Source organism: Podarcis cretensis, assembly GCF_951804945.1.
Source record: "Podarcis cretensis genome assembly, chromosome: 3".
NCBI classification, from domain to species: Eukaryota; Metazoa; Chordata; class Lepidosauria; order Squamata; family Lacertidae; genus Podarcis; species Podarcis cretensis.
In genome coordinates, this window is record NC_137172.1 from 84,694,386 (window position 1) to 84,766,474 (window position 72,089).

The 72,089-nt window shown below is 41.3% G+C and overlaps 1 long non-coding RNA gene across 2 annotated transcripts; it reads right to left on the reverse strand.

Annotated features, from left to right (window-relative positions):
• Positions 1-12,512: 12,512 nt before the first annotated feature.
• On the reverse strand, positions 12,513-52,850 carry LOC307212961. 2 transcript variants are annotated; one of them, XR_013837295.1, is made up of 4 exons: positions 52,729-52,850; positions 51,884-51,951; positions 15,330-15,464; positions 12,513-12,640 (listed from the first exon to the last, which is right to left on the reverse strand). It is a non-coding gene; the product is annotated as an uncharacterized lncRNA (long non-coding RNA). The 2 variants fall into 2 exon arrangements; XR_013837296.1 differs by lacking the exon at positions 12,513-12,640 and adding an exon at positions 14,669-14,746.
• Positions 52,851-72,089: the final 19,239 nt, after the last annotated feature.

Below are 72,089 nucleotides of genomic sequence, written 5' to 3' on the forward strand. Positions count from 1 at the left end.
ACAGGTTTCCCAGTTTCAGAATTGGGAGTGGAATAAACACAGTTATTTCCCAATTTTTTGGAAATTGCAGCATAGCAAACTAATGATGGGGAAGTTGTGATTGAACAGCCATTTCTATAATGGCTCCATCATTCACTTTCTGGTTGCAAACTTGTGCAAAGATAATGCATCCCACTGAAACATCTGAATATTAACGTTTTCAACATTCTTTCTCTTTAGAAATTGCAATGAACTGTAATACTCCAATAGTTTTGGTAACTTTCCAAACCTCCCTTACAACACACATGCACAAATACAGAGTTTTTCACTGTGGCCTGGGCTGCCTCTGAAAATGCTTTGGAGAAATTTCCCTTCTCTTGCTTTAATTTAAAAAGTTAAGGATTCCGTCCACATTTTTCCTAAAGGCAGCTTCTCAGAGACGAGGAGAAAGTGTTTAGAAACGGTCTTTTAATGCCCCTGACCCACTGCAGTTTACTACGCACATCTCTTTTGTCATCATCAAAGGATCTAGTTACCTAGCACTCTGTAAGTGTTCCATGAATGCTAACTGTAAGATAAAGAAACTGTAACAGGAAAATAAAATGAGTGTTCAATTTACAATTCTTTGTAGAATCTGGATGTTGGCCATTTTGGAAACACTTGAAAAGGAGCTTATACTGCATTTACAAACTTCATGTTTTGTTAATTATTGAAGAATGTAATCAGAAATTTCATGGTATAGTTTAATGGAAACAGTGGAAAATATGGAATCGCTGGTCTCTGTAAATCAGAAGCCGGAAGTGTCTATGCCCCACATATTGAGTCTGTATTCTAACAGAGTTAAGCATGCTTATGTAAGTAGACTTGTAAATCTAGGGACAACATTTTAATGTTGTTAATAATAATAATAATAGTATTAATAATAATAATAAAAATATTTGTGTATATATTTCAAGTGTTTAAAGCACTTCACATACATTATCTAGTAATAATCCTTATCACAACCCTTTAAAGAAAATCAATATTTTGCCCATATTGCAGATGAAAAGAATGAGGCTGAGAAAGAATGGTTTGCCTGAGATGACCCAAAAAATTCATGGTACAGTTAGGCTTAGGCATTGATCAGATCAGGTTGACCAAAATAAGGCACCTAGGTACTTCAGTTTCATCATTTGCTCAATGGGATTCCCACCCAAAACACTCTTGGAAAAGAATATCTTTGTTTTGTTATAATTGGGCTTTAATAGTTTAATAGTTAAGAAATTAAGGGCACACATCAGCCCTACCTTAGGTATTAAAAGCAGCCCTCCATCACTTGTGCAAAGAAAAACTGGAATCTGCCAGTATAGGGGGATGCCAATCAACAGGGGGCGATGTCATTTAGATAAGGGCTTTAAATATCAGTGCAAGAGTGCACCCTTACATTGCATTATTGACATAGGTTAGCCTTCCACAACCAGACATCCTCCATTTGTTTTGGATCACAACTCCCATAAGCTGAGGCTGATGCAAATGTTCTCCAAAACATCTGGAGGGCTCCCGGTTGGGAAATGCAGGCATAGAATTAGATAATATGCTTTGCAGGCCATTGCACAGCTTGCCTGTACTGTTTAAATAATAAATTGTAATGACAAAAGGATCCCATTTCATTTGTCAATTGAAGATTGAGACCATTCCCACCTACTCCCAAAGCTTCTTCGTAGAGATCGAATCAAATGCACCAACTGGCTTATCATTTTTTGGGAATCTGATTCAGCGTCTTTATGGTAACTTTGTCAGCGTGGCTTGATTTCAAACCATGTGGGCAAAGGAAAACTGCTCATGTGTTGTCATTGTGGTGTCAGTTGACCCACAGCTGGATGGCTCCACCCACCTGTCAAAGTTGGACCACTGGGCTTGGGGAAGTAAGGATCCAGCCCACCAGCTGGAGCCAGTTCGCCTCCTACTATACAGCATTGCTACTGTGTACAATATCTGCCCCGTTCCATTTTAAGGCTATTACAAACTTCAGATCAGGGTTGTTGCTGTTGTTTTTCGTCTTACCCAGAAATGTCCTTATCTTCCCCTCCCAACACTGGCTTTTGCTTTGTAATTTAAGGTCCAGCCTGACCAAAAAAAAACCCACTGTGATGCAGTGAGAGCTTGCTGACTTCTCTGGGACCTTTTCATTGTTCCACTCCTATTAAATCTGCTGTGCTACTGTTACTTTTGGATTGTTATTTTTAATCTCCTCCTGGGGTCACCCAGAAATCTGCAAGCATTGAATAAAGAGGCCCTGAAGACTTAAGAGCCCAGTCCATATCACGGACAGCTTTCAGAGACACATTTGGGAAGTCAGATGTGGAAAGTTGTCTTTGCAGCTGTTTTGCTTTGTTTTAATGTGCCTTGTCTTTCCACACCCGGCCAGTTCTGTTTTCTGTCAGATGTAAATGCATTAGTAACAAGAGACCTAAACTGATGAATAAGGACATACTGCTAAAGAATACGCAGTCAGGTTTTATATATTACTTCGTTAATTTCAGTATGACTCAGGAAATTAAATGTGCACTTACAAAGTGAAGAAATGAAGCCATGAAGTTCTTTGGATCTTTTTGTGAGTTTGGCACCCTGGAGAAGTATGGACACGCCACTCTGCTACCTTCTAAACACGAGAGGAGAGGAGACAGGGGCTTTGATCGTTTCATGACTATTGGTTCCCAACTTCATGGCTAGGAATGTAATCTTGAGAGCTTTTTTGGAACGTAGACAAAGAGTGTGTGTGTGTGTGTGTGTGTGTGTTTTCGTGCACATGTGCATGTTTCAAGAAAAGAAGCCAGAAACAAACAAGTAAAAAAATTAATCTGGTCCAGAGACAAGGAGTTGTTTGGCTAGCTTCATTCTCCATGGCAGGAGATATTGATAGGCAGCAGGAAAAGAATGAATGACTTGGCTTCTGCCAAGATTAGATCAATGTTATCCTCAGTGCCAAAAATTACCAGGGTGTGCTTAGAGGAGCTATAAATCAAGAAACGTGCTTTTCAAAGAAGAAGTCAGCAAGAACTTTAAAACAGGGAGGGGGGGGTAAACATACTGGACAATACTAGCTTGAACTGGTGGATTTTCATGTCAAGTAAATTCCTGCATGTTGTTTCAAATGCTGCAAGGAGGACCCTTTGGCTCCTGCAGGGCTCCCTAGCTTGTGAGAGGCAAATAAGAAGCCTAGAAGTAGATTCTGCTCCAGTCCAAGCGTGAAACCTTGCAGGCATTCAGGTGGGATGCACCGATATAGGAAAGCTCCCAAGATGAAGATATGGCTCTCATATGAATTTGTAACCCGTTGGCAAGCTGTCCTTAAGATTGGGCAGAAATTCTAGCCCTTGGTTGACTCGAATTCCATTTTTGCACCTTTGACGATGACTTGGAAACTACAACTAATCCAGAATGCATCTGCTAGACTGGTGACTGGAAGCATCCCCCAGGACCATATTACACCTGTCCTAAAAGATCCACATCGGTTCCCAGTACATTTCTGAGCACAATTCAAACTGTTGATGTTACTTTTAAAGCCCTTAATGGCCTTGGCCCGGTATACCTGAAGGAGCATCTCCATCCCCATCATTCAGCTTGGACATTGCCCTCCCATCAGATGTGAAAATGATAAACAACCACACAGTTTTCCAAAGACATCTGAAGACAACCCTGTATGAGGAAGTTTTTAATGTTTGTTGTTTTGCTGTGTTTTGCAGCCAGATGGGCGGGGTATAAGTAAGTAATATGCTGTTGTTGATTATGATTATTTTACTTTTTTCCTTATTGATAACTAGGTTTCTTTCCCCAGTCTCAAGCAATCCTACCTTTATCTTGTTTTCCTGCAAGCTGACTTTATTTCAGTGGCCTTTCTTATCACTCTCCTTCCTTATCATAAGTAAGATTGGAGAGAATATATGTCCAGGGCACAGGTGTTGACACAGGGCATGCTTGCCTGACATTCCTTCGTATCTGCAATAGCACTGGTGAATGGGATTTTGGAGCAGCCACATTATATGCCATCTGCATTGTGTTGAGCTACGTTGAATGGTTGGCCCAATCCCATAGTCATGAAGTACACCATAGGATTCAAAATGCATATAGATATTTCTCCATATGAGGAATTCAAGGGTAAGTCAGAAGACTTTGGGAAGGACTACTTATGTTTATTGGGGAACGCTATCATGCATTCCTAATTCAACAACACAAGATCAATCCTTGTTGAACGTCCTAAGAAAGGCACACCTTGACCGAACTTCCTGTCTAAGAGAATAAGAACCCAAGTGGACCTGTTTGATGGTGTGTAAGCTATGCAACATTTCTGGGGACGTGGATGGCGCTGTGGGTTAAACCACTGAGCCTAGGACTTGCCGATCAGAAGGTCGGGGGTTCGAATCCCCATGATGGGGCGAGCTCCCGTTGCTCGGTCCCTGCTCCTGTCAAGTTAGCAGTTCGAAAGCACGTCAAAGTGCAAGTAGATAAATAGGTACTGCTCCAGCGGGAAGGTAAACGGTGTTTCCGTGCGCTGCTCTGGTTCGCCAGAAGCAGCTTAGTCATGCTGGCCACATGACCCGGAAGCTGTATGTCAGCTCCCTCGGCCAATAAAGCGAGATGAGTGCCGCAACTCCAGAGTCAGCCACGACTGGACCTAATGGTCAGGGGTCCCTTTACCTTTACCCAAGCTTTGCAACAATATGATCTGTATAGCCCCATTCATCAGGAGGACATTTTACACCCGTAGCAGCCTTTTGCACCCACAGTGGTAGCAGGAAGGAGATCACCCTGCCACCTTAGTGGTCACCTTAGGCAAAGTCAAAATGCTGGTCCACTACTTAATATTTTAATAGAACATAAAGACTGAGGGATTATGTTAGCTACCTGCAGCATGGAGTGTGTGCCGCATGTGATAACTGTTTGATGCTAAGGCTGGCCAAAGGGAGTGTCATGTGTAGAAAAAAATTTCAGTATGCAGTATGCAGCATTCCCCTTCCTAGACCATGGTCACTGAGCACAACCCTGAAGTCAGTGACTCAGTCCCAGTGCCTCTTTTGCAATGCCTGAATTGCTTATTGCCTAAGGAAGAGCAGAATGGTGTGCATGTTGCTGACAGCAGCATGATGATACGCAGATTTGGACATTGTTTGCATCCCCAAAGGACACATTAATTGAATGTGACAATTAAAAAAATGAAAACAGGCATACCTCCATATGTCTATTTTTTTTTTACTGCTCCAAGCTTTGCTATACAAGGGGAAAATAATAAAGCAAAGACACATTTGAATTAACCCATGATTTACATTTATATATGTCACATCTTGGAGGGGGCACACAAAAAGATGGAAATGAATGGAACTAAATTCTGTTTAAAAATTCAGAGTATAAGATTGGGGGGGGGATTTAATAGCTATAGAATGCATATTATTTGGGGCCGTATTAAATGAAGTCCTTGCATGAGCAGAATGACTTTCTTCCCTTCTGCATTTCCTGTGTCATCCCTAGATTGGCTCTGGGGGGTTTAAGGGAACCCACAAAACAAATATAAGGGAGCACACAGGGGGAGAAGAGGGGGAAAGCCCCATTGCACAAGCTGAAGTTGCACAAGGATTTACTTAGTGCTATGCTGAATGTAGCCATTCTTATTGGATATCCATATTTCTTCAGTAATATAACTTAAGGCAGTGTTCAGAGAGTTCCTGGAATGTTTCCTATTCAAGCACCAGGTAGACCTAAACCCAGTTGGCTGTACTGGGCACCACCTGTGATAACACACACACACACACGACTATTTATGATGACATTTAAATGACATCCAAAGCATTTAAATGCTCCGTGATAGATAGCCAACTATGGGGGGGAAGGGAGGGAGTAATTTGGTCTGCTTCACAATATGTAAACTGAAATATGGCGATCCTTCAAAATTCACACTTTTCTGAATTTTGCATTGCTGTTTTCCAACCAAATGATACAGACCAAAATGTGTGTGTTAAGCTAGAAGGTGCATGGGAAAAAAGACATATATTAGTGAAAATAACATACAAAATGCTTTATATCCAAGAAAATAGTTTTGCAAAAATGTGTATTTTAGGGAAAACTGCATACAAAAATGTGTATATGAGGATAAATGCATGTTATAATACAGGTGAGTTTTGTGAGGTTTTTTATTTTTAAAAAATAAACTTATGCTGAAATGTGGAAAAAATATACTTAAGATTGGGAAAATGAGGAAAGATTAGGTTTGCTTTCTTTACTTTGGTGGTTAGTGCCACTGCAATCTGAAAAGAGGCCTATAATTTTTCCCTCCTCTTTCTCCCACCAACCGCTTTATCAAGACAGGGAGACAGATGTTAGTAGCGCTGGGCATCATCTCCTTTTACCTCCTCATTTCCTTTAAATGCTATATAATGCACAGCACAATCCTTTCAGTATGAAAAGCGGTTCAGTCTTTACATGCTGGAAGCTTTACCTCTCTCCCCAAATGGCAAGTTTCCGTGCTGAAACTGGAACCCTGTGAAAATCCAGCTGAGGTGCCATGAGTGAGTTTCATTTCAGAGTTGCTCAGCTGCTGAAAGCAATGAAACAGCAAGCCCTCCACATGGCTTGCAGACAGGAACAAACAAACAAAATCCCATAGAAGGGAAGCAGTAAGGAAACCTCAAGCTTGAATTCGGCACCAGGGTTGAGAGGAAGGAGAGCATCTATCAGCAACCTAAATAAATAAATGATACTTTATCGTTTCAAAAACAAATTGTTCCCTTGGTTTCTATGGGAAGGCGTAGCCCATCTTTGATCACAGGTTTCCTGGTGATAACGAAAAAAGGTACTCCTAACAGAACAAACACATGGCCTGTGGATGAATGTAAAAGAGTATTGTCACTTAAAGGGAAAGCAAACACTTGATAATTTTGCATTGTTAATGCAACCAATGAAAACACAGGGTGGTATTCAACTAAATTTTACTCAAAGGAATGAATGAATGCTGAAATGAATGAATGCTGAAATGAATGAACATGACTATGTTAGGCCCATTCATTTCAATGGGTCTACTCTGAGTAAAACTTAGTTGAATACTCCCCATTGTACTTAGGGAAGTGAATCGCTTTCTTTGGTGAGAAAGTGTTCAGACTCACAAATACCCAAGGTGTGAAAATGCAGCATACTGGGCTTTCAACTGACAAGGCATTTATATAATTCTTTTTTTAAAAAAAAATCTATGTTGGCCTGATCTTCTTTGCTTTACAGAGGGAGTTCAAACACTAATTTGCTGGTGTCGAATTCCGAATTCAGAACTATCAGATTTAATGGGATCAGTATAAGAAACTCTTACAGTTAAGAAGGGGGCAGTACATGGAAAGATTAATGGCTGTTAACTGGACAGGAGATTATGTACATACTCCTCATATTGGTTCTGCAGGATCCATGCGTAGGATAATGTCCAACGCTGTGCCAGTGCAATTTCTCTGGCACAATTGTTTTCTTTTCTCCCTGTTCATGCACACCAGAATTATGCTTTGGACCCGCCCCCCAGAGCTAATCTTGAGAAGGTGCGGGGTGCTGGAGTGGACAGGTGAGGAAGAGGGTGTTCCGTTGCATGCTCACAAGTCCCTTGCACCAGTGTATATGCAGCATTGTATATACAAGGTCTCCTCTAGTCAGTGCAACAGGAGGCAACAAGAAGAAGAAAGCAAGGAGCGGGATTCAGCATAGTGCTAAGTGAAGTATGCATGTGGGGAATGAGGTCAACTCATGCAATGGCACTTCCCTGCTCCCCATGTGCACCCCTAAACTTATTCTAAGAGTTTCCCCAACCCACCAGAGAAGATTTGGGGGGCACAGGGGGCAAAAAGAGGGGGCCCATTGGTGAGCAGACCTTGTTCCACCCATAGAATCATAGAATTGTAGAGTTGGAAGGGACCATGAGGGTCATCTAGTCCAACCTCCTGCACTGCAGGAATCCTTTGCCTAATGTGGGGCTCAAACCCACAACCCTGAGATTCAAAGTCTTATGCTCTACCGACTGAGCTATCCCACAACTTAGCTGAATCCTACAGAGGAATCCATTCTAGATTGTAATGGATGTTCTGTTATCTCTAAAATATAGTTCACATTTAGCAATTGTCATATTTTTTTTTTTGAGGGGGATACACGTATTTTTTGTTTGTAGCTGTTCGCAAGGGGAGAATCCATGATGGGCTTTTTCCCCAGTGAGGAAACTGGCCATGAAAAAAAATCTGAAATTTAGGGTTGAGAATCTAAAATATTTGAGTTACGAACACTGATGCAATATGGCCTAGCGACTCAAGCTCATATTAACAATGAGCAAGCCATTTAATCATCCCTTTATTGTGGCAATGTTCCCTGGAGTAGAAACATATATTTTAGAAGGGTTAGTGCTGGCAGTAATCTGTTTCCAAGGGGAGCTGATAGGAGCATCATCTATCTTCTCACAAAATTTCTAATTAACAAACCACAAACATCTGGCAAAATATTCCTTAAGAAGGTTACAGTGCCATGGACCAGATGTGCCATTAAGCCTGCTACACAGAGATGTGCATATGAGTCTGATTTAAATATTGTTATGGATTATTAATTGTTTTATAGCCATGTTCTTCCATCCGGAGTGCATTTTTAGAGTTGGAGTCAGTTTTTTTTATTATTACTTAAAAGCAGGAGGATCTGCATACATGGGATGATGGCAAACTATTAACCAAGCTTTAAACTCTTTGGCTGGGTAGATTCATGCCGTTGACACATCCTTGTGAGGAGGGAATTCCACATCTATGGGACTGCCACAGAGGATGCCCTCTTTGGGGCCACCACTGTTTTTGCCTTGCATGTGAATCTGTGCCATCCTTTGATCCTTTCAGGTGGGGCCGACCACTTAGAAATGTGATAGTCTAGTCTCAGTGTGATGGCAAAGAATGTCATCATCAAACCTTTATTGGCATCACTTACAAACATTCAGAATAAATAAAGGTAAAGGGACCCCTGACCATTAGGTCCAGTCGTGGCCGACTCTGGGGTTGTGGCGGTCATCTCGCTTTATTGGCCGAGGGAGCCGGCGTACAGCTTCCGGGTCATGTGGCCAGCATGACTAAGCCGCTTCTGGTGAATCAGAGCAATGCACAGAAACGCCGTTTACCATCCCTCCGGAGTGGTATCTATTTATCTACTTGCACTTTGACGTGCTAGGTTGGCAGGAGCAGGGACCGAGCAATGGGAGCTCACCCCGCCGCGGGGATTCGAACAGCCAACCTTCTGATTGGCCTTCAGAGGCACAGGACCACCATTCCTGAAGACCACCTTCAGCTGTCATAACCAGCAGCCAGGGATAGCTTTCTCCTGCGTAAACTGCCCTACTGATGAACAGCACCGTGTAGACCAGAGGAGGGAGCACTGGGGGACTTGACAGAGGAGGGAGCAGGGGACTTGACAGGCCACACAGTAGCATGTTGTCAAGTAGCAAGCGGGGAAGGAAGTTGGGAGGTTCTGATGAAGTAAAAGGTGGAAGCCTAATGTGTCTGACAAAAATAAGCAAAGGTTCAGCTTCTTCTCCCTTTTCACATAAAATGTAATTATATATAGAAACTGTGATCCAAGCGCCATTTTATAGCCTATAGTACAAGGAATCTAGTACGCCAACACATTTTTGTGGGTAATTATACACGAAGGAATCTATAGAACAGATGGCAATATTCTTTTACTATATTGTTTTTGTAGTGTGATATAAGACGTCTTGAGAACTTCTTTCAATAAAAGGCTAAGATTTAAAACGGTGAGCAATGGCTAAATATGCTTTTTCTTTTGGTGGGGAGGGTGGGGAAAATAAAATTAAATATGCTTTTTCTTTTGGTGGGGAGGGTGGGGAAAATAAAATTAAAATGTTGTAATATATGATGACGGTCTCTCCCATCTTTTGAAAGCTGCTTTGGGAGGCTCTTGGGGAGATAAAGCAGGAGAAAACTTTTCTAAATAAGCAAAGGAAAAATTCACACTAAAATACTGAATAATTTTCATGAAGATTCATTTAAAAAGAGAAAACTGCAAATTGCTGCACAAACTTCGGTAGCTGAATTTAAGATTGAAAAAATGAGAAACTGGAAGAACCAAAACTGGCAGATTCACCCATCCCTAGTTTGGAGTAAGGCATACAGCCTGAGACCCTTCTTGCGCAAGTCGCTGCCATTCATGGGGGTGTGCTGGTGGTTCATATCTTCTAGCTACAGGTTCAGTGTCTCATATGTCTTGAGTGGGCCTTGTCCTGGGTGCTCCAGAGCTGCTCACTGCCCCTGATGCTTGGATTTCCTTCTCCTGTGTCCTAAAGACATGTATGCTGGACTCATACCTGCCAAACTTGTGTGCCACAGCACATACACTGGTGCCATCCCATACACAGTCCAACACTTCCAATTTCTTTTCCAACGTGGGTTTGCCATTTTTGCAATTTTAAAATTCACTTCCAGTTTTTGTGTGATGTGCATATGCATGGTCACGCACATATTGAACGAGTCCAGAAGCAAATATGAATAAAACCTACACAATGAGGTAAAGGTACAAAAAACCGGCTACAGTTAGTAGCTCTGCAGTCCCTAAAATAGGTCAGCCTTTATCAGGAACTGCTGCTGTTGATGCACTTCACAGCCTCAGAAGGAGGCAAAGACAAATTGTTCTGAAAACTATTAACTAAATGCTGTTAAACCAGCCTGTTAAACCAGCCTTTCAGATGTTTTGGACTACAACTCCCATCATCCCCAGTCACTCATGCAAATTGTAGTCCAAAATATCTGGAAGGCCTCTGACTGGAGAAGGCTGGTTTAACTCTAAATGCATGCATTCCCAAATGTATGGTCAGGAAGAAAGCCTTGATATAATCATGGTACTTAAAATGTCCATCTTGTTTGAACTCTATTTTCCCACTTTCAGTATATTGTGGCCATAGCTTTTGATGGCGGGTGGGGGCAGACATTTTTGCGTTCGCTGGAATTACAGCTGCAAAGCACAACCTCGGCTCTGTCTCCTGTTTAAGCCTGTTCATTTCGTCTTGTTTTATTGTTCTCTTCTTAATCTAAAATAAGTACCATTCTGGCAGCATGCATATGGATTCTCTTTGCACTGGAAAAGAACGTAAGTGGGCCCCACCCAGCGCTGCCTGTTACCTCAGGCATCTGGTGGGTGGGGTTCACACTATGGAAAACAGCTTCAGTTTTCATTTTCACAGATGTCGCCCAAGGGGCTTGTGCAAAACTGGAGTCAAAGATAGCTTGAGTTACATAAGCAATTAATCTCTTTAAAATAATTTTTACATTAAACAATGCCATATCATGATTTATTGGGGAGTGACATCGTCTCCAAAATGCAACTTGCAGGCCTTTGTTTCTTTCTGCTTAAATGGAAAATTCCAGAATTGTGTAGCAACAAACAGCATTGATTTGATATTTGCATGCTATTGCAGTTGGGGGTTAACCCTGCGCCTTGGATTCCTCTATTTCTGTGGAGCCAAAGAAGCTTTGGATACAACTCCCATCAGCCCAAGCAGGGTTGGTTGGGTCAGATGGTGATGATGATGATATACTTATATATATATATATCACCTTTTTCCTTGACAGGGAGTCAAGGCGGCTTTCAGATAAAATAAGAACAGCTAAAAGCATTGGAGGTGTAATTTTAAAAAAAACACTATTTGAAATTAATAGAATTAAATGTGGGGTGGGGGGGCGTGTTTGTGATCTATTAAAAACACAGAGACAATCACAGCAAAAATAGAACAGCACCAGCCCCGTCATTACAGAAAAAGCAGTCAGTTCCCAAAAGCCTGTTAGAACAAGAAAATATTCACCAGACAGCAGAAGGACAACAAGGAGGGAGTTCCAAAAAATGGGAGCAGCCACAAAGAAGGCCCTCTGCCACGTCCCTACAAAGTGTGTTTGTGAGGGTGGTGGGACCAAGAGAAGAGCCTCCCCTGAAGATTTCAGAACCTACGCAAGTTCTTATGCAGGAATACGGTCTTGGAGATAGCTTGGATATAAAGTTGATGGGAAGTTCAGCCCAGAACATCTAGCGGGCACCAGCTTGGTCAAGGCTGAGTTAGGAGGACTTTTCCTGCGACACTCTGTGAATAAGATTTGGTATGGCATGGTTGTGTTTCAAGAATCCATTCAAGGCAGCAGAGGGAGCAGTGCTCTCCATCCCACTCCCCATTTCAAGCCACATGTGATTATTTCTCAAGAACATCTGTCCGCAGCCAGCTTGTTGGATCTACTTACCGAGCACTTTCTTATGAAGAATTAAATGGGTTTATATTTCAAATGTGTGTGCCAACAGCACAAATCTATTTGTTTCCAGAACTGCAAAAAAAAAAAAAAGGTGCTATGTTTGCTCTGTGTTGATAACATTGCTATAGTTATGGGGTATGAAAGAAGATCTCTACAACCAATGCTCATGAAATGCGCTACAGTTTTTCTACTTAATTGTCAATATATCCTTTGAACCAGCTATAAAACTGTCCACATACCTTACTTTGAAACTGAAATACTTCTCAAGCTCAGCTCATAGCAGCAACAAAGCAGTTCCAAAAAGCAGCTTCCATAGTGCAATCCATAGTTTTGAAATAGTTCTCCTTGTTCCTTTGTTTTCATTTACTGTTTCTTGTTTCTTTCCGCTGTGAATATATAGTCAGTGCCTCTTCTTTTGGGTTGAAGCAGAAGCCCAAATTTTACATTATGATAAAGGTAAAGGTAAAGGGACCCCTGCCCGTACGGGCCAGTCTTGACAGACTCTGGGGTTGTGCGCCCATCTCACTTAAGAGGCCAGGGGCCAGCGCTGTCCGGAGACACTTCCGGGTCACGTGGCCAGCGTGACATCGCTGCTCTGGCGAGCCAGAGCCGCACACGGAAACGCCGTTTACCTTCCCACTGGTAAGCGGTCCCTATTTATCTACTTGCACCCGGAGGTGCTTTCGAACTGCTAGGTTGGCAGGCGCTGGGACCGAGCAGCGGGAGCGCACCCCGCCGCAGGGATTCGAACCGCCGACCTTTCGATCGGCAAGTCCTAGGCGCTGAGGCTTTAACCCACAGCGCCACCTGCGTCCCCGCTTACATTATGATAGCCATCTTCAAATGTCTAAAGGGCTGTCACATGGAGGATAGAGCAAGCTTGTTTTCTCCTGCTCTATAGACTAGGAGCAGAGCCAATGTATTCCCATGACAAGAAAGGAGATTCCAACTAAACATCAGGAATAACTTTATGACGGTAATAATAATAATAGTACAGTGGTATCTCGCGTTAAGAACTTAATTCGTTCCGGAGGTCCGTTCTTAACCTGAAACTGTTCTTAACCTGAAGCACCACTTTAGCTAATGGGGCCTTCCACTGCCACCGTGCCACCAGAGCATGATTTCTGTTCTCATCCTGAAGCAAAGTTCTTAACCCAAGGTACTATTTCTGGGTTAGCGGAGTCTGTAATCTGAAGAGCGTGTAACCTGAAGCGTATGTATGCCTTCAGATGTCTTTTAAAAATAGGATAGCTGCTTATTTCCTTGACATTTGATGGGAGGGCGTTCCACAGGGCGGGTGCCACTACTGAGAAGGACCTCTGTCTGGTTCCCTGTAACCTCACTTCTCACAATGAGGGAATCACCAGAAGGCCCTTGGCGCTGGATCTCAGTCTCATCCTAATGATCCCTTGCAGCCCTCCAGTTTTATTATTCTATGAACAGAATAGCTCCTCATTTTGTAGCAAAGAGTCACTATGTGATGGTTCCCATGAAGTCTGTTGACTAGGCCATCTTACCAAGGACTTCTGGTAATTGCAGTCTACTGCCACTGAGGCTCTGTGTAACAGCAGAACCACCACACCATATATAGCCCAGCCACTCATGATGGAAGATGGGGGGCAGGAAGTTGGGTCTGATCCCTGAGCCAACTCTTAACAGGTTGGCTCCGCCCTAACCCAACCCCAGGAATGCCCCATTTCAGGAGTGCCCACTGGCCTCCACTGATGGGGCTTTTGTTCAGGATGTAGCGATGGCCTGCACTCATGCTGACTTCATTCTGCCAGCAGTGGCCAGCAGGAGGCCAGCTGACGCAACAGAAATGAGCAGAGGGATGCCACCACTCAATCCAAACCATCCAAAGCCCAAAGGTAAATTCAGGTATTTCTACATCCATGAGTATAATGCAACCATATACATGTCTACTGAGAACTCAAAGAGTTCAATGGGGCTTACTTCCAAGTAAGTCGGTACAGGGAAGCATTTGCAGCCAGCATTTTAAGAAGGTTTCATAAAGGCACAGCAAAACTTGCTCAACTGTCTTGAGTTTCCAACACAGATAGCATTGCCCACAGGCAAGCTGAAAGCAAAGATCTCGGATGTATGAGTGCCAATAGGACAGTTCTGCACAGGCAAGTAAGACAACTGCAGAACACTAGATTCTTAGATTACAAAATAAGTCTTTAGTTCAATAGCAGTATGTTTTATGGTTTTAGTTTTCACTGTTGCTTATCCTTTTTATTACTCTGCCCTTTGGTCTGATTTATGTTACAGCTATAATATGCACTGTGAACAGAGCTCTGCTTTTGGTTTGGTGACTTTAATCCATGGGGGTGAAAGTGAAGCAATCCATCCTACATAAGATTAAAAGCTTTCATTTATTTCATCATTTATATCCTCAAGGCAGAAAATGGAGAGGGATCTTGTTCGCAGAATAGTTTCTCCTGATACTCCAAACCACAGAACTCTAATAGGTTTAGATGGTACATGGCTTCCTAAAATAACATTTAAAAATAGACTAGCTTAAAGCAGACATCCAGGGAAGGTTAATATTAATTGTTCTATAATTACAAGCAAAATAAGGCTTAATAATACAGTCCCCCCCCCATTCTATCTATCCATGTCATTTGGGTATACATATTATATCTACTTATTCTCAATAATGAATCTTTGCCAAAATTATTGAAATATGTATTCATATATTTAGGATGTGCAACATGTACACACAGAGACACTAATCTGGACACTATTCTTCTTCAGATGTTTCTCAGTGTAGTGGTAGAGTATAATTTTTAATTTCAGATCTTTGCCTGGTTATTTTACGACTTCACTTTTACGTTAATGTAAAAGCAAGTAGTCCTAGCAATGAGAAGGCAAGCAACGAGAAGAAGAAACCCACAACAACATTAAAGTCCTCCACCTTGTGGCTGAACTTTTGACACACATTTCCTCTTTTCTGTTGTGTAGCCGAAATAGTAACCAGATCCCCTGTGATCCATAAGCATTGCTTTCCAGCATGCAGCCAAAATAGCTCTGGAGAAGGCATTAAGATCGTTAGTGAAATTCCAGGTAGCAAACCTTTCTCTCCTTCATCGTGTTGTTCCGTCCTCATAAGTATGCTGTGTACTTATAATGACTCTTGCTGACTGAACACCATAGCATGGGTAGAGAGCAGCTTCTTAAGAGACACACATCACAGCAGTGCCAAGGAATCTGTAAAGGTAAAGGGACCCCTGACAGTTAAGTCCAGTCGCGAACGACTCTGGGGTTGTGGCGCTTATCTCGTTTTACTGGCCAAGGGAGCTGACGTTTGTCCGCACACAGTTTTTCCGGGTCATGTGGCAAGCATGACGAAGCTGCTTCTGGTGAAACCAGAGCAGCACGTGGAAATGCCGTTTATCTTCCCGCTGGAGCGGTACCTATTTATCTACTTGCACTTTGACGTGCTTTTGAACTGCTAGGTGGGCAGGAGCAGGGACCGAGCAACAGGCGCTCACCCTGTTGCGGGGATTCGAACCACTGACCTTCCGATCGGCAAGCCCAAGGCCCAGTGGTTTACACCACAGTGCCACCCGCGTCCCATCAAGGGATCTGTACTGACTGCTTATTAGCCACCAAGCCACTTTTAAGGTTCTGCTACTTACACACAAAGCCCTTAGTAACTCAGGACCAGGTTACCTGAAACAATGCCTTCCTCTTCACTGCCCAGTAAAGACACAATGGTCAGTTAATGGTTAGCTTTGCCAAAGCCTGATGACTATCAGCTTGTGGTGACATGGAGGTGGGCCTTGCTGAAATATAAAATGCCCCCTCTGTGTTGGCAGAATGCATTGGCATTCTGCTGACACACAAGTTTAGGCAAGAATTTTTCCAAACTGAACAAGTGATTTTATGGTTTACATTTTTTAAAATGGATTGATTTTATGGTTGCAAACAGCTTAGAAGCTATTTTGGCATATAATGAGTATATAAATGAAATCATTACAATATGCATATTTTAGTAAAAAGAACCAGGGCGCTTTTTTTCTAGAAAAAGAGGTGTGGGAACTTGTGAGCCTTTCTTTAGCTTTTTTTAGGGGGAAGACTTTTCTTTTTTGCCGGCTTTGCATAATTGATTTGCATAAATATGTATTATAGGGGGAAATGCTGATCAATTTTCACAAGAACTTTTAAAAGAAGAATTCACAAACTTTGAAGAAATGTCAAGAGTTGAACTTACAATTAGAAAAATGAGAAATGGAGAAAAATAAAATGAAATTGACACATTTTCCCATCCCTGTTTTAAAATGATCCCAGGCCAGGTTGCAGAAAAATCTGAGCAATGAACAGTGATCTGCTTCTTGCCCTATATACCTGAAGGAGCATCTCAACCCCCATTGTCAGCCCAGACACGGAGATCCAGCTCCAAGAGCCTTCTAGCAGTTTCCTCATTGTGAGAAGTGAGATTACAGGGAACCAGGTGGAGGGCCTTCTTGGTAGTTGTGCCTGCTCTGTGGAATACCCTCCCATCAGATGTCAAAGAGATAAACAACTATCTGACGTTTAGTAGACATTTGAAGGCAGCCCGGTACAGGAAGTTTTAATGTTTGATGGCTTTATTTTGTTTAATGTTTTAATTTGTTGGAAGTGGCCCAGAGTGGCTGGAACAACCTAGCCAGGTGGGCAGCATATAAATAATAAATTACTACTTTTACTACTGCTACTACTATATTTCACACACAATATTTATTCAAAGGTAGCAATTAATCTTTCTAGGGTGTTGCTTATATTGGAAAAGTCCTTATATACAAAAATGGTCATTGAAATAAAAGGAACATAACTTGAACAAAAATTAATGCTCCACAGAAAGCAGAATATTTTCCATAATTATAAACAGTAAGCTTTTTTTAAAAAAGCAAATGCTTTAATTGTCTTAAATTGTTAATTGGCCCATTTCTCCCACTGAAGTCAGATGATTTATGCATCCAGACCTCAGTTGCTCCTTTATAGATCCAAGTTTTTGTCTGCCCTGGGAAGCAGTGTCAGTATCTGTTTATCCAACTTCCATATTTTTCAGATATTTTGATTTTACCAATTGCTGACATTTGGCACTACAATTCAAATTAATTCAAGATTCATATTTTATTCTAGTTCTGATTATTGCTGACAACCATCTTGTAGGGGAAAGAAGAAACTTTTGCTAGTTGAGGGAACTCAGCTCGGGAAATATATTACAAGCTGTTAAGTTATTCCAAGGAGAAGGGGGTTGGGGAGAAACATATCTGCATTAAAAGGAACAATGGCATCACCAAGCCCAGCTAAAAGTGAAGAAAACTCTTAATTAGAAATAAGTAAGAAGCTCTTAATTGCGGCTAACTAGTCACTGTGATAATATAACTGGGCTATGATGGATTTTCTATGCCTTGAAGTAATTACAGAGGATATTTCCTTCTAATACACCCCAGAAATCCTGGCTTTGGTTCAAGAGTTGTTGATTTTTGACGTGCTCTGGGCATGTTTACATTGAAATGTTTTTTAAAAGGTTCCAAAGTATGTTAAATCAACACACCCTGCTTCCACAAGCCACGTTGCACTAGTGCACAGCTGTCTGCAGTAACTCCCAACAAGAATGTGCAGTGCAGTCTCCCCCCTTACAGTGGGGAATAGGTTGCTGCAAGGAAGGTTGACAAATTAGAGTTGGGTACAGAACCATAGTGGGTCCCTTGGTCAGGAAGGCTGTTTCTGCATGTGCTGTAGAGGGAAGTGAGGGGCAGATGGGGCTCATCAACCTGAGAAGGCAGCTCATCTAGGAGAAGGAAAACTCTGATCCTAAAACTCTGATGCCTTGTGGAGCATCTTTGGGAGAAGAAAGGGCCAAGGAGTAAACCCTAAATAAATGTGGAGTGGTGTCCCTAAGACAGTTGGATGGTGCCTTGAATGCCTCCTTCCAGCAACTCCTGCAGACAAGCTGGTGTCAGGAATGAGCCAGCTCTAAGCGAAGATTTGCAGCCAACTGCAGAAAGCAGTCAGGAACAGAGAGGCTTAGATGTTAGACAGGCAGCTGCAGACTTCGGCTCTTCCTGACCTTGACAAACCGACTGATAAGGCAGTAGCTGAGAGCAGGCAGGAACACAACCAAAGCTTGCAGGAAGCACGAATAGTCACGAATAGACTCAGCCTCTCAGCACAGGAGGAAATTGGAGCTGATCCACTAAGTCCAAAAAGTCAGCGAATGGGAGGGCTTCAAGATAGGAAGCTGAAGAAGAGATGTAAGAATTGTAAGTTCAATATCTTCAGTCGCGGCCGGAAGGAGTCTTCAGAAGGGTCATCTTGAGTAATGATGCCGGCGGCTTTGTCATAGCCGTCCGGAGCTATCTGTTTGTTTTTGCAATTAGTCCTCCTTTTTAATTACCCACACTTACTGTGTTATCAAGCTGAGAACCTGGACTCCTGACATCTGCTTTCCTTTCAACCACATCAGTGTAGCCGAGAGGGCGGTCTTGCCATCTGGGCAGCTCAGGACCACCATACACAATGCCCAGGTTTGCACCCTTGGGAGGTCACTTCAGTGATGTCACCACAGCGGTTTTACTTCACCCATGGAGGCGCACTCCATTGTCTCTTGAGGCAGACAGAGGCCAACAACAGGCTAGCCCTCTGCTGCCGACATGGCCTTGGCCTGTGGGAATGTTAGGATATTTCCGTTCCACCTTTAAAAAGGGAGCAGGTTGTTGTGTCACAGCCTGCGTATTTCCTGTTCACAGGAAGTATCTGTTTTTGTATATAGCTGTTGTTTTTCTCTCTCTGTGCCTGGACACGCAGACAGGCAGTCATGTTTTTCCTTTGTTCTGACCAATGCTGAATAAAGTTGTAAATAATGCTCTCCTGAGTGCATCTTTCGTTGTACGAACTCTGCTGAAAGAGCGTGCACCAGTCCTTGGAATGTGGGAGCTGTTTCTGAGGCTTGTGTCGCTAATTGACTGATACTGCGTTTCTACCAGAGGTCGATGGATCGTCCGGAGTCGACGTGGGGGCATGATGGCCTTTGTCTCCCTGGCAGTATCCCAACAGGGAATGAGATCTGGCAAGCTAGATATGGGCAAAGCTTCACTTCTTTCTTCAAGTCTGCTCTGCCAGTTGGCTGCACACCTGTATTCAACAGATGAATAGAATCACTGGATGTGTGCAGGAGGTATAATGAAGCATGTGTTTTTGAAGATGTATTGCTGGGGCACAGAAAAAGCTGTGTTGCACTGTACATTTCCCATCAAATGTGAGCTATAAGCCTGAGCAAGGGTAGCCAATGTAGCCCTCCAGATTGAGGAGAAATATGATTCAGCTTGCCTTTAAATGTGAACTTATGTACCATGCACTTTCTGAAACAAACACGAACTGAAACGGAGCCATCCTTCAAAACTAGTACTTCTCCAAATTTTGCAGTGCATTCAAACTGGGTCTGGATCTAGACACATCAAAAATGTGTTCAGGAAAACGAGTTATAAACCTCATAGTGTGAAATCACGTTGGCGAAAGACGGGACTCCACAGCACTATCTGTTTTTGTTTTGTTTTTTTTAATAATTTTTATTAACAGTTTGGTTTAAAATTACAACGCCAATAAACAATACAATATAACATCTCTTGACATAGTTCTCTTCACTTCTTTGGACTCCCTCACATCTCCTGCTCCTGCGTTCCTGTTTATAAATTTTTTTCCAGCAAATTTATCTCCTTATTTCTATTCTTATTATCTACTTTTCCAATGTTATATCTCTGATTTTAACTATCCTTTATTCAAATCTTAAAGAATTTAAATATAACCTACAACTTCCAAATTTTTTATCCTTTCTTAAGTTTAGCTTATCTTCATAATTCACTTCATCTAGCTTAATGGTGCCAAGTTGTTTATACTCTCGCATCCTTCTTAACATTCATACAATTTACAATATTTTTGTAGATAAATCTTGAATTTCTTCCAATCTTCTTCCACCGTCTCTTCTCCCAGGTCTCGGATTCTGCCAGTCATCTCAGCCAGTTCCATATAGTCTATCAGTTGCATCTGCCATTCTTCCAGTGTGGGTAGATCTTGAGTTTTCCAATGCCTAGCGACAAGTATCCTTGCTGCTGTTGTTGCGTACATAAAAAATGTTCGGTCCTTCTTTAACACGTTCTGGCCGACAATACCCAAAAGGAAGGCCTCTGGTTTCTTAGGGAAGGTATACTTAAATACCTTTTTCAGCTCATTATATATCATTTCCCAGAAAGCCTTCACTCTAGGGCAAGTCCACCAGAGGTGAAAGAATGTTCCTTCATTTTCTTTACATTTCCAATTTGTTATCAGACAAGTGGTATATTTTTGCAAGTTTGACTGGGGTCATGTACCATCTATATATCATTTTCATAACATTTTCTTTCAAAGCATTACATGCAGTCCACAGCACTATCTGGTGTCACAGTGTTATAACCCATATAAAATGCTTTTTCTTTACTAATGTAGCTGAGTCCTAAATCCAGTCAAGGATTGTGTGCAAAAATGCACATACTCTGGTAAAATGTGCACAAAAATGCATATGCTAGTGGAAATAACATACAAAAATGTGTATGTTAAGACAAAATTGCACCGAAATGCTGATGAATTTTCACACGGACTTTAAGAAAATAAACAAACTCATGTGGATGTGTGGAGAACGAAACTTAACAATGGGAAAATAAGAAAATGAATGAAACTGACTCATTCTCCAGATGTTTCAGACTTCGCCTCCCATCATTGCTAACTAGCTGGGGCTGATGGATGTTATAGTGCCCAACCTCCAGAGGGCACTGTGTTAGTTACCCTTGAATTAATACTCTTGGCATTCTCAGCAATCATTCTTCTGCCAGATTCAACCTGTAAATTTGGAGGGTTCAGCTAAGTCTAGACCTTAATGCTAAAGTCCATGGTCCCACGGGGCTCCCAGATGATCACCCAAACAGCGGCAAATGCACCTTGGACAAACATACAGTATATAAGAGTCAGGGAGCAGGTGACTGGTCATGTACATAATTGCTGATGCTGATTTTATTATGGTTATTTTAAAAAATACTGTCCTTTTCTACAATGAGTAGCAGAAGCTAAGTCTATTTTATTTGTGTAGTCATGATGGTGTTTTGATTTAATTGCAATTAAAATGTGAAAATGTGAATGCTCAGAGTATTTCATTTTTAAAATAAGCCCTGGTAAACCATTTTTTAAACATATTTCTCCCCGTGGTGTTTTGTTCTATATGCCAGGAATGCAGAAACAGTTGTAAAGCATGGAATGGTGTGCTTCTGGGAAAGGGAAAGCATTATTAATATATGCTTTAAAACTGAAGTAATACACATGGCCATCTAGGTGGCTGATCCATCAGCTGTTCTTGATCATCTTCCCTGATGAAATCAGAGAGAATGATCTGTTGACAAGGAGAAGTATTCACCATTTGATTTTAACTCCCAATCAAGATGTACTGTTAAGGACAGCTGATTCTATTTTTCAATTTACAAGAATCAAATGAGAATTGTGGCTTAGACTTCCTGGCTTTCTATTGAATTCTGAAATATTTGTGGGGGAAATCCACAGAAAGTGCAAAGAAGGGGAAACGTACTTTTGAAGAAAAGATGAACACTTGGCAAAAAAGAAACCTGATAGGTCCATGCTTAAATCCAGAACACATGGGAAGAGAATGTTGCATCCATAAAAATGGAGAAGACACAAGGCCTTTGGCTGTGGGTAACTTGCCATCAGCTAAATTCCTTCTTAGATAGGTTGAATGTCTCACCTCTAGATTAATTAAGACTGAAGAAGGGAAATAAAACATAAGATGCACATGGTTTCCAAATCATTCTTCAAAAACCTTCTTGATGGAGAAGAGCTCAGACAGGTAAATGTGTATATATAAAGAGATAATAGTGTAGTCCCCAAAGTTCATGTTTTCCAGCATCAGAACATGAATCCCTTCATCTCATAATGCTCAGTTGCATTGTAAAACATACCCTCCAGCATTTCTCCGATGAAAATAGAGACATCCCATTCCATAATGATAATTTTACTATTTATACCCCGCACATCTTACTGGGCAGCTTCCAACATATATAAAAACATAATGAAACTTTAGACATTAAAAAAAACCCTTCGCTATACAGGATTGTCTTCAGACAGCTCAGGGGTCGAATAACTCCCTACCCACCAACATTTTTCCAATGAAAATAGTGACATCCTAAGGAAAAGAGAGACATTCCAGGATCAAATCAGAAACTGGGATGGCTTCTCTAAATCAGGGACATGCCTGAAAAATAGGGACACTTGGAGAGTCTGTAGAAAACTTTTAGAAAAGTTTTTCTCTGACTGGATATGCACAGGTTAGTAAGACATCCTGAGTACTATAGTTTTTAAGGACACCTTAGAACCTATATTGTATTACAGGCCCTCTAGAAAGAACTGTAGCTACCATAACACACTGGGGCCCAACACTCTTTTTAGTCTGAACAATTCAGAACTTAAGGTTTATGAATGTCTCCTTTTTTAAAGCCAAATTAAGCTCTGAAGAACCTCAGAGGTCTTCCACTATCTCTAGTAGCGTCCAAAGCTAAAGGGCCCCTGGGACATAAACTGGGGAGACCAGGAGAATAAACCTGAGTTGATAGCCCGGTGATTATATGTTAAAATCCCTTTGGAAGAACAATGCACTTTCTCCCTGTCTCCCAGCAATGATTTCCATGAGAACATTTTTAAAAGCTTATATGAATCATCAGTTGGATGCTGTAAGGCCCAGTCAGCTCATAAATTACTTTCTCTTCACAGTGATGGCCATGGGACCACTCTGGGGGGGGGGGACTGTATGAACTGGGCCAATCTAACTGGGTTTTTTCAACACAGACTGCTGCTATAGGTGAACAATGCACAGAAGGTCTGCATCATGCAGAGTCATTTCAGTCATGGAAAAGAAGAGCTCTCTGCCAGCTCTTCTGTTTGACTTTTGCTTTATCTCAGCCTTCAGAAGGGTCAACCTTTGCGACTTGGATCAGTTATCCATGTGACTGCATGGTTGGTGATGCAGATGTGTTTTCCTGATGAATATTCACATTTTCCAGCTACGATCAGAGCAGCTGTGAGCAGAGGCTAAAAACAGTTTAATATAACTTCTGTTTGGAAATGCTTTGTCATATAGCTAATCTATAGCAGGTGACTCTTTAATCCAGAACAAGCCTTTCTTGATCCTTAATACTTAAAACTGGACTGCGCTACCATCAACCTTAGAATGAAGGACATTACTGACTACTAAAGTCCAAGCAGATTAAATTGCTTTGGTTAACAGGGGGGCTGAGAGTGCAAAGCTTATAAGTCTCATTATTACTCCAGCTATTAAACCAAAACATTTGAAGAATCTAAATAAGCTTTTGATTTAAAAATGATCTGTAAAACCTGCAGATATTGAACTCATGGACTGAATTTAATGTTGACCTATTCCCGGGATACAATCTCTCTCAATATATAAAATTAGCTCAGAAGGCTCTGAAGTTTTGCCACATGGCCATGCAAACAAGTAGACCACCTTTCTGGTTAGCTTAAGGATAGGCAAATCTGTCATTTTTTGTTTCTCTCAGTTCAGTTTCTCATTTTTACAGTCTTCAGTTCAGTTTGCCCTATTTCCATATCTGCCTGTGATTTTTTAAAAGAAGTCTTCATGAAAATTTATCAGCATTGTAATGTAAATTTCTCCTAATATGTATGTGTATACTTAGGCTATCCTTTATCCTAGTATATGCATTTTTTGAACACACTACGTGGCTAGAGAACTGCATTGCAAAATTCAGAGGAGTGTGAATTTTGAAGGATGGCTATGTTTGGGTTTGCATCTTGGTTTTGATAAGTATGAAATAGGTAGATTTGCTTTTAAATGAATACTGAATCCATTTCACTCCCCACTCATTTATACAGGCATTTGTTTTCTCCGACAAATTTTCCTCCAGTGCTTTTGTTTTAATCTGCTGCACTTTCTCTGTTTTGTTTTTTTAAAAAAACTGAATTATAATTTCTAATAGAGTTTAAGCACTTTTAGCTGTCCTGAGGCACCAGAAAGGGCTTGATATTATAGACAGATAAATACATTACTGTTCCCCCCCCTCCAAACGGCCTCGGCCTAGTATACCTGAAGGAGCGTCTCCACCCCATCGTTCTACCCAGACACTGAGGTCCAGCGCTGAGAGCCTTCTGGCGGCTCCCTCACTGTGAGAAACAAAACTACAGGGAACCAGGCAGAGGGCCTTCTCAGTAGTGGCCCCCGTCCTGTGGAACGCCCTCCCACCAGATGTCAAAGAGATAAACAACTATCTGACTTTTAGAAGCATCTGAAGGGAAGTTTTTAATGTGTGACATTTTAATGTATTTTTAATCTTTGTTGGAAGCCGCCCAGAGTGGGCAGGGTACAAATAAATTATTATTATTATTATTATTATTATTATTATTATTAAAGTATATGTCTCATTTAATAACATATAGAATTAACCTTCTGTATGATTGTGGTAGCAAAAAATGATGTATGCTTAAAAAAAAATGGAAAGCTGTATAACTATCCTTGGCCAATGACTGGATCATCAAACTCTGAGAATTCTAATTATCAGAAGCATATTGGTTGTAATGAAAGACAATGTAACAGGAGAAATAAAATCATGAAAATAAAAAAACTTTATCAGCACAATTTACGATTATTCATTAATTATATTTTTTATATAACAGAAATACTTTTAATGCATTTTTATAGTGTTTTTAACTGATGTGCGTAACTTTTGATTTTTAAACCCCAATTGAAAACTTTTCTATTCCATCAAGCTTATGCAGACAATTAAAGCAATACGTCTTTCAATAGCTGTTAGCTGATTTCTGATTTTAACATTTTAATATGGCTTCACTGTTTGGTTTCATGTATAATTGTTGTAAACCGCTCAGGTACTATTTCTGAATAGGGGTATATGCATATTTTTCTAAATGAACCAATAAATAAGAGATTGTGAAACTTGTTGAAAATAAAATAAATAAAATGGTAAAAATAATACAGCTATATTAAAATAAAATAAGCATTAGAAAGCAACAGAATTTTCATTTTTGTACATATTATGTGATGTGAGAACCGCACTGGAAAATTCAGAGAAGGGCAGATTTCCAAGGATGACTCTGTTTCAGTTTGCACATTGTTTTGGAAACTGTGGATTAGCTAAGTTCACCATGAAACGTGAGGTGAAGTGATTGATGCCTTTAAAGGCTCTTAAATTTTATACGTGTAAGATGGATTCTGCATCTCTGACATTAGCCAAAATAAAGAAATACTGACTTGGTTAAGATCATTTCCCAATGATTTAGTATTAAATTAAGCTTTATTCTTTCATTAAAGTTATCTCCCCTTCCACACACAACTCCTAGTTGCCAGTTCTTTCTACCTTAAAAGGAGGCAGTAGCACTTAAGGCAGTTCACAAGAGGCCTTGAAAACAACGTTGTCTATGTACTGCTGACATGAACAGACATGAGACCAGGCAAACTCTGGGAGGGGAAGAAATTCAAATATCAAATATCAAACTTAAGACTGTGGCATGCATCTCAACAGTCCCAATTTGGGTGGGGACACCCAAGAATTAAAGAATCCATCCTGGCCTCACTGAAAGCATGTGATATTCGTTTGTGTGTGTGTGTGTGTGTGTGTGTTCCTTTGTACAGCAGCGTCTGTAGTTCAGAAAAATATTATTCAGAACAAAACTGTTGCAGGTAATAGTACCAAGGGAAAACCCATTGGCTTGCTTTTTAAAGAAGACAACCATTAAAAAAAATAAATCACAGAAATCCCTAAATAAAGGGTTTTGTGGAAAACAGGGAGCAGTCTTCCTTTGATAAATAGCCCTGATAATTTTGACGCAAAGTTATGTGTTATGATTTCATTCCATACTTTCAAAGCATCATTTTCCACAAGCAGGGAGTAAATGTGTCTGGGCTGAAAGTGCTATGTAAAGTTGCTGTGATTAACGTGTTTTTGTTTTTTAAATGACAACACTGAGATAACAAAAGGTGTCGTTTTTCATTGATGTGCTTCAGAAAAAAGAGTGTATCTTCTTTTTAGAAATGCATTGTGTGCATTGTGCATTACTCCTACTCCTACTACTGTTACCCATCCTTCACTACAATATCTCAGTGAGTGTCACAACAATGTAAAATACAAAATTGAGAACAATTTAAAAACTACCTTAAAAGGAAACCCAAAATGACTTACCAGTCTTGAGTAGGGTAATCAGAATTAAAGGAAAAGGAGGTTCCTCAACCTAGAATAGTTATGCAGAATTGGTAGTTTGGGCAGGCACAATTTATCAGATGGAAGTGAGAAAAGTTCAAAATGTTTCATTTCTGACTGGGTAGTTAACTTCCAAAAGTCTTGAGGTCTTAAATAGTTTTAAGTTTAACCTGCTTCTGTATGCAGCATGGCTAGCCTATGGGTCTTTGGCTGTTGCTGTGGACTACAGCTCCTGTCATCTCTGGCCATTGGCCATGCTGGCCGTGCTTGATGGGAGTTGGAGTCCAACAATATCTGGAAGGCAATAGGTTAGCCATCCCTGTTCTACATGAACCTTAATAGCTACTTGAGTTGCAGGTCATTTAAGTAACCACTTTGGGGTGGGAGTTAGCACAAAGAAGGCTGATTGCCGAAGAATTGATGCTTTTGAATTATGGTGCTGGAGGAGACTCTTGAGAGTCCCATGGACTCCAAGAAGATCAAACGTATCCATTCTTAAGGAAATCAGCCCTGAGTGCTCACTGGAAGGACAGATCGTGAAGCTGAGGCTCCAATACTTTGGCCACCTCATGAAAAGAGAAGACTCCCTGGAAAAGACCCTGATGTTGTGAAAGATGGAGGGCACAAGGAGAAGGGGACAACAGAGGACGAGATGGTTGGACAGTGTTCTCAAAGCTACCAGCATGAGTCTGACCAACTGCGGGAGGCAGTGGAAGACAGGAGTGCCTGTCGTGCTCTGGTCCATGGGGTCACGAAGAGTCAGACACGACTAAATGACTAAACAACAACAACAAGATTTGCAGTTGCCTTGGTTTATTTGTAAAGATTATTTCCCCCCAGATTAGTTGACATTAAGTGACACAGACCCAAATTCAGAAAAGGGTATCTGCACTTTTAGGGGGGTGAGGGGAGCTGGACTTAACTCTGCTTTCCATTCCCTTTCTCCACTAAACAACTGGTGGTGAGATCCCAATTGTTTGTGTTAACTTCACGTATATGTGTAACTTCACATATGTTGTGCCCTGTGTTGAACTGGAGCCATTTGGACCAAGTTCACATATCCTTTTCAAGCAAGAATATCTTATGACATGGACATGGTGTGGATCAAACATTTTAGGAATTCAGTGAGCAAAATAGCTATTGATCCTTTATGTGAGAAATGTCTGAATATGTTAGAAAGAAAAAAGGACAATACAAGTCAGCGCTATGAGTCACAATCATCTGGCGTATAAACCAGTTTGCCTAAGAATGGGGAAATGATGTAATCACTAATTAATTTTCAGTTGGAAGTCCACATCTCATCAAGGTAGAACTCCCATGAATTTGAATTAATCTCGGCTGAAGCCTGCCAAAGTAACTCGAAAGTCAATTAGTTAACAGAAAAATGCAATGGATGTCTGTGTGACTACTCCAGAGCAAAGCTTGTAAAAATTGCTTCTGGCATTTAGCTTTGCAGTCTTAGCCTTTCAACACTATGTGAGGTGAAACCTCTTTCCCCTCCCAGTTTTATTGATCTGTGAAATAAGGGTAAAGAGTTTAAACAACTTGCCAAAGATTGTGTGGTATGCGACAGAGCCAAAAATAAAGCTTTGGTCTTCTGAAACCCATCCCAGTTGCCTTATAACCACAATATCATGCCTTTTCTTTCTCTGGGATTTCTTTGAAGTTTTTCATAATTTATAGCAACCATGGAAGATTTAACTTTCCTGGACTTTTACAATACAGGGAGTTTTATTAAAGGGAAGAACGAGTCATAAATCACCAAAGCTGATTTGAGAGTTCACATCAAAAGGCAGTGTTTAAAGAAAAGAAAAGCCGAGTTTGAAAGCAAAAAGGCATGTTCTCCTAATTGTACGGCAGATAAAACACACATTTGGCTTTTGCCAGTGTAAGTGAGATGAAACTTGTGCAGCCTAGCTATAACCCTTAGGCAAGTTATAAGATGGAGGCTGGCTAGAATTTTGGTTCTCCAAGTCAAAAGACAAGACAACATGTGCAATCAGAAATGCCATATTGATTTGTTAATCATATAATATGATTTCTGTTGTAGTTGTGATCTTTAGCTCATTTTTAGTTGCTATTTTGTTAATAGTGTTTTATAGATTGTAATTGTTTTATTGATACGTTAATTATTTTATATGATTCATGCTGTATTTGTGATGTTCTATTATGTTTCATTACGTTATTGTTATTTATTGTTCATAAGCTGCTTTGAGATTCATTTGAATGAAAAGTGGCATAGGAATACAATAGTTTAAATCACTAATGCTCAGTTCACACATTGTGCTGCTTTTGCTAATACACAACTTGTTGTATGTTAAAGGGCATAAGTAACATACAAACTGGCCTTGATGACCTCTAGGGGCCACACCAATTCCAGCAAGGCATGAAATATAGTCACATTTCAAACTCTAGTCCTGCAAATGTGTGCCTGTAAAGAGATATGTCTCATCTTAAAACTTTCCACACAATAGATGCACTCTTCCATTAAGCATTTTGGAACAGGCACTTGTAACATCTCTAACTTCCTAGCACTTCCAAAGATGACTTATTTAGAGTCAATTTACTCATGGCAGAACACCCAAGCGTTACAAAGATGTGTCCTTACCATTTTCTGTTTCTCTACACACATTTTCACAATGGGGGCACAGTATGCAGCATCAGAAGAGATCAGAGACAGAGATAATATGTGCACTTCTGTACAATTATCATTGTTGCCTCTGTTACATGAAAACAGACTCAGCTGCTCTTTACAGTCATTGGAGAAGGTCCTCTTTGTCATGCTTTGGCTGCCAAATAGACACCTAATAACAGTGGCATCAACTCTCTGGAACATCCCTCTGCATGCAAACTGAGAAATGTCGACTGAGAAATGTCGACTGGGGGGGGTGTCATTTTGATTCTCACTTTTTATTGTGATATCCTGGACACATTTGTCATCCTCGGATAGCAACCATGGCTATGATGTGGACCATTACATATGGTCTGACAGCCATTTCCTAACAGTAGTTCCAACACTGCTTATAGTAAAATGACCATGTCACATGCATAATGTAGACCCAGCCCTATTGCCTTCCTTTCAGATATGAGACAAATTGTTCCTACATAATGGTCTTGTGGTCTGTGATACTCATCTTCGTTCCGCCAGAATTACAAGTAAAATTGATACAACTGATACACTTCAACGGATTGTATAAACCAGGCAATGACTCTGTTATTTTTATGGGTGTCCTGGAAGCAGGTAGAAATATTGTGTTACTTGCCAATTTAATGACAAGATAGCAACCACATACATGCCACTGTTATAGCTTATCACACTTCCTGATTCAGCCTCGGGGAAGCTGACCATTGACATCGATGATCCATTTGAAAAGGCACCTGCTATTATGCTGTTACCATTACAGATTATTCTAGTAAATGGCCTGAAATTCCTTTTACGCCACATGTCATTTCTGTTACTGCTTTCAAGTTTCTTACTTCAGTTTTCAGTAGAGAACCCCAAGGGAATTGATCTTAGATAATGGCACTCAGGTTTTCTTCTGTAGAATTTGAGACTTTCCTGTCAGAAAAGGATATCCAATATGCTAAACCAAAGTTAGTCATTAATTTCAGTGGTTCCAATCTGAGTACGATTAACATCAGATACATCCCAAAGTCTACAAACAGCTGGCCTAAAAGATTAGGCATGGAAACAGAACCCATCACCACAGTTTTCTTACGCATCTATTTAGCTAAACAGAATGCCACAACACAAGTCGCCAGCTGAATTATTACAATGCAAGTTCACTGTTGCTGGGCAACAGATGCGTAAGCCAAATGCACTCTGACAGAAGACAATCAGGACAACAGAAGCAACAACAATATAAGAAGCATATGGGTCACCATAACGAAGCCAAGGCACCAAAAATACAACATGGTTCACTTCTGTTGGTCGGAACACTGGGCATCCTGCTGAAAAAAGAACCAAGGTTCAATTTACCTCTCAAGGTAAAGGGTAGGAAAGTACAGTATGAATTATCAGATGGCTGGATATGAAGTGCCTAGCATCTGGTTCCTACCCATTATGATTCGGCCACAAATGGCCACATAAGAAAGGCTACACACCTGGGCCCTGCTGATTATGATGCATCTACTGATGTCTGGTCTCTTGCACATAGTCGCCAACCAGAACATCTGCTGCTCAACAGTTTCAATAGAGCAGGGGACAGTAGTTAAATTACAATGTTGATGATTCTGGATTGCAGTTATATGCTTAAATATATTTGCAGGAGTTGGTTCTTTTTAGATAAAGGGATATATGGGTAATTTGCATACGTAGGGTTGTGAGTCAAGGCATAAAAGGGAGCAAGGAGTAATAGGAAGGACAAGGTAGGTTGGAGTGTTTGAAGAAGGACCAAGTTCTGCTTCAGTTTCAGCTCAGAGTAAAGAACCTTCCAGCATTTGGTTTTGGTATTTTGGATTCTCCCCCCCCCCCCATGCAACACATCCCCAATTAGAAGTGAAAAGATATAGCAGCTTTAATGTCAAGAGCAAAATAGGTGTTTGTGTTTGTCTCATGAAGAAAAAGAAAAACATCATTTGTTACATAGGTGACCACAGGATAGGGAAATACTGTTATTTCAAAATACCATCGCCAATTAAGCACACATTCAGTTTTAGTAAAAATAGAAACTTTTGGTTCTTCACAGGTTTTGTTAAAAAAAATCACTGTTAACAAAGAGGGAGAAGTTTAGGGCTCATTATAATAGAACGACTGGTGCCTTTTGTTTGTAGATAACAAAGTACATGACTGAATGTACTAATGGAATATATAACCTGTTTCTGCTGTCAGACCTCTGCTAATATAATTATGACTCAGTCCAAAACACACTGTCTTTTGTTTCAGCTTCTAAAACATGCTGGTGTCAGCACTTCAGGATCATCCTACACATTTTAAAGAGTAAGATGTCTGAACTTATCACACTATCAACCCATGGGCCTTTGAGGACCTTTGCACAGAAAGGAAGGAAAATAAGCCAAAACGAAAACAAAGTGTAGACCAAGAGCAGGAACAAACAGAGAGAAGATTCTAACAAAGCAATAGCCTAAAAGATTTTGCGGGAATGACACTTTGTGTAATTTTATACAGTGTTTCCCACACGAAGGGCTGACAGCATGATTCCGACACTCCTTTATGTCTTTCTGGTAATATGTCTATAAACATAAAGGTACAAGGTTAGCAAAAATGTGGGCTGCAGTGGAATCACTAACACATAGAAGTGTAGCTTTGGATCTCAATATTATTGTTTCATTGGGCATTTAGCTTTTGATAGCTTTTATTGTTTCATATTGTGTTTTAACTGTATTTGTTCTGTGAGCCGCCCATAGAACATATGTTGAGGCAGCTATTATAAATTATGTTAATAAATAAATGCCAAATTTATTAATTTTGGATTTATTTATTTCAAAGATTTCTTAGTAATCCTTCACCATATGGTCCCACAGCAGGTTACAATAATATCATCATACAGTTGTAAGAAAGAAGCAAAACAGTTATCATTCAAACTTTTCCAAGCAAAACAGAACAGTATTGGTTCAACAAAAGAGGTGGGTCACACAAGACAAAAGACCTTAACTGTCAAAGGCCAAGAAAGAGGGGCCTCTTTGGGGAGGAAAGTGGGCAGCAAATAAAACACAAATGAGAACAAAATTGAACATGGTTCCTGTGCACCAGTGACTTCAGGCTGAGGACAATATGAGGAAGGCAGAGTCAGTACAAGGACTCAGGGGGACAGTGTCATCATGGGTAAGGAGGTGGGAAATGATGAGGGTACAAAATAACGAGAACTGTTGGGCTGCAAAAGCAGGATAAGTAGGAAAAGATATGGCAGTGGCAGGCGTGCACAACAAGGTTTTTTATTTCTGTGAGGAACAGAAAATATCAAAAAATTATTCATTTTATTTATTGATCATACAATCATAGAGTTGTAGAATTGGAAGGGACCATGAGGATCATCTAGTGCAACCCCCTGCAATGCAGGAATCTTTTGCCCAAACCCACAGCCTTGAGAGTAAGAGTCGTATATTCGCCCAACTGAGCTATCCCAGCCGCCACAGCCAATCAGTGTAGACAGTGCTGAGCTCGAGGGACCAATGGTCTGACTTAGTGTAAGTAGGTAGAGCATGAGACTCTTAATGGTGTAAGTTGGTGGAGCATGAAACACCTCTTCTACTTGGGGGGGGGGGGCGTGTTCAGCAGAGGTGCCACTCAGAAGAGTGTAATAGATTTTGGTTTCCTTTGCTTTTTTTCTCTTTCTCTTTTTGTTTTTATTTAGATAAGTTTCTTGTATTATGATAAAGCATCAATAAAATTTTATTATAAAAAGAAGAGTGGGGTAGAAATGTGGTTCATAATACTACATATTGAATAAGCAGAGGTTCAATAAGAGAGCTGATCACAGGCTTCGTAAACACATTCTATACAGTGGGAGAGTCGTATATTATTCTCAACCCAGAGTTCCAAGTTAAATTGCTGAACTCCTTTTGAGTTATTTTTAGCAAAGCACAAGACATTTAAGATGTACTTGAGTGACTTCAGTCCTGAAAAGGAGAGGGGTGCTCCGCTTCATGTCTGATTTCAGATCTGTTTGCATTGGGTTTGATTTATCCCTTCAAGACATCTTCATAAACTTGGACCAAAAATAAAATGGAAAGGAATGTCCTGGGAAGAACACTTAACTTTCAAGTATTTACCATTGATATTCAAGTGCACTCACTCCCTTTGTGCTCAGCAGAACAAAAACAATGGCTTTCCTTCATGGTGGGGTGACTCGTTCTTTCTTGATGTTCACTTTCATCTCCAATATTATCATCACAATAGAGCTATTCAATTCGGATGCGGCAGAGAGCTGCATCTTGCTGATAAAAATGCACACAATATGTTTTATTATTACTTAGAAAAGTATAAGCATTGAAGCAATAGGGTGCCCGGGAGGCTGATGACCATCATCGGCCACCTGAGGAAATTGCCTCACTCTGCCTAATGGAAAGGCTGGTGTTGCCACAGATAACCTCTTAGGCTAGGAGAGGGGGGAAGAGAGGCCTTGCAATGTCCTCCTCTTCCACTCCCTACCTTGCCTCCTGTCAGGAGATCAGAGTCGACATCTGTTTGGCAAAGAGATGGCTCCACAGACATGCCACCTCCTCCTGTAGCTCCTTTTCCTTGCATGAGAGTTAGATCATGAGACAACAGAGAGATGTTCCCAAACTGCTCCAAGAAGACTACAAATCACACCACAGATTATTCTGTTATAGGACATACGCTAATGGAAGTCTCACAAGAACAGTTGTGCTTGCTTCTGACATTTCCACAATATACTATGATAATTTTTTAGCTTTATTCTGTGTTCTGCTCCAATCCTATTATGACCCTTTGACAGTGGCCCAGCAGTTTGTTGCTGTCGTTTTTTGGCTGGTTTTGAGCTTCTCAAATAATTGCACGTGTTGTTTTACTTATGGGGGGAGACTCTTGTCTCACTAAAAGCAATGTGCATTTTGAAAGTATCTGGTAATTGGGAATTATCTGGTATTTCTGTTTGTGCTGATTTTATTTTATTTTTAAAAAATGCTATTAGCCACCCTGAGGTTTGGAGGTTGGTCTAAAGTAATGAGGTAACTAAGCTACAGAAGACTGGAGCCACTGCCATATCTGCAATCAAGCATGCAGGCCGGGACTAGCAGGGACTAGCCCATGGTTACTGTTAAGTTGTGGGTGAACTTATCAGACGACACAGTGATTCTTCAAACCGCTCTTGTTTATTCACAGGCCAGAACAGAACTGAACTGAAGGGTTCAGCCAGCCTGCTTATATAGAGCTCCACTAGAATGCAACAGTAACCATTTTCTGTAACTATCCAATCACTGAACGTCACTTTCAATCCCTTATTTGCATATGTGGACCTGAGTGAAAACTATCTACAATATCCCCCTGCTGGCCAGGGTGAGAACTTCAGTACATAACAGTCACCCAGTGAACTTCATGGCAACTGAGCAGCAACAGAGCCCAAATGGAGCCTGATGGTGTTGTGTGATGGCAGTAATGCCAGGCTCAGCTCCCCCCCCCCCCCCCCCCGCTTCCCTGTCCCAGAACCAGGGATGGCTCACTCATGAGGCAAAGTGAGGCAATTGCCTTAGATGGCAGCATCCACCAGGACAGCAGATCCTGATGTTGATCTTTCTCTCCTCCCCTCACTTGTTCTAATGTAGATATTCCTTCACCCCTTCTTCCCTTGCATGGGGGGGGCAATTTAGAGGTCCACCTCAGGGGCCAAAATGTCTTAGGCCAGCGCTGCCCAGAACCCATTTCAGGGTTCCTATTGGCAGATTCTACCACGTTCAGCAGGCAGAAGAGGTAGGTCTGCATCATGGAGGAATACCTTCTTCCAATCCAACTCCCACTCCATTAAACTCTAAGGTAGTTCTGATTGCTATGTTAAGATGCAATTCTAAATATACTTTCCTGGGTGTAAGTGCCACTTAATTCAATGGGACTTACTCTAAGTAGACATCTGTAGAACTGCATGGTTAAAAAAATGACATTTTAACTGTCTGAATACCTTCCAAAGTCCCACACTTCCCACATTTAGCCAGGATACATTTTGTCCCTGAAATAAACTTTAACATACAGATCATCTTTCTGTGCATGGCCCTTTTGATTGATGCCCTATATGCCGAATCAAGACTACAAACCAAACAGACTTCAAATATTCTCATGTGCAACTACATGTATGTAACCAAGGAACTCTGGGCCAAACCAATTTTCATAGCTGTTCATAAACTATCGACTAATCACATCTAATCTATTTTAAGAAGATATGTGTTGCAGGGTTCCGCTTTTCTGCAAACCCTTTGAAGATCAAAAGCACAATATGAATACTAAGTGCATACTTTTCAGCCTCTTCTGAGACAAATGTGACCCACGTCGCAATTGTAGGAGAACCAGCCTCTGCCCTCACATGATTCACACCAAATAGCAACAGCATATACCTATGCAAGGCAAATGGCCATTTAAGAGAGCCCCGCCCCCGCCACACATACACATGCTGCCTTGTCATATTGAGATCCCTATTCATATAATGTTAAGCAGCACATGGGCAACAAGTTGAGTATGGGGAAATAGTACTGCTCCGCTTCACATCTGGACATTGTTTTCATCATTTTTCCATAGCCTGAAGGAGGCATCCAAGACCTATACCTGACCCACAGCCAGTCAGCTTAGATTTTGTTTGTAATATTTTTACAGTGACAGAATAGTTAGTTCTTAGAAAAACATTATTGGACATAATTGTTTACTGTCAGATTCCATGTGTGTTTCAGCGGCTTTCCCTCACCTTGTGCTTTGCTTGTCAGTCTGTTATGACATGCTGTCCTTGGGAAAAGCATCTATGAATAGAGTGACATTTTAATTAAAGAACTAAGCCAGCTGAATGCCATTAATCAGTCACAATGAAACACACACGCACACACACACACACACACACACACACACACACAAAGTCATTGTTTAGGGATTGAGAGATTGGTCTTTTTCTGGTCCATGTCAATTTGGTTTCTCTTCATTCATAAATACGTCCCTTTTTCTACAATAATCTGCCATTAAAAAGACAATCAACACAAACATATATAATGTATTTCAGGGTAGGCATGCTGGCACCAGTCTGCCTCAAGAGACAATGAAGGAGTGTGCTATCAGGGGTAAAGTCAAACCATTGGAAGGCTCCAGTGTCTGCTGTGGCTGTCTTTCGATTGTGGCTGTCTTTCGATTTAATATTGTCCTAAAAATACATATCTGAAGCATTTTTGTATGTTTGAGCTAAGAAATATATCACAAGATTTGGAGAAGTAGAAGAGCTAATTTCACATAAATCGAATTCCTCAAACAGCTGTAACTGTGAGACAGAATAGTCTTTTGATCCATAAAGTCTGAATTCTGCATCCCATTTGATTTGCTGGACCTCGTGGCAATTAATAAAACAGCAACCTGTGCCATACTAAGGCAGACTATATGTTGATCCCGCACACTATTACCAATTACTTGGCTGGTAGCAGTTTTCTGGGTTTCTCATCACCTGGGCCATTTAACCAGCAATGCGAGGGATTATATCAGGGAGCTTCTGCATGCAAAGGATACAGTTGTTGTTGTTGTTTAGTTGTTTAGTTGTTTAGTTGTTTAGTTGTTTAGTTGTTTAGTTGTTTAGTTGTGTCCGACTCTTCATGACCCCATGGACCAGAGCACGCCAGGCACTCCTGTCTTCCACTGCCTCCCGCAGTTTGGTCAAACTCATGCTGGTAGCTTTGAGAACACTGTCCAACCATCTCCTCCTCTGTCGTCCCCTTCTGCTTGTGCCCTCCATCTTTCCCAACATCAGAGTCTTTCCAGGGAGTCTTCTCTTCCCATGAGGTGGCCAAAGTATTGGAGCCTCAGCTTCGTGATTTGTCCTTCCAGTGAGCACTCAGGGCTGATTTCCTTCAGAATGGAGAGGTTTGATCTTCTTGCAGTCCATGGGATTCTCAAGAGTCTCCTTCAGCACCATAATTCAAAAGCATAAATTCTTCGGCGATCAGCCTTCTTTATGGTCCAGCTCTCACTTCCATACATCACTACTGGGAAAACCATAGCTTTAACTATACGGACCTTTGTTGGCAAGGTGATGTCTCTACTTTTTAAGATGCTGTCTTAAAAAGGTTTGTCATTGCTTTTCTCCCAAGAAGCAGGCGTCTTTTAATTTCATCTTTTAATTTCACTCTGCAGTAGGCATGGACAAATCTGTTCATTTTGGTTTCTCACTTTTTCTATTTCTCTCTATTTCTTACTTTCCCAGGCTTAAATTTGACTCTCAACATTCCCTCATCAGTCTGCATTTTTAAAAAGAGCTCTCTTGAAAATTTGCCAGCATTTTAGTGCAAATTTCTCCTAATATACATGTCTGCGTGTTTTGCCTAATAATACAGTGTGTGTGTGTGTGTGTGTATAATTGGTCCATGGGGTCACGAAGAGCCAGACATGACTAAACGACTAAACAAATTATATAATATACATGTTTGCATTATTTTGCCTAATAACACATTTTTATTAAATATGGGCAACCAGTGCTGCTATCGCTGAGGGCAAATGAAGCTCATTTAGAGTGGGTGTACAGCCCATTCAGAACAATGCATCCTGAATGTTCCATCAATTCCACAGCAGTACACACACACACACACAGCCAAAGGGGACACTTTTCAATGATGATGGAAGTATTCGTGAAAATTGCCTGACTTCTCCTTTAGCCTTTAACAAATCAAAATATAATATAGTTGTTTTCTGAATAAAAAGTATTGGTTCAACAAAAGAGGTGGGTCACACAAGACAAAAGACCTTAACTGTCAAAGGCCAAGAAAGAGGGGCCTCTTTTCACGGGTTACTTCTGGGTTTCGGCGGTCGCGCATGCGCAGAAGTGCTAAATTGAGCTTTGCACATGCGCAGAAGCGCCAAATTGCAATCTGCTTGTGCGCAGATGTGCCACTGCAGGTTGCAAATGCTGCAGGTTGCAAACATGCATCCTGCAAGGATCACGTTCACGACCTGAGCTTCCACTGTAGTATATTAATGTCTATTACAGCTGATATAATCACTACCATTCTTATTGCCTGTTGCAGACTAGCAGATGACCACATCTGACAGATGTCCAGAATGACAGAAGTGCTGAGCTGGCCTACTTGTACTTTACAATAGTTAACTGCAAACCAGGGGTGGGGAACTAGTCAGTGGCATAGCATGGGTTGTCAGCACCCGGGGCAAGGCAAGTAATTTGCACCCCCTAACCCGTGGATTTGCGCCCCCTAACCCTAACCCCCAGATGTTGTGCCCGGTGCAGCCGGCCCCCCCTGCACCCCCCACGCTACGCCACTGGAACTAGTGGTCCTCTAGATGTTGCTGGACTACAACTCCTATCAGCCCCAGCTTGCATGACCAATGGCCAGGGATGATGAGCGCTGTAGTCCTGCAATATCTAGAGGGCAACAGCTTCCTCAATCTTCTAGTAAACTGAATTAGCTTAAATATAAGAGTGGAGGTTTGCAGATCATGCCATTTGAAATAATTTCCAGGGGAGAAGCCCTATCATTGTTATTTTTCCTCTGTCTAAACACAGTCCTTTGTGTGTACTGGAGATCTCAGTCATGCTAGCCGTCTCTGTGAGAAGCTTCCAGCAGGACTATAAAAACAGTAGATAGATATTTTTAAGAAATATGGTCTTCCACATCCTTTTCTTGGCCAGGAGTTAGCAATGGCTGCCTCTGAGCATTTGGAAACTATTTCCCTTCCTGTCTTAGGGATGAGGGAGAAATGTAATTTTATTTGCGTTTTAATTTGAAACTACTTAATTTACATGTTTTGAATCAGTACAGGGACTGGAATGCAATTATCATTTGAAATTAACACTTCTCTTTTTTGTGCTAAAGTTTTTTACACCAAACAAGGTGTAAAAAAGAAATGCAAATATTTGGGGGAAAGCATATCTACAGATGCATACATGAATGGAAATAACATGTATTATATGAGATAAATGTGCTTGCAAAAATGTATATTTTAATGAAAAATGAACACAAAAATGTATATCTTAGGAGAAATTCATACTGGTGAATTTTCACAATGATCTTCAAAAATTAAAAGTTGCAAATTGCTTCAGCAATGTGTAGAACTGAATTTATGAGTAGGAAAATGAGTAACTGAGGAAAACCAAAATTGACAGGTTGTCTGTCCCTACTTATGATAGCACATTTGGCATATATATATATATATTTTTCAGCTAGAAGAACACCAGTGAGGGACTGGTTGCTGCAGCTTCCCATCCAAAATGAGAAACATGAACAAGAGACATCATGTAAACCCAGGCACAAGTTAATGGAGCTGTTCAGATTTATGTGCAGACAGGCAAAATGGATTCCCTTGAAGATAATGAAGAATGTGTCCTTGGCCCGAACTTTATTTCTCAAAAGTATAAGATGATGACATTAGGAATGGAGCTGGACAGAGTATTTGTCTGGAAATTCAAATCCTGGAAAAATGAGCTCACAAGAGCCTGCAAAAAAATAAAGAAAAAAACTTCGGCTATCATCCAGCAGAGAAGGATCCTGCTGACAACATTAGCAAGTGATGTGATTTGGTCCAGTGCTAATACAGCCTGTTAAGCAGTCTGAAGTGGAGTGTCCTTCTGCTTGCAAAAAAACAATAGAAGAAGGATTTATTTCCTTTTTGCTTTGTTGCTTTCAAATATGGTACAACAGAGAGAAAGGGAAGGAGCATTCTGGGGTGAAACCAAGCATAGGAGCCAACTCCAGGAGGCTGCAGATGCTTGCACACCCACAATAATATAATTGTGGGGGCAGGGCACCCACAAAGTCAATGAGAAAAGGGGGCAGGCGGCAGTGATGCTGCCTCCGAGAGAGAAGCAGTTCAGCTCCGCCCTTCGCAGCCAGCAAACAAGGCACCTTTTCCCCGAGGGGGCGGCTCAGACTTGCTGGCTGTGGATAGGAGGAGGAAGAGGTGTGTGCCTGTGATGCCACAAGTCTGCATTGTGGTGCTGGGCACCCACAATCCTGAGAATGAGATGGCACCCCTGAAACCAAGCCATCCGTGAACAAAGGATTGATGGTTCCTAATTTCTGAAAAAGAAGGCTGGTCGCCGAAAAATTGATGCTTTTGAATTATGGTGCTGGAGGAGATTCTTGAGAGTCCCATGGACTGCAAGAAGTTCAAACCTCTCCATTCTTAAGGAAATCAGCCCTGAGTGCTCACTGGAGGGACAGATCATGAAGCTGAGGCTCCAATACTTTGGCCACCTCATGAGAAGAGAAGACTCCTTGGAAAATACCCCGATGCTGGGAAAGATGGAGGGCACAAGGAAAAGGGGAAGAAAGAGGATGAGATGGTTGGACAGTGTTCTCGAAGCTACCAGCATGAGTTTGACCAAACTGCAGGAGGCAGTGGAAGACAGGAGTGCCTGGCGTGCTCTGGTCCATGGGGTCACGAAGAATCGGACACGACTAAACGACTAAACAGCAACAACAATTTCCAAAAGACTGGTTGGTGAATAAATTGAATCCACGCCATGCTTTCCTTTGGATAGGAAAATGAGAAGACCCTGAAGACTCTTTTTACAGCCAAACCTTGAGACTCTAGCAAGGAAGTGTTTAGTACAGAATGAAGCAACCATGATGCCACCACAGACATTTAGCATCAGCTAAACGAAGGTAGCCCCCCGCCTCCATGTACATTTTAAAATGGTGTCCTTTATAACTGCTTGTGCCTGGATTTGTCTATGCTTTACTTTACTTTCGGAAAAATATAAAGAAAGCAAGATTTTTTTTTATTAAAAAGAAAACGTACATTAGAAAAATGGATAATTGGAAGTAATAGCACTTAAATGTGAGGAAATGGCCATGGGCTTACATGTTAAACTGTGGGAACTGGGAAAAATGGCTTTGGACAAGGTGTGATACATAGCCATAAATCTGTCTAGCTATCCATTCAACCATCCATCCATGTAAAAGGCTGGAGACATATTTGCTGCTCATCAAATGGAAGAAGGCACTGAGATGCAGCAGACACTCCTATTGGAGCAGTTCCATGCGAACCAGGAAGCAAGCTCTGCACACAATGGAACAACTCCTCTTTTCATATCTCTGCAGCTCTGATCTGGGTGACGCAGATGCTGTTAGGCAGTTGAATGTGCATGCATATTCTGTCTGATTCCCTCCCTCCATGCATCCCCGGGCACTGGCAACCCACGCTATGCATCTGCATTGGAGAAAGAAGAAGAAAGGGGATATTCACCAATCTCTCTTCCCTCCGCAGTCCTCCATTCCACCTCCAGAGCTTCAGATTTGGAGAAGTATGGAGGAAAAGATAAATGGGTGAAAATCACTTTCCCCATCCTCTGCCAAGAGTTGGCAGTGCCAGGGCAAGGCATCCTCAATAGCCTCAGTGAGGCTACTTCCTTGCTGCCATTGTTGGCAGCTGCTGCTGTTCATTGGTCTCAGTGTTGCTACCATCTGCTTACTTCTCAGAGTCAATGGGAGCACAGACAGTGGCAGTTTTATCTTCCCACTACAGCCCAGAGCAAGACGCAGGTGCACAAGCATAATGCAGTGGGGAAGAGGAGGGGCAAGTCAAAGGAGTTCTTCTCAGCGGGTTCCCGGCTGCAGGGTGGGCAACGATACTGAGCCTCAACGCCAACCCTAGTCCCATCAGCAGAGTTCCACACATGGTGAATCTGGACCCAACCCATATGCAATAAATTCTTTGCTTGCTTTATGCTTGACTTATAATAGAAATTTTAGATTTCTATCAACGAACAGCCTTTGCCAGATTGTTTTTCTCCACCTACAGGCACTGGTAATAGCAGGCAGAGAAACCAATTATTCTTCTGTGTGATTTCAAACCATTTGTTTCAAACTACCTTTTTATCCAGCCACCCATCATTCCAATCTTTATTTGATTAATCATTGAGTCCTGTTTTCAGTTTCCCACCAGCTGAATAAACACACATGCTCTCTTATAACTTTTTCACCTGAGCTCTACTTGGCTGTAGGTAGGTATATACAATATGACATCTCAAAGGAAAATGCCACAGTTGTCAGTAGACTTGGGCTAATGTTGCAGGGTGATAGCAACGCACAGATTTAGGTCAGTAAGGGGACAGTGAGGGGTTTTCTTTAGGAAGCAGAATGAATTCTTTAACTCTAGGCCACTTCTGAAAATGGAACCTCGTGTGATGGTGACTAATACCATTGCCATGTAGCAAACAGTCAAGAGCCCCATATAAAGAAATGTGCATGGTGCCAGGAAGTTTCAGGATATGGAATAACTGTTGCACACTGCCTTCCTTTTTGCAGTAATGCCAGGTTTCGCAGGAGGGGTGGCGGGGTGGGGAATATGTAATGGTAATTGACTTTACTAATTAGGAAATACTTGTTTGGCCAAACTATAAATGTCATATTTGTGTCTGAAATTATAGAAAATGTTTGGGAAGCCAAAGGTTTCCTGGGTTGTATGTTTTCTTTGATGTGTATGAGAGCAGCTATTAGTATTTTAGGATTTGAGTCATAGCTTTACATTTGGCATCTTATAAAGTTCTGCTTTGGAAAAATGTAGTCGAGTGCATGCAGGAATACTGGTGATAACTTTAACTTTGCTTGAATGCCTTTGAGACGTCTGTTAATCGAGCAATCAAACATTCTCAGGTCAACTCGGATTTGCAGATTACTTCATTTCCGCCCTTCCAGGTAGGCCTGTCAAAACACAGAATCAATATTGGTCTGGATAAATACCATTTTGAAAAGTTGAGCAGACACTGGTCTTTTTATTAGGGGCCTGAACCTCAGATGAGCAGCTAATAGGTGTGGAGAGGTATGTTGGGCTTCCCCAGACTTCCTGTCTAGCTTTGCAAGGAGGCTGCCGCACATACATATTTGGGAATTTAAATATGAAAGAAAAACAATTTCCGAGGAATTATGCAACTTTGTGAGTTTCTAGCAATTTCCAGCCCAAATAACAGACACAAAATATTCTTGTCTGGACAGTACAGTGGGAGAGATTGCCTACCATATGATCTGTCATTCTTGGATTTTAAGGCCCGTTCACACACTAGCCACAATGTGTCCTGTCCGTATGTGGTGTTGATGACTCTGGACTCTTGCACACCCACACATATTGCCATTTGTACTCTGTTTACATCACACATAGCCCACCTTTCACATAGAGGCTGAATCCATGGCTACCACAAGGCGTTGCTAGCAGGTGCATTGTTGTCAGAAGGGTATAATCCTGCTCTCTCCGTGGGGAAAAAGTTCATGCAATTTCATTGTGCATTTCATTTTTTATTATTTCATTTTATTTCATTTTTTACATATAAACATTTTATTTCATATATTTTTTACATATAGAGTTTTTTTATCATTTTATTGTCTGCTGCATTGAAATTGTTTATATTGTTGTCTTGTAAATGAATTATTGCTATGTGTTTTTTTATTGTAAGCCATTCATTGAAAATTAGTTGGGGTATTGTTTTGTTTTGTTTGTTAAGCAAATGAAACAAACAAACAAAAAACTTCTAAATCAGAGGAATGGTCAAGCCTCTCTCTGTAAATATTGAATAAAAAGCGGATGGTAAAAAACTTTTCCTTGTCTTTGTATATTCTTGGCAACCAGCCATGCAAGTTGTTTATGTAAACTGTGTTACTTTTACTGTTGTTAGCCGCTCTGAGCCCGGCTTCGGCTGGGGAGGGCGGGATATAAATGAAATTTTATTATTATTACAGCCGCCTGACACCACCCAGGCACACTACCATAATGGGAAAGAATCACTGGTGCTGCTGTAGCTAATGAGCCACTGATTAGATAGTGAGACAAGTAATAAGATGGCATTGTTAGTACATTCACAAAGACTGTCTGGTTTATGGGAGAATTTTGATCGAAAATATCCTCATTTTTGTTCTCTGTAGGAACTTCACTTTCCATCCCATATTAATCTTCAGTGAATGCTACTAATCTTTCAGTAGGATGCCATTTTCTGGTCCAAAGGTTTGTTTTCATTTTCTTAATTAATCCAAATAACAGCAGCTCAAAATCAGGTGCAAGCCGGTTTTATTAATTACAAGGTCATTAGTTTGAAATATGTGCAATGGCACTAAATGACCTACTGTCATTTTATATGTGCATCATGTTCATCTTGTCAATTTATACGTTTCATTATAAAGAACAAGGAACCAAGAAAAAAAGGGGGGAGGGAATGTTGCTTTTGTTCTTGGCTATTCACTCCTGGAAGGGATTTTTAAAAAAAAAAAAGATTTCTGAGTCAACATGATGCAGAAGAGGAGGGAGGGAGACCGAGAATCATGTGGGTTTAAAATCTAAATTTAATCCAGTCTTAATGGTCTGTGCTCTTAGTTTACTAAAAGTTCCCTACCAGTGATTTTCTGCTGTTACCTAGGGAAAATTAATTAACAAAACAAGTTGAATCCTGCATAATCCCCTCTTCAAAGCAGCATCTGTATATATTTTTTCCAACAGGAATCAGCAATTGATTTTTTAAAAAATATACTTGACTGAATGTTGAGAGCCATTGGAACAAAACCTGCTGTTTAATGTGGGTTTATTAACTGTCATGTTTTCCCCCCTTTAACAAGCTGAGCATTATTCTTCTGCTGCAGCGACATCCTTGTTGGTCTGCTCATCACAGTTTAATGAGCTCCAGTAGAACTTGGTGGTGTGAAGAAGAAGAAGAAGAAGAAGAAGAAGAAGAAGAAGAAGCTCCTAATCATTATGATTACATCTGCCTCTGTGTCCCCTTTTCCTGATGAAAATGTATTTTACATCTGTGAGAAACTACTTAAAGATTATTCAAAATCCATATTCCGTGAGTCATCTTCAAGACATCACACTTTCCCAAACCATATGTAAGGACAAGAGGTCTTGGTAGCACAAGTTCATTATTCTAAAATGCTGTGTTCTCTTCCAACCTTTTCCCTCTAGTCTAGTCAATTCATGCGACTTGTTAAAATATTCCACAGAGCACTGGAAATTCTTGTGCAAACTTTCCCACTGCTTCAGTCTCTACTAATATTGTTCTGCATCCCTGCTACAGTCCATTGATGTGAATAGTTTCACTATTACCAATCCCAAGATTGGGTCAACACACATATTATTGGGTCTACACACTGTATTATCACACTGTGTTGTTGTTGTTGTTGTTGTTGTTGTTGTTGTTGTTGTTGTTGTTGTTTCAATTTATTACCTGCCCTTCACCAACAGGTCCCAGGACAAGTTACAACAATGTAAAATCTATTTAAAAAAACAATTTACAGTCACTGGAAATGGGTAGGTCCCTGAAAACATGTGTCTTAGTGAAGAGACACATCTTCAACATATGACAGAAACTACATGATGAAGGTGCTACATACATTGATGACATTATTACAAGATCTGGCAGGTGTCAAGGTAACTGTTCTCCTATTTCTAGCTGCAAGCGACACCCCCCAAAATATTGATGAGTCAGTTGCTCATTAATCCCTCTCTCTCCTGAGGTCATCCAGGTCTTCATTCTATCCCCTATTCATTCAATGAGGCCACTGGACTAGATAGCATGGAGACTTGCCATTTCCCTGTACTGTATACTGGCAACACCCAGTTCTTCCATCTGACCCCTATCCTGATGCCTTAGATTCTAGAGCTTACTCAGGGTGTTGTGGTTGTTGTTGTTACCCGTTGGTCCCAAACCTTCCCTTGTTTAGTGACTGGGCACTTTGAAACAAATGGTGGTTTGCAAAACTTGTGAGAGACAGAGAAAAGTGGTCTTCCATTGTCACTAGAGATCAGCATATTTTGTGGGTACTGTTCCTTATGTCTTTGTAATCTCGTGAATATCCACTTGTGAATAGTATAGTGGCAGATCACCAGGTGCATAATTCATCTACATCAAAAATATACCTGTTATATCACCAAGGTTCAAATAAAGGTGCTGGCTATAACCCCAAATGGCCCCTGTTGAGAGACAGCTTTCACTCCTATGTCCCAATCCAATTTCTAAAAAGTCAATCAAGAGACCATCTTATGCTTACCTTTGTCAAATTCAGACTGCTGCAGAGAGATTTCTTGGTTGCTACCCTTCAGAACTGCTAAAGGCATTTCAGCAGCTCACGAACAGCTAAACCAAAGTGTTTTGTCACTCAATTCAGTGTAACCCATGGATGGGGACTCTGTGGCCCTCTAGATATTGTTGGACTTCAACTCCCATTACACCCCAGCCAATGACAAGGAATAATGAGAGCTGTGTATCGGCAATATCCAAAGGGCCACAGCTTCAACATCACCAGTGGAATTGCTAAATATATATTAGTTTTCAGCAGAGTTGCCTACATTGTTCCAATTCTGCAGCTGCTTACAGCTGGGAACTCCACTGGCAGTGCTGCAAGGGTTGTGGGTTATTATGAAAACAGTAGCAGGATGCCTCCCAGAAACCTCCAGCCAACATCATCTTCCTGTCCAATGACCTGGCCGGACACATGAGTTGGAAACAGAAGTATATAAATGTGGGCTAGAAATGGGCTCCGCTGCAAACCTAGTCTCTCATGAAATTTCCTGGCAAAGAGCTGTAAGCATATCATGTGGCCATCTGGGAGAGGTGAACAAATGTTAAAAATGCTTCAGATGTTAACTAAATGTTAACTAAAATTAGAACAAACCAGATTCTTCATTTAGAACAACGTACATTAACGTTCATGAGAGCAAAAACTGTTTGCGGAGCATTTTTCTTTCGTTTTCACATTTCTTAGCATTTTTGTATCCACGTATGACCATATATAATAATAATATGACTCTATGTAACAACAACAACAAGTACCAGTACTTAAACATATACAGGGCATGTATGTACTATTAAAAATACATAAAACTGGCTGCCCATTATTACCATAAGGAGTTCAGGAGTATTGTTACTTGCCATAAACTTTTAAAAAATAATAACCCCAATGAAAGCCATTTTGCTATAGTGCATGAAATGTTAAGTTTCAATAATGGAGAATGAGGCTAATATTCCCATTTGAAGCTCATCGATTGTTCTTAGGTTAGTTACTATACCTGCATTTCAACACCTTGTTAAATGATTGTTTAGCATAAAGAAAATGAGCCAAGGTGAGCCTTGTTCTCCCCTCTCTTCCTTCTGGGTTGGCCACAAGGAAGAGTGTGGAAGCTTCTCATTCTGATTTTGATTAATCACAGGTAAGCATTAAATCTGAACCCTTAATTGTGGTTCATCTTAACTATAGTTCATTGAAGCATGCCAACTTCATAAGCCAAAGTTTGAAGTTGGCTTGCTTCAAATGAACCAGAGTTAATATTAACCACTGTTTGTCAGGTTTGGATGGCATGACAAGCTGTTATTTAAATAATAATAATTTGTGGGTTACAAAAGTACATACAACATCTCTGTTTTCAGATCATAAAATCCTTGGTTTACTGTGTATCAGCAGTGTTCGAGTGCATGCAGCCTGATTACTCAACAGTGCTTCTTCACTAGCATGAGTGGAAGCAACATACCACAACACTTCACTTATCTTGGCAACTGAAAAAAGTGCTAATGGATTTGGTTCTCTCCAAACAAACCATGATCTGAAGCCAAGGTTTGTTCTTTGCTTCTTGATTGTGGGTTGAGTGAAACAAACCGCAAGTGCTGCTTTGGACATCATGGTAAGCCAAGGGTTGTGGGAGCCAATGGGAGCTAGAAGAAGAAGAGAAGAAGAAGAAGAAGAAGAAGAAGAAGAAGAAGAAGAAGAAGAAGAATAGTAGTAGTAGTAGTAGTAGTAGTAGTAGTAGTTTGGACTTGATATCCTGCCTTTCACTCCCCTTAAGGAGTATCAAAGCAGCTAACAATCTCCTTTCCCTTCCTCCCCCACAACAAACACTCTGTGAGGTGAGTGAGGCTGAGAGACTTCAGAGAAGTGTGACTAGCCCGACTCTTCATGACACCATGGACCAGAGCACGCCAGGCCCTCCTGTCTTCCACTGCCTCCCGCAGTTTGGTCAAACTCATGCTGGTAGCTTCGAGAACACTGTCCAACCATCTCCTCCTCTGTCGTCCCCTTCTGCTTGTGCCCTCCATCTTTCCCAACATCAGGGTCTTTTCCAGGGAGTCCTCTCTTCTCATGAGGTGGCCAAAGTATTGGAGCCTCAGCTTTATGATTTGTCCTTCCAGTGAGCACTCAGGGCTGATTTCCTTAAGAATGGAGAGGTTTGTTCTTCTTGCAGTCCATGGGACTCTCAAGAGTCTCCTCCAACACCATAATTCAAAAGCATCAATTCTTCGGCGATCAGCCTTCTTTATGGTCCAGCTCTCACTTCTATACATCACTACTGGGAAAACCATAGCTTTAACTATACGGACCTTTGTTGGCAAGGTGATGTCTCTGCTTTTTAAGATGCTGTCTAGGTTTGTCATTGCTTTCCTCCCAAGAAGCAGGCATCTTTTAATTTTGTGACTGCTTTCACCATCTGCAGTGATCATGGAGCCCAAGAAAGTAAAATCTCTCACTGCCTCCATTTCATCCCCTTCTATTTGCCAGGAGGTGATTTTTTGGAAGTTGAGCTTCAGACCATATTTTTTGATGTTGAGCATCAGACCATATTTTTCGCTCTCCTCTTTCACCCTCATTAAAATGCTTATAGTTGCTTTTAAATAAAATAAATACTCTTAAGGTGCTATGGGGTGGGAGTGGAGAGTTTTCTACATCTCCTACAATCTACAATTCCAGTTGGAAAAAGAAAACCAATTCTTTTACAGGGTAGGCAGTTCAGGTCACAGGGGTAAAGAGTACATTCAAAGACATGGCAGCATGCTTTTTTGGTTGATTACAATAGATGTTGGAAATTATACATTTTCTCCTTGATGCATATTCAAATCTCAATCCAGGTTCTATTCATGGAAAAATGCTTCATTTTCTAAGCACTCATGACTTCCCACAAATTTAGATCATACAGATGGCACACAGAGGCATTGTTTGCATGCACACGGATTTTATTTTCCATGAGATACTAATAAGTATATTTTGCTTCACCCATCTGTTCCTTGTTGAATATTAAGAGGCTCTACCTAGCCAATGCCATGATAAAAGAAGGCAAATGTGCTTTGCTCCAGTTCCCCCTGCAATTAGCATGGTGTAAGAAACTAAAGAGCAAACATCACAGAGCCCAACACTGAACTATGATAAATCATAATGCTTCTGAGTTGCAAAAAGCAATAAAGGTGTCATTGCTTCTTAATGATACATAGATAAGAGAAAAAGAAGTTTACTAAGACTGCAGTCTAAACACATTGAAGCCTGAAGAAGAAGCCAATGCAATCCATATTACAGCCATATACGGGGTGTTATGTTGATATTGGGAATGAATGGGAAGATGGGTATGCTTGCATCCAGAGAAAATCTATAGCACTTGAATTCAGGTTAAAAAGGGGCATAGTCATACATAACATTCTTGAGACTGCATCTGAGCACCACAGTCAAGTGAATAGTAATTTGCATGGGGCAAAAGGCTTTCCTGAAGTGGATTGCCATGACTATAGACGTAAGAAGTTGCTTTGGAGAAATGTGCAGGGTGTAATATGAGGTAGCCTAAGCAGGGGCGCCAACTTGCCCCTTGAGGGGGCATGATCATGTGACGTGTCACATGATGCATCATTTGATGCCACCCAGCGTGTGCTGGGCAGGGGTGGGACGCACGGAGGCTCAACCCAGCCCTCGCCGGGCTGCCAGGCTGCTGGGCTGTGGCTGGAACAAGCAAAGCAAATATCTACTGCGCTCATCCCAGCCACTGCCTGACTCCTGGGCTGCCAGGTGGAGGTTGGGGATGGGGCATGCAGAGGGTGCCCAGCAGGGAGTGGGCGGCCCCCTCAATATGGGGGGGTGCTGCCCCCTGCCCAAAAATATTGGGGGAGCTGAAGCCCCCTCCTTCCCCTCTACCTGACACCGCTGGCCTGAAGCGTGTTGTCCAGAGGGGTCAGAGGTTCCCGGCAGAATCCCCTTTTCCTTCTTGACAATCATCTGTTCAGTGACAGTGGGAATACCACAAACATCTGGACAAATGTGTTTAGGATGGGGTTGATTAGGGTTAAATGACTCCAACCATCACTAAGTTTCGAAATAATAAATTACAGCCAAGTCTGCAACACATTTACCCAAAGTAGGGATTGGCAAATAGGACAATTTTTCTACCTCTCCTTTTCAGTTCTTCACATTTCCACATGAGTTTGCATTTTTTTTAAAAAAAAATTAAGTATCATGAAACTTTACCAGCCTTTTTGCATGGATTTTTTTCTAATGTACACTTTTGCATGCAATTCTGCCCAATATACCCATTTTTATTTTTATTTTGGGCAAGCCAATTTCTCCACAGTACAACACATTGTCGTAAGTTACTTTCAGATTTTGTGTGTGTTTTATTCTGCATTTTTGTACTTATTTCTTTGCTGAATTGCATTGCAAACTTCATAGAACTCTCAAGTTCAACCAATAATTGTGTTTCAGTCCGTGCATTGTTTTGGAAATTATGAATTAGGTGCATAGCTTCCCCTTTAAATGTGAACCAAGTCAAATTTCTTCCCCATCCCTAGCCTTAAATATTAAGTTGGTTTTTCACCTCATTCTCCATTTTGATTGATCCACTTTGAATTCAGTCTTGCTTCTCAGTAGTGTGCCCAGGATTACAACCTAAAGGCTATTGCATAAAAAACAAAGCTAGCACTGTAGGTCTGGACTATATTCAGCAGAGAACTACAATGAATTCTTACTCCCAGGTGACCATAACTTTATGATACCCATTGCATTCACACAACTACTGTATATTTGTAGGCAGACCTTGAAAACATATTAGGTAAAAAAGTAATGTCTGGTATGGTTCATCCTGTACTGAGATTATTCATTTGAGAATAAACAAATCAGTTAGCCTTGTTGATTAGGTTCTGTTGACCATTGTGCGTTGTGTGTGTGCTTTTTTTTTAAAAAGGCCATGTTGCTGATCTTTATATGCGTGTTGTTAAGGAACAAGCATTCTACCAATGACGCACCACCACCAACAGGAAAGGCATGCTAAGTGTATTTTGTGACTCATTTCAATTTGCTATCTAGTGCACTCACAGTTTGCTTATTAGCCTCAGCGTCAGTAACTAATGGATACTCAGTAGGAAGCAATTTTTCATCATGAATGTTTGATGGAGAAATGGAAATGGAAATTGGGAAGATCTAGTCAATGGCAAATCATATAAAGGCTGGCTAAAAAAGGTGCATACTTTGTGTGTGTGTGTGTATGAGGGAAACAGACAGAAAGTTATTTTAAACATTTTGGCCCCCTTCCTTGAAATATTTTGCTATTCAACACAAAACCATCTATATATGTGAGATGAGTCAGAGAAAGACAGAGATAAGGAGGAAATGTGTGGCCAAGCACATTAAGCTGTAATACCACAGAGATAGCTTTCTATAATAATAATAATTTTAAAAAGCAGGAGAAAGGGCAGAAGCTTGTGCCCCATCTGAATTTGCAGCAACTGGTTCCAGACAGAAGAGGAGCATCCCATCCCTAGCCTTAAATATTAAGTTGGTTTTTCACCTCATTCTCCATTTTGATTGATCCACTTTGCATTCAGTCTTGCTTCTCAGTAGTGTGCCCAGGATTACAACCTAAAGGCTATTGCAATCCCTGTTAGTGCCTCCTCCACCAATGGAAGCCCCCCCCCCAATGCTAATTGACATGCAGGGAGGGAGGAGTTTCCAAGACCCTGCCTTAAAACTCACCTCTCCATATGCCACAGTGCAAATGACTCACACCCTCTGACTCTCACAAGTTCCCAAGGACCATGCTCCTGTGGAGGGGGGACCTTTCAAGGGTCACATGGCTGCAGTGGGTGGAGTCAAAGGCAAAAGTTGGCATAGCAATGAACGTGATTCGTAGTTCTGTGCAGCAGGCTATATTCTGGTCACACAAAGTCAGAGGTTTCTACACGCACGCACACACCCTCTAAGAACGTCTTCCAAAGCAAGCAAGAGGCCTTGAGGTTCTTTGACAATCAAGCGGTGTATAGATGTTATGAAATAAATAACTAAAATGGTCACAGTTCAAGGACACAGTCCTACCACAGAAAAGCACTCAAGAAGGATATGCAGTGCTGGTGAGGGATACAGCCTGGGGTGAAAAAGGCCTAGGGATGGGAATGGCCTGGGAAGAGTCCTGAGGGCCAAAGAGATGTGCCGGGGGCCACATTTGACACCCATACTGGGCCTGAGGCTACCCACCTTTGCACCACATGATAGCTAATCACACAATTTATGTATTGCGTGATTGGGGAATTCTGTAGTAACCAAAGTTACATTTGTAAGCTCTGTTACTTCAAATTTTGTGCTTTGCCTAGTGCTATCTGAACTCCATGTGGCAACCTCCCTCAAGAAAGGAGGGAGCTAGTTAACATGACTGGATTTGGGCATTTTAAGATTTAGACAGTTCCTTGTCAGTAACACTTGAGAGGTATCTAAACACACTCATTGAGGGTTCCAGCTTAATGATGACTCTGATAAGGAACAACATTGTGTTTCAGTCAAAACTTTTCACAGGGATAATTAAAAACTTTGCTTAAATCTCTCACTTTAACCTGCTTCTGAATAAACTGTTGCCTCCTAGAATGGCTGTTTTATTCTGCTAAGTCAGTAAAGCACTCCCAATCCCTTCTAGGGTCTTTACTTTCCCCTCAGGCTAGTCATCTGGTTTGCCCTGCCTAAGCCCTGCCTAGGCACTTTCTAAGCTCCATCTGACAGTTTAACTGTCAGGCTCTAACTTTTAACTGCCTCCAGAATGGATGACACACCACCTGGGTCTGATCGCTTCTAGGTCTTCAGGAGGCAGACCCAAAGTCCGTCCATCACACTCCAATTAACTAAAACACTATTTGTGTTTTAATAGGCCTGAGCTTCAATAAGTCTGCCAAAGGTGGTTGAAGGGCTTGCTTTGCCTGTGTTTAATGGATTTTTTATACTATTTTAATTCTATTAGTGTTTAATTACACCTTTTCTATGTTTTTAGCTTGTTCTGTTTTATCTGTGGGAAAGACATGATGGTGATGATGATGATGATGATGATGTGTTTTAGAAGATGTGACCAACATAACATATTTATATTAATTTATTAAATAAATATAACAGTAGTGGTAGCAGTGATTGGGGTAGTAATAGTAGTAATAACAACCACAAGAATTTATCTGTAACTTGGATTACTATTTCCTCTTCCAGCTCTATGTGCTTTTCAAGACTTTGATTGATTCTACTATAACCACTTTTGATAAAGGTCCTTTAGAAAAGTTAAATCTGTGTGTGCACTCTTTCTGTCTCTCTATGAGGAATAGAAGTGACCAGCAGAACTTCCTCAAAAATCCAAAAACATCCACAGGCCTAAATAGGTTGGTGATCCCTGCAATGAAGTGTTTAATTAATCACTTTGCCTGCCTAGGCTTCTGTTGTTCTGTGCAGTTTCATACACATGTCTGCCAGAATACAGTAACCAAATGGCTTAGGGGGATCCATTAATTAGTGTGATATTTTAGCAGAGTACTGAGTAAGGCCAAGGAGTTGTACACACAGCCAGTTTTAATGACTTTGCATGATCTGCCCCAAAGGATAATTCCAGAAAACCTACGTCATGCCAATCATTTAAAAAATGACATTGCATCTATAAAAATGAATGATTCTGGCATTTGATTATTTATAATATTTGGAGGGGGGAAACAATGTCAGTCTAATGTCCATTACAAAGCACTGCAATATGTTAAAGCACTGCTGTTGCAACCTTTCACATTATGACACCCATGAATGAAGAGGAACTCTGACATTTGAAAGGAAACGACCAGCTGCAGGTGTACAGCTGAAGCCAACCATTATTCATTCTACTACCAAAGATGACCCTCCAACACTACTGTTATTTTTTCAAACTATATTATAATCAGGACAGCAAGGATTAATGCTGTTTGATTGCAAGGTCATCCCATGGGCAGGTGCTAGATAATATTTGTCCACCCACACACACACAGCCACAGTCCTCTTCAACTTCCTTCCTGTTACAGCTCAGAATCAGAAATTAATCATTTAGAATTGTATTATACTGTTTGCTGATGTGTTCTTTTTCCTTTCTTCAAGTGGAGATTAGGGGAGATTATGCAGTAATATAAGCAAACTGGGTTTTTTTAATACATAAAAAACTGGGGTTTTTTAATACATGGCATGAAGGGAAGGCTTCCGCTAAACTGTGCAATCCAGCTGAAATGTGACTTAGACTTTGACCCATGATGAACAGTGGGATGGAAAAAGAAAGCATGTTGCAGAAGAAATTAAACCTTAAGCAGTTCTTAAATAACTAGACGATGCTGAAGCTAAGGAAATATGCTCAATTTAAATAATGCTTCTTTAAGTTATTGTTTTAAAATGTTTACACTTCGTTCTGCCCTGTAGCTGTAAATAAGAAAGAACTTTCAGGCCACCAGACTTTTAAAAGTTTGGAAGTTTAGCCAAGAGAGTATATCAGACAAGGTAGTTTTCCATGCACATTACAGGCAATGGCCAGGAAATGAAACACCTGTGGAAGGCCAGACCCCTTTTTCTTCTTCTTTTTTTGCTGAAGGTATAGGGATGGCATGGAAATTAATTTAGCTTGTATTTTTATGCAGATTTGCCAAATTCACCCTTCCTGAAAAAGTGCCCCAATCCTTTAAAATTCAGACCTCTCTGAATTTTGTAATGTGTTTCTCCTACTTAATGTGTGAATTAAGAAAGAGCAGAGGGCCAGCTTAGAGCTTGGGAAAGGACTTCTGATTTGGGGGGTCTGATTTTGGCAGGATTTGTTGTGGACAGGAGTGCTATGTGCCTCTGCCATGCTTACCTTCCATATTTTTGAATACAGTAAATCCAAGCATGAAAAACTGCTGCAGCTCTCCAGTGACCCTTCTTGCTGAAAGGAACCCAGTCTAGATAAGCACTCTCTCTCTGAAGCTTATTTCTACCTAGGGACAGTGAAGCAATATGTCAGCGACTATCTGGGCACAGAAACAATATCTGAAGAATATTCAACAGCAAAAAAAAAAAGTTACAAAAGGAACATTTTGTAGAATTTCTGAAAACAAATCATTTTCGGGCCAGCCAGCAGACTTCCTGGCAGTGCTAATAAATTTCCTGTTCGCTTTCAGTGACCAGATGTAATCCCTGTAGTGTATCAGAGGCCTGGCTGGAGGCAGAGAGCAAGAAGTGGCAACAGCAAGTGTGGTTGAAGGTGGGAACGGTGCCAGCCCAGGAAGGGAGACGAATGGCAGGCGCTGTCCTTCTTTGGCCTGTGACCACATAGGCCACTAGCTGCACACTTCTAAGCCCCATTAATTTCAACAGGAGAGTTAAGGATGTGCTGAAGTCTTTCCCATTGAAATACATGAAACATAAAACTGCTCGGAAGCCTGCTAATAAAAACTACATGGATTTTGGGCTCAGGTTTGATCAATTTGGCCACTCCTAGCAAAGACATTGCATTTACTGAAAAGCTTTTAGAAAAGACAGCATAGATTTATATGAGAATTTAGTTTAGTCACCCACTGTATACAAGGACATAATTCAGGCAAATTATGTGCTGCTTGCATGTCGGGAATTACTTATAAACTGGAGCTGACTATATCTGCAAAACGTGTAAGATCCTGGCCTTCTCCATTCCTAGATCAAACTAACTGCCTCTGTTCGATGAGCTTTTTGTCATTGCATCTTGGGATGGGGAGATAGCAAGGTTGATTTGGCTGCCAATCTTCTCTGTAAATATGTCAAAATGCAGACTGTTAGACTTGGCTATTACATGTTGACTAAAGAGGTGGACTAGCGTAGGGAAATAATAAATACAAAGTGAGGTCTACTTGTCTTGGATGAGATTTTTTTTTCCAGCTTACTCAAATATGAGCTCCCCAGCTCTTTTTGGCACCTGTTAGGGAATGAGTAGCCAGAGTAAAGCAGAAGCCTGCTTTAGCACTTCATTCATATGCATCATTTGAAAGTTATGCATGCTTTACACTTTTTTCCAATCACACCAGGCATTTGGAGATGAAGGAAGATCATACCAGGGCCCAGAAAGGAACCTTTCTCCCATTTCAAAAGGAATGAGGAAATTATATTGCCTCCCAGGAAGATCTCCAAATGGGAAAGCTCTGTCACTTTCTCTCCAAAGAGATTTAATACTCATTGCATTTTAATGATTTGTTGGATGCACATTTCTGGGTCCTTTGAACAGATGCAGTCTTTAAAGTCTGCACTGGTGCACTGAAAATCGCTTCGCATATTATTACTTTTTAAGGCGTACACATAATTGTTTTTTCTTTTTTCAAATGGACACCTAAAAGCATGTGGATTCATTTATTTATACTAATAATTACATGGGGTGTGCATTGGCTCTTTGTGGGAGCCAAATACTAAAGCAAATTGGGACACTTCAGTGTGCTTTCCCTTCTGCCAATTCCAAATGCAAGAATCTCCCCCACTCCTCAAGTTAGATCATGGGTCCACAAAAGCTTTGTGTCACTCTGTTGCTCTATTGATTCTGTACCAACACAGGTCTACCTTTCCTGCATCTCTGTGTTTCTCTAGCCCAATGGACTTTCCAAGAAGTGAAGCTGTCCCAAATGCTGCCTGCAGAGCTCTGGATGTTTTGTTGTTGTTTTGTTGTTGTTGTTGTTGTTAAAACATAGCAAGGGGAGATTTTTAAAATACAGTGGTACCTTGGTTCTCAAACTGAATGCATTCCAGGAGTCTGTTCGACTCCCGGAACTGTTCAAAAACCAAGGTGCAGCTTCCAATTGGCTGCTGGAGCATTCTTCAGCCAATCGGAAGCCACACCAGACATTTGGCTTCTGAAAATCGTTCGGAAACCGGAACACTCACTTCCGGGTTTCGATCATTCAGGAGCTGATTTCTTCGGGAGCCAAGGCATTTGAGATCCAAGGCCTGACTGTAGTTGAAAACTTCATATGTGTTTTTTAAAAGCAATGTTTAACAAAACAGAAAGGCACTACAAAGCGAGGAAATTAATCTGATTCTCATCTTCTGCCCCCAATGACAGGTGGAAAAAGTTGTTTCTTGAGCCACTAGTGGAATGTATACAACAACAGGGCACAACTTGGGGGCCACCAAGGAGAAAGTGTGCTGCTGTTCCTCAAACTTCATAGGGTGATGGCACTGCCAAGCAGGGCATCTCTTTTTAGGGGCACAGAAGACGCACTCTGCTGTCCAGAAGGCGTATCTGCTTCCTGCACGATATTGTAAAAGATCCAATGAACATCTCTCAGACTGTTTTATAGTCATTTGGACAGCCAATAGCCTTCTGCTCCTTCCTAGCAAGCAGGCTATCTGGTTCATTTGCCTTGGGGAGAAACTGAAGTACTGCACCTCACTGCTGAACCCATACTGATATTTTTTACAGTAATATACAAAATGGTTTTTTTTTTTCATGTGTGTGGACAATTCATGCAAAACCATGCATGGTGAACAGAGAACCAGCATAAATGTGGCAGCCGTGTGCATTATGATGTTGACAAGACACAGTGAAATTAATATGACATAAACATGTGCAGTATAACATAGATTAAGAATTCAGGAGAGGGAGAATTCGTTGGTGCATATGGGCCATTAATCCCTTCTTCCTTCCTCTCTCTCTCCTGCTCTCCATTTTATTGCAACAATAAATGTTTGATGGATTTCACTGAAGAGGATGCCCACAATCTCGTTTCACTTAGACAATTACAAATATGCAATATTGTGTGTTCTGTTTGAGTCACCGGTGGCGGAACGGAAGTGTGACTTAACAGGCTATTCATGTGTACTGGAGAATGTTTGTTTCACGTTGAGACTCAGCTTCCCTTGGCACATTAACGTAATTGCTGGAATTGAAATGACAAGAGCTGTCCACATCTGAGAGTAAAGGTCACTTTTTGAAAATCCTTTGAGGAAACAAAAGGCTTTATTCATCCCGGGTTGAATTTTTTGCGATTCACTTTGCCTTCGGATGGCACCTGGCAAATCAGAACATGACAAACGGTATCCTGCTCAGATCAAAAAAGATACAGCTCATATACAAATGAGCAGCCAATATGCCAAGAGAGCTGGGTGGCAGAAGAATATGCCTTGGATATTGCTCCTCACACTCCCTCTGTCCATGGGAGCAGTGGTGCCTCTCTACAGTGACACTGGGTCTTCAAAGTCTACCAGGACAAGTGTTTTTTTTAATATATTAAAAAAACCCTACCTGTTTTGATTTCAGCCATTCTCTTCTTATTTCACTTATTTAACAATATTTATATGCCACTTGACTACAAGAAAACCTCTAAGTAGTTTACAAGAAATACTAAAATTATCAATAAAAACAGTTAAAAGCAAGTAATTATAAACAAAAGTTACCGTATTTATGTGAATCTAATGTCCCATCCAATCTAATGAACACCTCCATTTTCAAAACCTTGAACCAAATAAATAAGTATTTGCTGGCGAATGTAAATGCACCATCAAATCTGATGTGCACCCTAATTTTCACAAAGCAATTTACCCAACATATGTCTGCCTTACATTCGTGTAAATACGGTAATAAAAATCAACAGTAAACTAAAAAGAGATTAAAGCACACCAATATCTAGGTGTCTGGATAGACTTGCCTAAACAATAATTTTTTAAGCAGGCCCTGAAGAAAGTACAGTGGAGACTCCTCCTGCCTGGTGTCAAGAATCAGGGAATTCCAAAGTGCAGGCGCTGCCACACTAAAACACTGATTTATTACATGGCCTGGTAACAAATTGGCTGGCAGGGTCTCACTCCTCTCCCCATTTTTGGCAGAGGGAAGATGTCGTGTTTGGAGATCCAGTCACAGGATCTTGTTATTCAAGTTTAATTCTTGAAGGAGAAAAACAGAGTGAACATGGAGGCCCCTTCCTATTTCTTTCCACTCTGTGGGAGCTTCAGATAGTTCCCTAGGCACATCTTTCATCAGGATCCCAGCATCCTTCTTGGCAGACACAATCCTTGGGGATTTTGGATACAATCTCAAGGCATAGAGTAAGTTGAGACTGCTTATCTATCAGAAGTTCTCTCCAGAATATAAAACGAAGTTGAGATGCCTGGTGCAAGAGTTGTTTTTATAGTATGCTATGGGGGGGGCGGGTGGTGCTGTGGGTTAAACCACAGAGCGTAGGACTTGCCGATCAGAAGGTCGTGGTTCGAATCCCCGCAACGGGGTGAGCTCCCGTTGCTTGGTCCCTGCTCCTGCCAACCTAGCAGTTCGAAAACACGTCAAAGTGCAAGTAGATAAATAGGTACCACTCTGGCGGGAAGGTAAACGGCGTTTTCGTGTGCTGCACTGGTTTGCCAGAAGCAGCTTAGTCATGCTGGCCACATGACCCAGAAGCTGTACGCTGGCTCCCACGGCCAATAAAGCGAGATGAGCACCGCAACCCCAAAGTCGGTCACAACTGGACCTAATGGTCAGGGGTACCTTTACATTTACGTTTATGTTTACCTTTACCTTTACCTTTACCTTTACCTTTACCTTTACCTTTACCTTTACCTTTACCTTTACTATGGAGGGGGAGGTGACACTCAAGGTAGTTTCCTGTCACCCTGACTGAGAATTAGTTCTGTCAGAAAGTCATTTGAGGAGGGTTCTGCAGGTCCACAGATGTCACTCCCAATACAATTTTTAAAGGGGCTGCTAATGGAAAGGAGTACCTCTCAAAGGCCAGATTTGACTCAGGCAACTACCCTAGTGGAAATGGGGCTAGCTGTTGAGGAGGACATACAAAAAAGGACTCTGCACATATGCTCCAATCTGGTTTGTGGCCAAAGGCTGCAATCAAGTGGCACAAGTCTGCAGGCAACTATGTGATTCTGTCCCAGAGCTCTGTGTGCCATAGCATAGCATAGCATTATACGTCCATGGGCACATGAAACCTTCAATTGCAGCTCTGACCAAGTTTCATATCCGTTGAACCTTTCCTTATGTTGCACAAAGGGCTCACACCATGATAGTCTATTTTATTTTTAACAACAATGAAAAAAGTCTGGCCTTCAAAAATTGAATAGTGTTACCCTCAGTCCTTCAAGTACTTCCCTAGCAAGTTGGCTTCCACCAGGCTAAGTTACCTTAGAGGCAAAGTGGTTCACTTAGCACAAGCTTTCTTATTTCATTATTTTTCTTTGCTTTTGAATGGGCTGTAAAATACTGTGAATGAATATAAATTAGATACTTTTTAAAAAATAAATCACAAAACAATGTTTTTGTCGGCAATGAAATGGCCTACATTTAATCAAAGGACAAATTCCCTTTTCCTCTATTTTACCATAGTGGGGGAAATCTGGAATATATATATATATATATATATATATATATATATACACAGAGAGAGAGAGAGAGAACCCAAACAACCCAAACACAGCTATTATAGATAAGAAACTAAGCAGTTCAGTGGCTCATATAATGGCAGCTTTTTCTTCCACTGTTATCAGATTTCCTCCAAATGTTAATTAAAAGTGAACGTAAGAGGGTAATCCAATAATGACCCAGTTGCCAGCTTCCTTAAACCAGAGAGCAAACAACACTGCAGACTGTTTGAGGAAAGGGCATTCAGATTAATTAGGAATGCAGTTGATCTTACTTTGAAATGTAATGTTTTGGTGGTATGATAAACTAACCACCCTTCTGGTCAGGAAATATTTTGATTTCCCTGTCATCATAACGGATTGAAAACAAATTGTTCAGAAATGGCTGACTGGGAACCAACTTTATCATGTTTTAACAAGGTGCTTATACAAACAGTCTGAAGACTCGAAGCAAACTCTGTGAGCAGGGCATAGCAAAGGGGATAATGCAAAAGTAAAATAAGAGGACATAAGCCCCATTTATTACCACCATTATTTTGAAACATAAAAGCACACTCCTTTTCATTGATGGACATCTCATGGAGAGTCAGGATTCAAGTGTTTGGAACTAAAGCTGCCATCCAGGCTATACTTACCAGGAAGAAAGCCCCACTAAATCGACTAGTTGCTAGGGCATACTTCTGAGTAGATAAGGTTCATATTGTGCCATGAATGTAACACCTTGGGTCCCCGTTTCTAGGATGACCTGCAGCTACCATTTGTTTTGTCCCTGACACTGAACATCACATTGGCTAGGACAAGCCTGAGGAACCATCCCACACAACTCCTGAACCTGGATGAAAGAGTGCAGGCCCTGAAACCACATCGGTGAGATGCCAGAATACTTGCCTCCAAAGGCATCACACTCTATAGAGCTAGTGCACAAGGTAAGCAATGTGCCTGGCACAAATACCTAGATGGACAATGGGGTGCTGGGCTCCCGACTAGAAGCCTGCCTCTTGAAGGACTGCCGTTTTTCAAGGAAGGGGGCAGAGCCTGAGAATGGGTTTCAGATGTTGATGCATAAAAGGCTTCAGCCTGGTCCCAGATGATGTCAGATCAAGTTGTTCATTAGGAGCTGTCCGTGGTGCTGTGTTCCCCCCCCCCTTGCTGCACTGTGGCTCATGTTCAGAACCAGAACAGGACAAAGTAACATCCGCCATTGCCTTGCAACACTGTAATGTCCGCCACGAAATCCTCCATGCTTAAGCCTATGTGCTTATTTCACAGAGTGGCACTGCATAGGATCAGGCCATATGTCAACAAGCAGTGTTTTTATGCTAGGTGGAAAGCTTTTCTCGTATCCATCTAATATGAGCAGGTATGGCAGCTGTTTCTGAATGTACAAGAGCACAGGACACTTAGTAATCATGACTTCAACATCTGCTATACTGTTTTGCAAAATCACCCAGGGAACATTTCCATGTTTCATGAAATGATCAAGCAAATGAAGCATATTTTTTCACATAATAATTCTGACATAACAAGTTTTCCTTTGTGCAAACCAAATTCCATGCACTCTGACATTAGGGTCTGGGTGAAAACATGGATTTTTCTCAAATCAAACTTCCTCAAGTCACACTGCTGTATTTAGGGCTGGTTCCAACAAAAAACAGCTTGCTTCAAGATTTTGCAGAGACCAGTAGTGGACCTTTTAAAACTTTTAGCAAAAGACAGAGAAGATGGGATGTTCAGGCCAATTATTTCAATTGCATTTCCAAACACTCTTCCTCCTCCTCTGCTTTGCCCCAGTCATTAGAAAAAAGACCAAACAAGGTATTAGCCAAAAAATACTCAGGCTTGGACTTTGATAACTGCCACAGACAAGGGAATTCCATGCTTTTAAGCAACTGCTGCAAATAACTCTTAGTGTCTTCCTGCCATTCAGTGGCTTGGCTACACTCTCAATTAATCTTATATTTTTAGTCTGGCCTGTAACATGTTTATGTTTTGCCTGCTGTTAGTCAAAAGAAAGAAGAGAAAATTAAGAGTCAGTAACGAACCCAACTTATTCCCCACCATTCCCCTTTTCTGAACAAAGATGACTTGCTTTTCTACTGTCACCAGGGCTCTAAAGTTCAGAGAAAGAAAGAAAGAAAGAAAGAAAGAAAGAAAGAAAGAAAGACGTACAAGAAGTGTGTGTGTGTGTGTGTGTGTGTTATGTAATTAACTTCTAACCCTAAGACAAAATAAAGCTGTCCCACAATCTCCTTTATGTCTCAATAGAAATCACTCACAGTCCATAAATACGAAGCCATCCATCTCATTCGATGACATGATAGGAAGGATTTGGTTTTGAGAGTTTGGGTCACTGATAAACATCAGGTCACCAACATGCATTCTTTCCCTTGAAAATGTATCTGTTTCACATTCTCCACCCTGGGTGGATCTCTGGACTGCTGCATTTGAGACCATACACTATGTAATATATAGTAATGCTATATTATTATAGCACTTACTATATAAAGCTGTACAGTCAAATTGCGAATACATTCATCCGTACCACATAACATTATGCCCACATGCTCTGGAGGTTCTGGATTTGGGAAAAGAGGATACAATGTGAATGTTGTGCCCTTTAATTGATATTTACGGGCATAAATGTTCCCAGCAGATGAAGACACCCCCCCCCATCTCCTGCCATGAATTCTCAAGCATCCTGGACTCTCTGCCTTAGATCACAACAGAGCTGGGCATGAAGGATGGAGGGGGTGGTAGAGAGAAAAATTAAACTCTTTAAATTGTATACTTCATGAGAAATAAAATCAGTGGTACCACATTGTCAGCTGCAACTTGCTAGATATGTGGCCTGTAGCTATGCACTAATTTGATTCAATGTTGGCCAGGTCTTCTGTATTTTAGGCTTTTATAAATCTATGTTGATTATTTTATTGTACCCTTCCATGAAATTTTTCATGAGCTGGTTTCCAAATACTCTTATAAATTACTACTGAAAAATAAATAAATACTACAGAGAGAGGAGAAGCTTATCTCTTCCCTCCCCAGCACAATTGAAATGAAACTCTCCCCCCGTGCATGTGGCTAAGAGATAACGGGGACTTTTAAAATAAGGTTCCTACCTCAAGGGAAGTTTCTGATCATGTTGGGGGGTCACACCCCACTGCTTGTAATTAAGTTGGCAGAGGAGAAACCTAGGTGTGTAACTGTAGACTATGTATCCTGTGAACATCTCACTAGGACCTGAGAACAGCATTTAGAGACCCCCTCCCCTGTTTCCTGGATAAATCTGTCAGTTTTGCTTTCTCTCAGTTTTTCACTTTACCAGTCTTAAATTCAGTTCATTCCATTTCTTAATCCATTTGCAAACTTCTTTTCAAAAGAAGTCCACACGAAAAATTGTATGCACGTTTGCTTGCATTTTTCCTTATGTATCCATGTATGACATTGTTATTGCGTTTTTGTGCACACTTCCTCCTGATATATGCTTTCCCCCTATTTTGTACACATTTTTGCTGGCAAAATGCCATCACAATATTCAGAGAAATGCAAATTTCAAAGGGGAGCTGTGTTTCAATTTGCGCATTGGTACGTGAAGTGTGAATTGGATGTGTTTGCACCCGAATGCAAACTGAATTAATTTATCCCTTGTCCCTACTGTTCCCTCAAGAACAGTAAAACTTTCAAATAATATAATAAGACTCATACAAAGGATCCCCAAGAGGAAGGAGCTTAAACGCTTGTTACAGTCATGCAAACTTGTAGCAAGCAAAGGAAACAAATGAAGTGATGCTAAAGAAGTATACAAAGAGGAGATTAATCTGAATTTTTTTATTCACATTGCAGAGTTTGGCTTCCCTTAAACCTGAATTTGGATGGTCTGTGTTTGTTTAAATGCAAAGTGTGCAGCCCTGATTGTTCCCAATCTGTAATCCCTGGAAGAAAGAGGATGGAATCTTCCTTCAGGTGTTTCTGAGTCACAGTTTCCAAGTTCCACCAGCTCATCGAATTCTGTTCTTAATTCAGGTCACTGAACAGTGTTCTGGGAAGCTTAGAAGCTTCTATACTTGGTCCATTATATTGTGTTGCTAGTTTTTTAGTATTACTTATCTTCTAAACATAGAGGCAAAAACAGAAACCGCCCTCTACCGCAACGGGCGTCATTAGGGTATCTACGAACACACCCTCAGCACCCACAAGGTTTCATCTCCCTGCCTCCCCACTGTTTCATTAGCTAACACAAAGCATTTTAAAAGTATTGGGGGGGGGTTATGGGGCAGTTACAGGTAGAAGAGCATGCATGATATCACATGCATACCTATAGAGCATTGCAGCATGTATGTGGCATCACAACAGTGTCTCCAGTTTGCAAATGTGCTGACAGGTCCAATGTCATTGGCCATAGCAATTCTACTAAATGGGAAGTCATCCCTCAGGCTTTCACTTCCAAACAAGGGCTAGCATGGTTCCTCCACCTTTTCCTTCATCTTTGCTGTTAAGATGGAAGAGTAATGCTTGGTCAACAGCTGCAGACAGCTAGAAACTTGCAAAGGGTCAGGTCTAGGCATTCCATGATGAGGGGTAGGGTACCTGTGCACCAATGTTTTTTGTGCCTGTAGATAAGAGTGTGTTAGACCAATGTCTGACCTTGATAATAGGCTGGATGAGAGCCAATAAACTGAAGCTTAATTCACTGTTAGTGGGTGGTTGCCTAGACTGGATGGGTCTGCTTTGGGTGGGGTTTTACTCTCCCGGAGAACTCTGTGTGGTAGGAAGGTGGGATATTAATGTAATAAATAAAGTTTCCTCCCAGAAAGTTTATTCAATGGACAGCATTAACCCTCAGTGATCATTTAGCTCAGTCACCTCTGGCTACGAAACAAGGCTTTCCACATGAGTAGATTTTCAATCCCTTTTCACAGCATTTTTCTTACCCCAAAGGGATCAGCGATCCTTCCTTCTCTCACATTTTAGCAGTCAGTTCTTCCTTGATTTCCCTGCATTATAGATGTATAGGCTTATACATTAAGATCATTTAAGTTTCAGCCTCCTCTGTAGTGCCTGTTTCAGCCACACTCATTATGACTGAAAAGCCCCAGGGCATAACAAAATGATTGCTTTAATACTTCCCTGGGTCAAACTGTTCATTTAAGAAACCAAACCCAGAGGAAAGTTGGGTGAATGTAGGAGGAAGATGCAGCAGCCAAGTAACTAGTAATCTAGGTCTGAAATAATGGAAATAACCCCATAGGTCAGATTCTCAGCCATGTCTTTTGTGTTCCTACAGAGCCCGATTAAACAATAACCCAGATTTCAAAAGAAGTCTTGGAGGAGTAAAAGATTAAAGATATTCTACTGTTAATATTATAAATCTCAATTAAAAGAAAACTAATAGAAAAACAAAAGGTTATTGCATTTCTTTCCTCTAGCCTGCTTAGAATTCTCTCTTTGATACTTTGACATAATGGAAGTGGGTTTCTTAAATGGAGGCTAGGTAGGAATATTAGTAATGGAAAGGGACTGGCAGTAATTAAACATGTGAAGAAGGAAAGTGGCTTGGCATGGCCAGGAGCATATACGATTAACTCTCATTGACAAAGAATATTTTGTATGGCCCCACAAAATGTATATCTCATGCATATTTTCCATTGTTAGAAGAAGAAGAAACCTCTCTCTTTCCCAGTCTCTTTCTCTTGGCAATAAATGCAACTTTGTTTCCAGACATATGCTGTCAATCAGCATGCAGGGTTCATTTTGTCATTGAAAATCAGAACTTCCTAAGCATCGACTGTTTTCCAAGAACAGGTCAGGCAAAGCCAACAGAGCGAAAAAGGTCTAGTAGATATGCTGACTGCAAGAACCAGGTGCTTTAGGAAAAAGTGAGGCAGGCAGGTTAGTGGGGAAAGTGAACACTCACAAAAAGACCTGTCTTTGCTACTTGCCTCCTCCTTCGCCACAAGCACAAAGGAAGGCAGAAACAACCATTCTGCAAGTCCAGGCAGAACATCTTTTTTACCTATCAGAGTTGGGATTGGGACTACATATTTCAGAATCCCCAGTACAGTGGTACCTCGAGTTAAGAACTTAATTTGTTCTGGAGGTCTGTTCTTAACCTGAAACTGTTCTTAACCTGATGTACCACTTTAGCTAATGGGGCCTCCCGCTGCCGCCGTGCCACCACCGCACGATTTCTGTTCTCTTCCTGAAGCAAAGTTCTTAGCCCGAGGTACTATTTCTGGGTTAGCGGAGTCTGTAACCTGAAGCGTCTGTACTACTGTATGCAAATAGTAGTTTGCTCATAGTTGCAGCATTCCACTGACCAATGGCAGGTGATCTTTCTTGGGCCTTTAGGGGGCAAGGAAAGGAAGTGGTGGTTGTGGTGCACACAGTATTCAAAGCAAGCAGGGCACTGCTTTAGGCTACTTTGTGAAAATGTGTTTCTTGGGTGATACTGCATGCAAAAATGTGTATATTAGGTGATATGTATATATTAGGTGACATAAAATGCTGGTGAATTTTCATGAATCAAAAATATTCCCAAACAGATGTGGAAATGAGGGGAACTGAACTGAAGATTGGAAAAAATGAGAAACCGCGAGAAATCGCAAGAGAGAGATTTGCCTGTGTAGCTGAGGCCCACTTCCCAGTGGCGGAGTTTCATGTTCCAGCACCGGGGGCAGAGAGCAGGCGGGGGCGGGGCTGGCACACGTCCCGGGGCGGGAGGGGCAGCCACGATGGAACCTCACTGGGATTTCACTGCCGGGGGTGGTGCACTCCCCCCCACCCCCCTCTTCCTCCGCCAGTGCCACTTCCGCCTTGGATCCTGCTTGAATTCTAAGAAGCAATGAAGAATAATATGCAGCTGGGTCCTTCTTGAATCTCAGAAGACACTGCTAAGAAATAGCAATGACAACTATGTCCTTGGAACTAGAACCTAATGCTTGCATTTTTAGGGATAGGCTTTGGTGACTGGTGACATAAATTAACCACCTACTGGAAGAACCCAAATAATTCTAAGGCAGAATCTAGTTCATTTGGCACTTGGCACTTCTGCAAGAATGTATTTCTGCATGTTTGAAAACCATGCTAAGGGTCCATAACTCAGATCCTTGTGAATTAAAGCTCTGAGAACAGCTACACCATATCTGGGACATGATGTGATCCACTCCCGTCTTTTCTGCTGTACGAATTTCTCCCACCAAAGGCATTTTTGACAGCTTAATGGAACAGAAGTAACGAGGTGTGCCCAACAACCTCATGCCATTCCCTCATTAAATTAGTCAATTTTCAACTATTTCTCCAATTGACCCTTCACACTTTTAATAATTTCCTTAGAATCATAGAGTTGGAAGAGACCACAAGGGCCATCAAGTCCAACCCCCTGCCAACCTCCTTGTATAAGTAATGGCAGCTCCTCTGTAGCCTTTCTCTTTATTTTGTCTCTAAGCCTTCAAAAACAATCAGTTATCCTGGCAAAATCCAGAGCCTCCTGAATTGAGTGAACTTGTGAAAATATCTGTGAAAATGTCTCCTATTTCAATTTTCTACTTCCTTCCACTCTCCTTCTTATGTTTTCTCTGGCCCAAGCACCACGCCAAATTTACAAGCAAGCTATTTCTCCTGCTATCCACATTCTTCATCTCACGCCCTTGTGAGCCAATTCAAATGTTCAGCAAAAGCACATGGTACAATCTTCCTGGGACTCTGCCACTTCAGAATGTAGGTAGGGAAAAGAATCTTAACATGCTTTGAAGATTTATCACTTAGTCTCTTCCAGTTACAGGGAACATTCAGGTAGCTCATTCCCTGCATCAACTGATAAACTATTGAAAAGGCTGAAGTGAATGGTGCCAATATAGAAATGAATGTTCTGTACAAACAGTGGTGTGTACGCTTAATTGGAGGTGAATATGCTTATAGGAATCCTTATTTTATTGTACATTGTATTAAGCAGTTGACGTAATATTCTGCAAAAGCCAGGACTGTGAGAGCTTCTTGCACCTGCCTAGAAGTGACACACATTTCTGTTGCATGTGCCATTCATGGTAAAGGATAGCTATCTTAACACAATTGCAAGATAATTGCCCCATCTATTTCAAAACACCCATGAAAATGAAGTTTAATAATAAGGGCAACAACACAAGTGCTTAAAACAGCCAATCAGATAACTGGACTGAAATAATGAACAGCGCTGATAGCACAATCCACAGAAAACTCTGCTGCAGTACCTTAAAATGGTTCTTAATAATAATAAAAAATGAAATATTAAGAAAGCAATCCTAAACCTATTTATTTGAGAATAGGCTGTATTTTCATATTCTGCTGGAAGCCGCCCAGAGTGGCTGGGGAAACCCAGTCAGATGGGCTGGGTATAAATATTATTATTATTATTATTATTATTATTATTATTATTATTCAGAAATAGTCTTTTTTTCAGGTTTCGGCACAGAAACTGCCCTGGTTGCCTCATTTGATGACCTCTATCAGGACAGAAACCGAGGCAATGTGTCTCTATTAATTCTCCTGGATCTCTCAACAGCTTTTGATACCATCAATCACAACATCCTCCTGGAGAGGCAATCTACCTTGGGGATGGGTGGCACTGCTTTGCAGTGGTTCTGGTCCTACTTGGATGGCCATCTTCAGTGGGTGATGCTTGTGGAGCATTATTTGGCACCTTAAGGCCTTCAGCGTGGGGACCTTTAGGGTTCAGTTTCATCTCCAATGTTGTTTAACATATATATGAAGCTGCTAAGTGGGTTATCTGGAGTTTGGGAATGTGTTGTAAGCAGTAAGAGTGATGCTCTCAGACCGACTGCACTGCCGGCGTCAGCTCCAACCCCCTTTTAAGCTTCTGGAGCAAAACGGAGTGAAGCCTGCTCCCACTTGGTCCACTCTGGTTGCCCCGCCCCCCAGGCTACCATGGACAGGCCAAAATTTGAATCTGGGTTTGGCAGGAACCCAGCAGGCACTGTGGTGGCCAGGGGAGCAAAGCAACAGCCAGTGAAACAGCGTGGCTTCAGGAGGATGGGTTCAGTGTGGCCCACCAGGAGACAAACACCGCCCACTGCCAGACCTGGCGAGCAGCTTGTGTGGAACTCAGAAACTCAAAGGTTAGGTGGATGGCTTTGTGGAGCAGGGTCTTCTCGACGGTAACACCCACTTTGTGGGTAGCTTTGCCAGGCAAGTCTCGCTGAATCAGTTCATACACTTCAAATGCCTGCAGTTTATTTGCACAGGCTTTGAGGATTTGAATGCTTAGTGAGGGAGCCGTTCTTGCGAACAGATCTTTTACAACCTATAAGCCACTGTGAGAGTCTGCTGAGAGGTTTAATAGCAGGAGATTATATATATTAGGGTAAGACGTTTTATAGGGCTGAGGCTCCTGAAATGCCTTTGATTTTGCATATATATCTGCATGCCACACTGGGAAAGCACATTTGCATTAGCTGAAGGCTGATTTTTATGACTGCTATTTTTACAGCCTAGATTGTTTTAGGAAACTTCCCCTGTGTACTCTCCTTCCCGCTGCCTTTCCATTTAGCTACTGCCACATTGGCTGTGCTGTATTATAGCGTGTTTGAATTAAACCTGTACCAATGCAAACATCAAAGGGTGCATTTACCCATGCTCTGCCCAGCACTTCTCCATGGAAAACCTGCATTGGTTTAAACAATATTAGGATTTATTTATTTTTTTGATTAAAGAAAAACCAAGAGTCTACAGGGTATATCTGGCATACCTTACCTTTCAGCGGGGGTATGAAGAGAGGCAAACTAATGCCAGTGTACTGGAAGAAGCAAAGATTACCAGTGCCAAAGCAATGATTCTTCAACATCAACTTCATTAAACTGGTCATGTTGTTCGGATGCCTGATGATCGTCTTCCAAAGCAACTACTCTATTCCGAACTTAAAAATGGGAAGCGTAATGCAGGTGGTCAACAAAAGAGGTTTAAAGACTGTCTCAAGCCAAATCTTTAACAAGTAGTATAAACACCGGCAATTGGGAAACACTGGCCTTTGAGCGCTCCAATCGGAGAACAGTCTTTACCAAACGTGTTGTGGACTTTGAAGATGCTCGAACTCTGGACAAAAGGGAGAAACGTGTTAAGAGGAAGGCACGCTTGGCAAACCCTCACCGTGATCAACTCCCACCTGGAAACCTATGTCCCTACTGTGGAAGGATGTGTGGATCCAGAACTGGCCTCCACAGTCACTTACGAACTCACTGTTAAGACCGTGTTTATGGGAGACAATCTTACTTGGCTATGAGTGATCACCAAAGAAGAAGAAGATGATGATATTAGTGGAAAAGACAGTCAAAACATTTCTTTTGCTGTATTTGGCATTTCGCACACCAGCTCATGTTTTAATTTTGAATTACACATTTTATCACTTAAAGGGTAAAAAATAAAAAATAATGGAAATGCAAGGTTAGATTTAAATAATAAAAAAGCAGGTCCTGAATCCATAAGGATGGGAAATAAATTTGATTCAGTTATCATTTAAAGGAGAACCTACCTTTGGCTGATTAATATTCTACAGCCTTTTAAAGGTGTCTGTGGGAAGGGAAGGTTATTTTTTTGCTGTTTCGTTTTAATCATTTACTTGTTATTGTCTTGTATTTTATTCTGTGAATGGCACTGGGACCTTATGATGAAGGGTGGTATATAAATCTAATAAATAAGAATATAATAATAATTTGTACGGTACTTTCCAAAACAACGCACAATCTGAAACACATGTTACCACATTTTGCAGTGTTGTATTTCAGTGAAGAAATGTGCCCGCAAATGCATGTACTGAGATAAAGTGTGCCTATAAATGAATATATTGGTGGAAATAACATTAAAATGCATTGCGTTTGGAGAAATTGCTTGCAAAAACATGTCCTTTCAGTGCCATCAAGAGCTTCACCATTTTAATTTCTGCATGTCAGGTTGCTGTTAAAGGTGCAGAAGTAGGACCAGTAGAAAAAGTAAGATTGCACTCCAATAGACATTTTCTTGGGAGCAAGTGGTACTTCAGGACCACAGGAACTTAGCATGTTTTAATACCCTGGATTGGCGAGCCCTCGCCTCTCGGCCACTGCATGGGCGACCATGAGAAGAAGGATGAAGGCCCAGCCCAGGCGCAGCTTGCCTCCCCACAGCTCTGGAAGGTGGCAGGAGCTCAGCAGGGAGCCTTTCATGGGTGTGCCTGATTGTATCCCCCTCAGGATTTTGTGCCTGGGGCCACCACCACACCACCCGCTATGCCACTGGAAGGTGGTCCTTATGGTATCCAGATCCCATTTGGGGTTTGATATCAATCTCATTGCTGCCTTGGCAATGCATTTGCTTCATTTCTGTGATGGCCTGGGATTCCGATTCAGAGGATGAACCAGAGGAATACCAGCCTGCACAGGAGTCCCCGCCTCCAGGGCCGGCTGAGCTGGGGCAGGGCCTTGATTCTGAAGCGCCTGCACCTGTGCCGGATCCTCAGGAGCAGGCACCAGGTGATCCCACTCTGGCTCCAGAGGTAGTTGAGGACTCAGTGCCTGCAGGTGAGTCTCCCCCTGGGCCCAGTAATCCTTTA